Source organism: Alosa pseudoharengus, unplaced genomic scaffold (assembly GCF_046254945.1).
Source record: "Alosa pseudoharengus isolate Yale_2024_CS ecotype anadromous, Long Island Sound unplaced genomic scaffold, YU_APseudo_1.1 YU_APseudo_1.1_scf_9, whole genome shotgun sequence".
Classification (NCBI taxonomy): domain Eukaryota; kingdom Metazoa; phylum Chordata; class Actinopteri; order Clupeiformes; family Clupeidae; genus Alosa; species Alosa pseudoharengus.
Genome location: NW_027468881.1, coordinates 6,927,272 through 6,992,115, shown reverse-complemented (window position 1 = coordinate 6,992,115; position 64,844 = coordinate 6,927,272). Strand labels below are relative to the sequence as shown.

Genomic DNA, 64,844 nt, shown 5'->3' with positions numbered 1-64,844 from the left:
AAAATCCAAAATGGCCCCCGCCGAAAAGAAAAAAGGTTATATCTCAGCTTCCTTTAGTCTTAAATTGTTGTATAATGTATTTTCTCCACTTTGTTTTTCATACAAGGAATCCAATGTTGATATATTCTTCTTATTTTAAGTCCATTTCCATGTTAAATCTAGTATCATAGTCATATTTAGCTCATAAACTGTCAATATCTCTGAAAAAGTCACAATGAAATACTCAGGTCCCTAGACCCATATTTTACCTACAAGGTATGCTTTTTCTTTGTTGATTGGACAGGTCACTATCACTATAGTGTTAAAAATCACATGTTGTGACCAAAAGGACCATTGTTGAGGCCTTAAATAAACACAAATTCAGAACTATGCCACAGTGAAAAGTTACAGTACATTAGGCTTTTGTTAGGATCAATATTACATTTTAGTCAAATAACACAAGATAAAAATCATACTTAAACCAGAGACTTTCTAATGAGGAGACACAGTACTCAAAAAATCCTCAATAGAAATGCATGAGCTTAGTTTGTAACAGCAATATGGCAGTTGTCTACGCAAATCACACCCCTTCCGCGGCAAAATGTTGACATGTGAATCCATTGAGCCAATCATGTGCTGTGTTGTGAATACATTGAGCCAATAATGTAGTGTGTTGTGAAGACATCGTGGCAATCATGTGTTGTGATCTCACCGCTGGAGCAAGATTGGTGACGTGAAGCCTTGCGCACGCACATTTCTGCCGAAATGGGTGCCTGATGAGTGCCCAAAAAGCGTTGGCCACCGAGTAGAGGGACTTGCCTAAAAGGACTTTAGATTTTTTGGTTTCACTCTTCATTATTATTAGTAGAGCCTCCCTCACACTTGCACAATGTGGTACAGCAAAGTCCAGCTCAGTGGCACTTACAGTTGCCCATACAGGCAACCAAACAGGCACAGTTGAGGAGGAGTGAGCATCACTTGCTGGCATCTTCCAGATCTGTCCAATATGGCACCCAGACTTTGGTTCTGTCATTCCATTCCCAACCCCACTCACTGGGGTCTGGAATCTCTGGAGTTTTGGAGAGGGACTGCTTCCAGACAAAAGCTGCAGTGTGCAGGGCACGCTTTCCATGCTGGAATAAGGCATGATGGGTCGGGGGGATTGAATCCAGGGATTTGAGGCCATGAGTGAAAAGAAGCTTCCGGGTTTCATTGACTGACTCGACACCGCAGTTCTTACTATACATGAGTACAGTCCAGCATTTGAGAACTTGCATGTGCACTGATTCCAGTGTGAGGCTGGTTGGGTCTTGGTGATCAGAATGAGGGTGCCGGTGACTTCTGGGTAAGCTGCCCACGCAATCCATGCAGTTTTTTTGCCAATTCCATACATTGCTGATACAACGTCACATCATGTGAACGCGTGGAAGAGCGGCAGTGCTTGGCATCTTTGAGGTCCCAGCATTTCTGAGATGTGGTGGATTGTAATATCTTTGACTTCCCTGATCCAAATCCAATCCACAGCTCTGAGAGGCCTAACTCCTGGATAAGATGGTCAGATGGAGATAAGAGACGAAACCATGGACGAAACAATGGATGAAAACGCAGCAGGTCCATCCCGGGAATGTGCCAACCTGTGACCCCACCTCGCCAGACTATTTACATTTTCTGAACAAGTTAATGATAATTTTCGCTTCAAGTGTTTCAATTACAAAATAGTATTTTGTATTTGAAATACGTATTTGAAATACATGTATTAGAAATACTGCCCATCCCTGGCAACATGATAAAAAGATAAAAATGACTTGATTTTATTTTCAATTCCTTTTACATTCTCCAAGGTATTAACATTAACATTTTTCATAACTCCATGTAGGACGTTTCTGTACATAAATGTAAGCACTGTGGCAGTAGTAATGCAATATTTAGAAAATGTAGGCTACTCTTGTACTCTTGATACTCAAGTACTTTTAAAAACAAGTACTTCAGTACTTTTACTTAAGTAGACATCTGACTGTTGTACTTTTACTTGTACTTGAGTAAAATTTAGCAAAGGGTATCTGTAATTTTACTCAAGTAATGAAGCTGTGTACTCTGTCCGCCTCTGCTTGTTTCTCAGAGGTGAGAGGAAAGGGTTAACTACTTTAGTCAATTATTGGGACGATAAATCCATTCCGCCAGCTGCATGCATTAAAACCATTAAGCTTATGAATTCTCCTTGCCTACTCCAGCTCTTTGCCTCAAGTCTATAAACAGCACAAGGCACAGTTCCACTCCCACCCTGTCCCTTCTCTCTCTCAGCTGAGGCCATGTCCACACGACAGTAGATTTTGTGAAAACGTTAAAGTTTTTTTTTATCGTTTTGGCCTTGCTTCCACACTAACAAAAAGTTTTAGGTGACCAAAAACAATATTTTTAGAAAATGGGTTCCAGGGTGGGTTTTTTTGAAAACCCAGTTTTGTCCTTGCCATGTGAACAGCATCCATTTACACCAAAAAGGATGTTTTATCACTGAAAACGGTTATTTCTGAAAACTCTGACCAAAGTGGAGATTTGAGAAAACTCTGGTTTCACGGTTGCATGTAAACAGGGGGAAATGGCGTTTTTGCGTTGTGACATGTTGTTCCCTCGTTTGTTTGAAATCTCTGATTGTCCACCTCTTTGCTCGAGGGGTTCGCGACACCAATCCCCTGCTGGAGGGGGAAATCTTTGTTTATCAGCATACCCAGTTAGGAACAAAATTATTCATACCCCTGGCAAATATTGATTTAATGTTGTTCTTCTCTTGACCAATATGTGTGTTCTGACTGAAAATAACACTACCATATGGCTAAAGGTTGTAAGACAATGTGGGAGAAACATGGAATTAAAAAAGAAGTGTTTTCATCTTTTTTTTTAAATTTTCTAAAAAATGGCAGGTCCAAAATTGTTCATACCCTTTTTAAATAATCAATGTAAACATCTTTATTTGCATTCACATCTCTCAAAATGGTTCTTATAATACCTACCAAGACTCTCCATGTCTCCATAATGATTCTAGACCACACCTTTTTAACAGCAATCCGGGTTTTGAGGCAGGAACGATTCTTTGCCAGCACACTGGCCTTGTGCTCACTTGTTTAACGGACTGAGGTCTGGACTCTGGCTGGGCCTCTAAAATGTTAATATTGTTTTCTGTTAACCATATTACTTGTTTTTTAGTGTTGTCATCTGCTACTTCGGGACACAGGCAAATCTGTGCCTTTTCATTATGTTCTTAAGCAACAATGTTTTAGGGAAAAGGTCCAAAAAACTTTAGAAAGAGGGACTTAATGAACTACTTACTCTGCTTTTGGGAAACTGGGCTCAGATTTGACATGCTGAAGAGCAGCAACTGATGAAGTGCTGTGGCCATCTAGAGGAAATCTGTGGTTATTACTTAAATGCTGCGTACACCTTGCACATAAACTCTTATTTTAATAAAGGTATAATTAATCATTTATGCCCTACAATATCATATCATTAATTAAGTAGGTAGTTGTCATGAGGTTTATGCTGTGGGCTCTGGATGCCCAGTCCCACCTGAAGGTGTCAATAAATAATAATAATACAAATATATAAGCAAGATATTGCTTTTCTCTTTTTTTTTTCTTACTTTTCTTTTCTTTTTGCCTACAAATCGATATTTCAGACCAGGAAGAGAGTGTTAGGCTATTTAGCAGGTTCTGAAGTGAAATTATTTGATTAACATATAGTATGTGGAGAGCATTCACTCACCATCGTTTTCTCATTTTTGACAGGTGGCGTTTAGAGGCTTTTGCATCTGAACTCTTGATATTAAAGAAATAAGTATTATATGACAGACCCATAATTGTATTGGCTATAATTGTAATTGGTTTGACATTGGAATGTACAGGTTGTCGCTGGTAATTACCGGCATGGCATCTTGCCTGTCGCACCTCCTCTGGTGCACATGGGGTCCACTGCAGGGTCTTCAAGCTGGTGCCATCTTTCACTGATGCTTCGCCCGCTAGTCAGTACATCTCTGGGTGGGAGGCCAGTGGCTGTATAGGGACGTATCCCTGCCACTCCCTCCAGCTGACCCTATTGGGGTGTCTGGCCCCATGTGTTGGCCCTCCTCCATAGCCACAGCCAGTAGCTAGCTCTCTCTGCCTCTTCTGCCAACTCCTTGATGGCCCTCTACAGACTTGTGCCTGACGTTCCAGCAGCCCTGAGAAGCTGGATAACCAACCTGCCCACAAAGCCCCTGCACCCAACTTCTACTGGGTAGACCCAGCCTGCCTCTCTGCACTCTGCAGCCAGCTCAGAGTAGAGGAGAGTGGGGTGAGTTGTGCCAGTTTTTACTTAAAGTGACTTTAAAAGGAGGCCATGTAATGCTTCCAACTACAATATGAACATATATTTCAGGATGTGGTGCATCTCTGGGAACAATCACTTTCAATCTGAAGTATAGTATTTAAGAGATATAGCTTTCTGAAAAAAAGTGGTCTTGTGGCACAACTTGCCCCCGGTGCGGGGTAAGTTGTGCCTTTGAAGAGAATGCATTGGGGTAAATTGTGCCATCGATTATTGAAGTAAAACAGTATATTTTGATCTCAGAAACTGTAATGCTTTATAAAAGCTAGACAAATTCAATACAAAATTACTCATTTAAAGCAACACCAAAGAACTTTCCCTCTGGAGCACGCACGCTATTTGTTTATCCAGCACCGGCTTTGCAAATAACGTCCATAGACAAGGTATAATATGTTGCACGATTTCTGAAAATACGATGTATTGCGACATCAGATGCAAGTCAAATTTGTAGTTTCTTATGTCTCATTCCATCGAACTACAGATCCGCTACCCGATCTGACAAACTTACATAGTGCGGTTATAGCCGATAGAGGGCTGTGAAGCGAATGCAGAAGTGCCGTTCACCCTGTTACAAGTTGATGAACCACTGAAACGATTTTGGAAACATTATTTTAAGGTACAAAAAACTCTTTGGTGTTGCTTTAAGGTTTATTTAAAGTTATTTTACAACATCAAAGGCCAATTTTCTACAAGCCTATTGCGCCACACAAGCACATCAAAGGTAATTTTCCATTGTCACACCAGTTTCATCCATGTTGTAGATCTTGTGTGGAGGGAAGTCATACCTGAAATGAGTTTTGTTGATCAGAGAAGTTTACTTTACAGCAGATTTAGGTGGTTGGATGTGGTTGTGTAGATGTCAACTCTGCCACTGCTACTACCTAGAGATGATGTTCCCCCTCTCCTTCCCAGTCTTCCTGGTCAGTATGTGTGTGTGAAGTTCACAGCATTTCATGGGACTTTGACCGTGAAACATTACTCCTAGTGCCTTTATATGTTCTGCCAGCTCCTTCTCCGTACAGTATGCCCTGCCTGTCTTCCTCTTATAACTCTGTGGCATGATGGTATATTTCTATTTTTGGTCTAAAATTAAGAATGTCACATAGTTTTAGTGATAAAATGTAAGAATAAAATGCACAATTACAATAAAATAATATGTTTAAAACATTATTTATAAGTGGGGGTGAGCTTAACCCAGGCCCTTTGGCACAAATCACCCCAACCCCACCATTTTGGAAAAAATGCATCATCCATCAGATTTGAGCTAACATCATGCTAGCTGTATAGACTCATAATGTAGATTACCAAAGCACTAAAACATGTGTGAAATGTTTCAAACTTGTCTATAACTGTTTTGACACAACAATCAAAAAAACATGATCATAGAAATTTTACTTTGAAAGGCAAAAAACAGTTCTTTTAACTTAAATGTGCTTACCTCTCATGCAATGAGGCTCTCTTCTCTGCAGGATGATTGAAATGGCTGTCTTCAAAAATGTGTGGTCACATAACCAATTTCTTCTATGGTTTCCTAGAAATAGGGGGTGGGACAACTTCCCCACTGGCACCAATCACCCCACTCTCTCCTACTTGAGCCGCTTTAGCTCACTTATACTCTTTAGCTGCCGCTGGTATTCCCTCCTCCCAGGGGACCGTCAATTCGATGATGAGGACCCGTGTGGCAGTTGTGGACCACATCGTGTGGTCTCAGGGTCGTCTGCACAATCTCGTTGGGGAAGACCAGCTGCTTGCCGAGGTCCACACGATATCTCCCATTTCTTTCCCGGGGTCAGCAGTGTTCTTGCTTGGCCTGCAACCGGCCTATGCTGGCTCTTCTCCTGATTGCCACAGTTTTCTGTGTTTCTCCAGAAGCTCTGCCAGCTTCTGCAGGACCTGGTTGTGCCGCCATCTCAAACGCCCCTGTGCCAGTGCCACTCCACATGATGACAGGATGTGCTGGAGGCCTGCATTGGTTTTGCTGCATAGAGGACATTTTTCTTCACCCTAAAACCACTGCGACAGGTTTTGTGGGCTGGGAAGGGTATCATACATGCCCTTACCAGGAAGTTGATTAAGTATGCACGCCGTAAAGCTGCATGTCTGGTCTTCAAGAATGACCTTTAATCATCGGAGGGCCTAGGTTGAATGATGCATGATTCTAAAGGGCCATTCATCTAGCTCATATGAATGACAACGTCCACTCATAAAATATAACTATAACGACATGAAGAATGATATTGTTGGGGATCACTTTCAGAGCAATTTTGAGAACGATAAAAAGCTGCCAGCCATCAGAATCTATAAAATTTTACCTTGAATATATGTGAAGGCAGTGTCACGTCTTTGCTTGTTGTTTTTTGCTTCTTGTGATATTTTTTCATTTCGGTTTTTCACTGATTAACTGAGTCAATGTCAGTGACAAAAATGGCACAGGCTTACAAGTAGATTTCCTCCTGTCCCCTATAAACTGATCAATAGTGGAGCGGTTAAGATCATATAATGAGAAGTATTTTATGTGTGCATTTTATGACTAAAGCATGATATTTTGTTCAGTGTTTCTACACACCTTGAAGTTTATTTTCAGACGTGGAGAGGTACAAGAGGTTATTCTCTTTTATTGCTTCAGCAATTCCCATTATGTAAGCATGGGAATAGCCTATACGGTATAGAGAACGCAGCAGATTCCATCTTTCCTATCATAATGCAACTGAAAGTAGGCCTAGGCTACTTTAAGCTTGGATGTGCAGTCCATCTCCAGCATTCATTACGTGTATGCATGTTAATAAACAAGAAAAAAAAACGATTGCCACTATAAATTATGTCAAATTATATCTCAATTTGTTCTGAATGTGTTCTCCCTCTAAGGACATTTTCTATTAGCCAACAATACGAAAGACAATAACGTTTTTTAATCCTTAAATTACAAATCCTGCGAAGAATGCTGCGAGATTTTGTCAGTCATGTTATTGTGCATGAAGAAAGCTAAGAGGTTCTAAAAAAACTAGTGCGCACCAGAAATGTGTGCAGGCCGATCATTTTTATTATTTTATCCAGTGTACAGATTTCAGTACGCTAAGTATAGGCCTACCCAAACCCCTCGAAATGGGGTCCACCAAAGTTAACAGCTGCCTGCCTCATCCACACACACATTAAATAGCGTATTGTTGTTGTGTAGGCCTATCCAGATTAATCGATTCCGTATGACCTTTGACCCCGAGCCGTTTTAGTCAGTAAAAATGGAGGAGAGAGAAGAAAACATGCTGCCTGGATCATTGATTGGAACATTTACTTTTAAAAAACGACCTGATGGTGTTGATAAAAAATAAAGTGTTGAAAATAAAGTCCTCTGCAATGTCTGCAGCAAGGAATTTGCATATCACAGGAGTTCATCAACTCTATAGTCGCACATCAATGCAAAGAAATAAGTGTTGACATTGAGGGGAGTGTTAATTTATTATGACCGCCGCTAGCGAAGCTAGCGAAGCGGTCATATAGGGATTGTCAAAGTTTTTTTTTTTTCCCGTCATCTACTTCCTGAATTTTTGGTCAACGATACCCGGGACACCGAACCACCGGGGCACATGAAATTTGGTGGGTATGTAGCCCCACTAGACTTTTACGGAAAAATTTCGTTTCGTCCCCGGGGGCCACTCCCCCCCCGTGCTGGGCCCCCCGAACCGCAAAAAAAGCAGTTTTTCCTAAATAACTACCTGAACCGTGGCACTGAGGATGAAGAATCTTTTATGGTATGTTGGTCTCAAGGGCCCACATCAATCTGGCCCATAATCACTCATTTGTGATTTGCACCCCCCCGGTAAAAAATGAAAATGCAATATTATTCTGCTTTAATCGTCCCTATCTTCAGTTAAGATGTTCAGAACTGCACCAAATTTTATGTGTATGATTGACCTGGCATTCTCTGGGGGTATGCCAAGTTTCGTAGAATTTCATCAATGGGGGGGTCTAAAAAAATTAGGTTTGGTGTACATTTAGTGACTGTACACTCATTGGCCTGTAGATGGCAGTGCACACATATACACATGCACACACACACAGGCACCCACTTACTATCGGTATTAGAACGGCCAATACATAATTACAAATTTAGTAGCATTAAAGGAAAGCCAAAATAAATATTCATCATCATCATTGACCTCTCCAGAATAAGTCCCGCCTCCGTAACTTCCGTATCCATCCAACTTCCGGGCGTGGATTGTCTATGAGAAATAACATGGCGTTTCGAAATATCATACCGGTAAAACATCTGTAGGTAGCGAAGTTGAAAAAGCTGGTGGGCAGATTGGCCTACACACTTCTGCCATATAGTTTCCACTGGATTTTTTGATTGTCGGTGCCGTTTAAGTAGTATACTATAGACTATACTACTTAAACGGCACCGAAAATCAAAAAATCCAGTGGAAACTAGATGGCAGAAGTGTGTAGGTCAATCTGCCCAGCAGCTTTTTTTAATTTGTCACCTACAGAGTTTGACAGGTACGATCTTTCAAAACGCCATGTTATTTCCCATAGACAATCCACGCCCGGAAGTTGGATGGATACGGAAGTTAGGAGGCGGGATATATTCTGGAGAAGTCTATGGCTGCATTTCCAGTATTGGCGATAAGTTGTCGTTTGTCCACTAGATGGCGCATCGTTGTAGTGAGACGTAATTTTGTTGGAAGTTAAAAGTGGGTTGGAACAATGGACGCTTCCTACAAGGACAGTTTACCGCAGAGAACGTCTAATAAGGATAGGATGATGTTCACATGAAATGTAATTCCCATTTCTTATTGAAGCTGAAATAAATCTGAGGATGTTTATCGGACATGCTTGGTTTTTCCTGCAGGTAGGCCTACGTTAATCTTATAATAATATCAATAAGGACCTAGTGTTACCGTTAGCGTTGGTTGAGTGATGGAGGCCAATTTGATTGATTGCATCTGTAGAAAACTATAAATGCGGTTATACCAAGCAAATTGATAGCAGCACTGTAATTGTATCTTTCGACTGTCATTTGTTGCACGTGCTACAAAAATCATTCTGTGCAATGGAAGATTTACCAACGTTACACCGGTCTGATACAGTTTTGCCTATACATGCGTGAGACTGAGACGCCTGTTTATTTTGTTTTCAGTGCGTGCAGGGTGTGAGAGGGGAATCGATGTGCTTTGATTCCAGCTTGGTAGTTGTAGTCTGTGAAATTAAAAAGCCCGTGTGTGTGAAGTATCCAAACAATGACACCTTCATTTCATTATGGCTGCTTTAGCAACACACCTTAAGCTAGTGGGTCCCATTTAGAAGTGGCTACTTCATTCGCGCTTTCCTTGACTCATGGAGCTGCGTGAATTTTATTACAACTTTTCGCCACGATATGGCAGTTTAAGTCCGCTTGATACTGTAAGGCGTAAGCCATTGGTTTCCAAAGGAGATTTTATTTGTGTCGCCAGCATAGCCTATTGACAATTTATGTTGTAAATAGGCCTAAGCCTAACTGTAGATTAGGGAAGCTAACAGCTTTCTATTAGGATCTAGTTTGTTAGTTACAGTTTTGTCATAACTCCCTGATGCATTTTTGCATTTAGAATAGCCAGAGCGTGGATATCTCAATCGGAAAATTAAACAATATCGGGTGCCTATGAACTAGGCTGGGAGAACCCAGCCTGATCTGCCCGCTATTTATTTTTTGATTTCTTAAAAGATTGAGCTTGGTCTGGTGAAAGACCGACTAGACATGGACCTCAGTTACACAATGCAAGGGAACATGAATCAGCCTATATTTGCACGAACAATAACGGACAACAGCTCTTCAACTTTGGCCCGTTAAAATGTGTCTAGCGACGCATTTAATCAAGGCCCATTTAGACATGTCAGTTATTTGCACCACTGGTTAGATGTAAAACAGCATTTCGTTTCAGACTACTGTTACTTAATTTGTGCATTAACAATAACGTTTCAGACTACTGTTACTTAATTTGTGCATTGACAATAAAGTATTACATGAACTAAAGATGACTAAAATCTTATGTAGAAGAAGAAACATTCACAAAAAATCCATCCATCCAAAAATGACCTTTGTTTTTGATAGCTGTTGAAAACGGCATGGAACTGACAGAGATGTTTTTGTTCATAAACAAACAAACAAACAAACAAACAAATAAATAAATAAATAACATTATGCTGATACCTTTTGCTTTTCCCAAATACAATGTAGCCTACAGGTGTAAATGACCTTTCATCAATCAGTTGCAATGGATGAACTGTGATGAACTGCCCTACTTGTGATTGTTTAGAGATTTTAAAGGTTTTATAACAATGCTACATCTTCTTTGGCTATTCTACAATCTATTCACCTTTTCAGCACCAGTAGGCTTCTTTCTGTGCAGCCGCACACACACTCAGGCATGCCAAACAAGCATACACAAAAGTTTCAAGAGTGGGGGATGGAGTAAAATATGGAGACAAATTGAAGTGTGATTTACTTTCGCGGAACGGATGTACAGGACTGAGCGGCGGTCATATTTTGTACCGCTATGCGGTACATCTAGTTTTCATTATGTCCCCTAGGTTATATCTGTGGCCTGAAATGCCTTGTATGTGAAAAAAAAACTTCTTCCCAAAGCACTTTTGAATTTATTTCCTCAGCATATTAGGTCATATCATAGATTATTATGGCAATTATTTGAACAGTAAAAATAATAATAAGAGTTTTTGAACTTTAATGTCACTAATACTGATTATTCAATGATTCATTTGAATTTAAATATTTAAAATACTTTCACAGCAAAAATTATATATGTGAATAATTTAGATTAATTAATCACAGAGTATGTAATTAATTAGATAATTTTTTTTAATCGATTGACAGCCCTAGTATTTATTGTTGGTGTTTGCAAGGCTTTTTGTAATTAGCAATTTGTAATTTATGTATTTAAAACAGGGACAGCACACATTAATGGACGTTACAATTTAAATATGTAAGATTGTAGCAGGTGGCTAATTTCCATCTTTAGTCCATTGGGCAGGTTGATGGTCCCTAATAAACAAGAATAAATTAAGTACATAAAACACAGCTAACAATAATAAACAATAAACAAACAATCAGTGTAAAAATCAAGCAGAATTGTGACAGCAGTTTTGGTTTTCCAGTAACCATGTTTTTAAGTGCTTTGGTAAATGAGGTAAGGGTTGACCGTTCACATATTGCACTTGGTATTTTATTCCAGGTTTGAGATGCTCTTTAAGAAAATACAGCTTGTCCAAAGGCACTATGCCTAAATGGGACTATGCAATCCCCTCTAGAGCCTCCTCTTGTTTGCCTGTTTGAATGGACCCTTTTAATACATTGTAGTGTGGGGCTAGACAATGAAAAGTTTGAAATACCAGAACAGAGTCAATGTGTTTAACAGTGTTTTCCCAGATTAACAATTCAAGTTTTTTCAAATCTGACAGTGTTTTGGGTTTTCTATCTAAAACTTGTTTTTTCAAAATCTGACAGTGTTTTGGGTTTTCTATCTAAAGCTTGTTTGTATACTGTTTCAATCTGCTTTAAGCTTATCTTGCAAGCCCACGCCCAGCTTGTTCATATGTGACATGATCAGGGGCGTCAAACTGTGGGTAAAAGTGGGACTGATTATCAGGGCCCCAAAGGGAGAGAGGGCCCTTGAAAAGTCTGGAATATGAGGGGGGGACATGCATGGGGGCCCATCAGGACTGCCTACGCATAGGGCCCAGTATCGTGTGCTACGCCCCTGGACATGATCATTGCATTAAAATATAGTCAAGCAAGCTGCTTCAAAGTTAAGTTATTTCTTATATGTCTAAAATTGGACAGGTTAAACTTCATTCTGTTCACATGATCTGTTGCTTGAAGCTAATTTGTGAGTCAAAGATCACTCCTAGGTATTTTAATTCATGTACAACTTCAAGCTTCATATGTTGTCTTTAGATGGTCATACGACCTAATGTAACTCTTTAAATACAACTGAGAAAAAACTGAAACATCTTGATATCAACCCCACAGAAAAGTTGTTTCTATGCAAGCAGTATGACTCTTCAGTGGCTGATGAAATTGAAGACCACATCTATGACCACTATGATCTATCGCCAATGGAAGCTCTCCAGACGCCGATGCAGGCACTTGTTCAATGGACGACGAGGATGGGGCCTATGTAGGTGCCGGAGTGGGCCGACTTAGAGTAAAGAATGGCCCAATAAGGGGTGATGTAAGAGGACCGAATGCTGGGGAAGGTGTATACACTTCTCCAAAGGAGTTTGGGGTCGGGGCAAAGGCAGAAGTCTACATCTCTACATCTCTGATGGACAAAATAAGCTGAAAGCAAAGGTTCTTAATGGTGGAGTAAGCGCATCTGTAACTAAATCTTCTGTAAAGGCAATGGCAAAAGCAGAGCTGGCCAGTGTGTCAGCCAGTTGAGGCAAAGCTCGGCGTGGGGTTTGATACAGGTGTACAAATAGGAGGTGATGGTGTTGGAATGACGTTTCTTGGAACTGGGTTCAACATTGGTGAAACAACAAGTATATCTGTTATGGGTTCAGAATTAAAATTGAAGTGGCCTTTTTGGTAGAATGTCAATTTGTCAAATGCTGACCCTAAGTGAAACAACAAGTAGGATATAACCTTTTTTTCCCAAAATGTTTGTGGCCTTGTTGTTAAAATTATGTATATTTCAAATACAATTTGTCCTTTGACCGCATGTCTTGCTGGTGTTCTTTGAATTGATATCGGACCAGCTTAGTAATGATGCACAATGCTGATAATTTCATGATTGTTGGAGATTACTGAACTGTCCTGTCACTACGGTAAAGTATGCACTCTGACTGCCATATGAGCCTGGCTCTTTGGCGTTGCGGTCAAGCAGCGGTCATGCAAAGGCAGGTTTAGTACCCCGGAGACCTGCTGGGGTCACGAGTCTCGCTCTTCACTACAATGATGCTGTTAAGTACAGAGTTACACCCAGTTTGAATTCTTGTGTAGGGGTGGAGCCTCATTACAGAAACTTCCTGAAATCCTATCTTATCTCAGTTTAGGATAACATTTAGTTTTGTTGGTGTCATAGAAGTATGTTTCCTAATTGCATTTAGGAAAAAGTTGTATAACATGCCTGTGTGTGTGGGCCCGAGGCCATGGCCATGCCTGAGACTGACTATCTCCTTAAAATACACTGAAAGGAGCATGGGCATTCTTTTGATAAATCATAATTCTGGGCCGGCGGATATGAAGCATGTGCAGCATGCTTCCATGTTTGTTGATTTTCAAGCTGGTTCTTAAAAAGGAGGGCAAGTGAAATGTCACTGTTGGGAAACACCTAAAGCAAAGATCCTTAATATACACTTTATCAACCGTCTCTGCCTAAAGTTTTCTACCCTTTTGAAACCTATGGGACAGGAAGCCAGTGTGTATCTGCACATCCTGATGCCCCCAACTGTGAAAGAAAGTGAAAGGAAAGCGAAAGCCATGTTGGATAAAGGCACAGGCACACTAACCTGACTCCGCCAGATGGATTTGCTCCGCATATCCATCTGGGAACTTTTCATTGAAGAACTTTTGGGAAGGGGCGGACATACTGGTTAGCTGATTGGATAAACCATCTGTCTATCACCACCTTTGTTGGTTATCGACGGGCCAAATCAACCAATTAGATGAACAAAGTATTCTTCTAATGCCGTTTAACATACAATTAAGTTAGGTAACGTGACAAACGTTAAGATGTTTTAACTTACCATTTATGAACCTAATCAACGACAATTCCCATCAAGTTTTCACGGTAGGCCCTACACTTCTGAAGATAGTATATTCCTCCAGTATGAACTGGAATCAGCCGTGGAGGATGTCTGTGTCGTTCATTCCTCCCAGCTGCATGGCTGAGACTCATAGCTTCACAGTTTACCCAGGAATACTTTCTAATTTGAATAAAACTTGCGCGATAGCTATGCTCATCTCTGTGGATGCCGTCATGTTGTTCGTTGCGTCACACCTCAACCCGCCTCAAAGCCAACGCTGATTGGACGTTCGTTTGGTGAACTGCTCCAAATTTTCTTTAACGGAAAGTATCCAGACTGATCTGCGAGTGAAACCCTGAAGCTCGCGAGATCAGGATGGTCTCACGAGGCTACAGGCACACACCATAGTGTGGTTAACTGCAAAATATCTAAGTAAGATAAATAACCTTAAATCAAGGGACTATATCTTATTTTTTAGATTACTTGCTTAATTTTGCACTTGATTGAAGATTTGTGTTATAAGTGATATATTCTTGTTCTATTGGCAAAATATTGCCAGATAATTGTTCTTGTTTTTAAGTAGTTTTTTCCAGACAAGACAAATTCACTTCCAAGATTTTGCTAATAGAAAAATTATATTTCACTCATAACAAGATCAAAAAACTTAAATCAAGTGCAAATAAATAATCTAAAAATATGCATATATTCCCTTGATTTAAGGTTGTTTATTGTAATTAGATTTTGAATTCTCTGATTTTTTTGCCGTGGACCATTTCCACATGGGCAGTCTGACAATGCCATCAATGATCAATATGTCACATATTACCCTAATCTTCACTATTTGGGAGCAAAAGCGGAGCCAGAGGGGTGGCTCCGGGTGGCACAGGCCACCCTTGAGATTCGATTGGCCACCCCAGGTGCCACCCCCAAATCCTAGTCTACGATTGGCCATTAACATGGTCTAAGGCGGGACCTTTCTTCATGCACTTGCAGCAGTTTGAAGTGTCAAACTTCAGAAATGTAAGTGGCAAATACGCTTGCCTTTATTGGCCTACAGGCTACTGCTTGTGCTAACATGCAAAGATATCTATTTACCTATTGCACCTGCCAGTGCCTATTTATCTAATCACACACTTAAGTCGCTGACATTTGCTAGGTCATTAAGTGTTAACTGTATATACTTTTGTAAAAGCGTTTAATGACAATAATGTCCTAATGTAATGTTAAGAAAACGTTTAATTTATGGTTCATCAAGCTTACTCATAAACACTCGTCGCATCTAGGCTACAGGTAGTGATATTCTGATGACATGTATGACCATTCAACCAGTCAAGCATTTATTGTAAAATATTGAAGTTATGGGAAGTTTACATAGCATAGGCTAAACTGTATGTTTCTTTTGTCTCCCATGTCTGTTTTATTCGTCCTGATCAGGAGGGATAAATGTAACATTGCGCACGTTCCATTTTTGCTTAAATAATTCCTGACTGCAGAGCTGGACTGGCCATCTGGCATACTTTTTTTTTTTTTTTTTTGGCCGAGGCGGTCTTTATAAAGTTCATAGTAGCTCGTGACAACAAAACAGCCTGCCTCTGCTCTCAGAGCTTTCTCTGTCTATGATCTGCAGCATAAGTAACATGTAAAATGAAAAACTGAAAAACTCAAACACTGTCCACTTAATCAACAGAGTCAGTATACTGATGAAGGAATAGATTAGATAAATATGGAAGGTTTGCAAAGTGATATCATGCTCCTTTTAAAGAGTATTTTTGGTACTTTTAAAATAGAAAAATACAGTTTATTTTGATACATGGTGTGGCTATGTATTTTATAGTTTATTTTGATACATTTAAAATTAGGGTATATTTGATATTTTATTTTAAAATACATTTTGATGTATTTTTGCCCATCCCTGCCAACAGCCAGAGCAGCCAAGCAGCTACAGTGCTACACTCTGTTGGCTGCAGTGCTACCTAGGGCTGGCCCTGAGGCAGTGTACTGTCAAGTAATGAGGTGATATGCAGGTAGCCAATGTTTAAGTCACCTAGCTGAGTTAGACAGAAGGTGAGCCCTGCTTGCTCTGTTAAGGTATTTCTGTCCCTCCCAAACCAAACTGTGTTAAAATGGTATGTTTAACAGCACCCCTGGAGCCTCATAGGCCTATATGATCCTCAATATTAATCAAAATAGTAATAATAACAATAATATCAATAGAATATTAAATATCAATAATAAAAAATAAACAAATAGACAAAAAGCAGATCAAATTATTTGAACAGCTACAAAAATAGATGGCCATAGATAGCATAAGTTATTGCGGGGGGAAATGTCTTGGATGAGTATATTTGTATATCTTCATTTAATAGAATATAATGGAATATATTTTAATATCCCCATGATGGAATTTGTTTTATCACAGCATAGCCCAGTGACAGACAACTTAGATAATTACCTTTAATATGTTTGTTTATTTGTATTTGCCTTTTATTCAAATACATAAATACATTTTATGTGAGAGTAAGGTATTTGTGTTTTTTTGTCCTTCAATTTGAGTATGGTGTTTGGTGCCTGGTTTCCCTAATGTATTTATGCTAATTTCACACCTTGAGCCTGTTTCTGTTTATCTGGATGTTTTGCCTCATACCACCCTTGAATTAATTAGTGCCTCACTAGTGCCACCCTTGTTAAAAATGTCTAGAATCGCCACTGCTAATATAAAACGTTATGCTATGGTGCATCTGGTCCAACTTAAAAGAGCATAAATGCTGATGACGCCATCTTGTGGAGAATACTGCTAACACACGGAATAGCCTACTAACAGTAGCCTAAGCAACATAAATTATAGCAGTAACTCTTATAGCATTCACTCTACTTAGTAATATTTAGAAAATACTTTGAAAGGTTATTAGGCATTGCACTAGAGGTAGCAGGCCTACTTTGCAAGAAAGAGAGGTTTTCTGTTTTATGGAAGTTGTGACTTTGTTTTTCTGCTCTCTCAGCACAGACGAGGTCCTCTGATGAGTCTGTTGTGTCGACCAGCGATAAATGCTAGGTCGAATTCAAGACTCTTTTCCTCAGTAGTTCCTCATTGGTGGAATGAGTTTCCTAGTGTTCTGCGTTCCTGCGATAGTTTTGGTTCTAAAAGTTAAGATTTGTATATTTATGTTATTTATTTTCATGTTTCATAAGTTGACTTGCCAACTTTTAAAAACTGTTTACTGTTAATTATTGTACTAGTGTAAGGTACCTTGTACACTAGTACAATAATTAACAGTAAACAGTTTTTAAAACTGAGTATTGACCTTAAGGTCAATACTCAGTGAGTCACTTGGTCTGCTAAATACAATAACCATAACCATGTCAATGGCATCTTTTTTGCTTTTATTTTAAATTCACACACACATGACTGATTCCCATCTGTGTGAATTGATAAAGGTTTTCCTTGATGACTTTTACAAAAAGTGAAAAGATAATGCAACATTCAGAAAACAGACACATAGTACTATGTTACTGATTACTTAACTCATTATCAAGTCACTTCGAGATATATAACACCCCATGACTACAAAGGAGCATTAGTACATTGTACAGCAGTCAAATGCTCACATTATAGGGAGTATTTAGTTGCAGTAACTACATAATGCACTCTAAGCAGAAGTGGTTTTAAAATGGAATACAAACCAAGATCAACATTAGTGCTTCTGCCTCAGTACGTCTCTCATAGCACTTGACTTTTTATTCCACTTGTTGAAGTTGTTATTTATCATGGTCCAGCACCTCACACTTGTGCATGTGTGTCTCTGACAGCGTTTCATGTTAAGTCACACATAAAATCAAACACCCACACTACAGAACCCCTGAAGATTGAGTCCTTCTCCAACAGGCCCAATGCCTCCAGTCTCCTAGGGCTGCATGCGGATGGCGCCGTCCAGTCGAATCACCTCCCCGTTGAGCATAGGGTTCTCAGTGATCGACGTCACCAGGTGTGCAAACTCTGCAGGGTCTCCCAGACGGGAGGGGAAGGGCACTTGACGAGCCAGGAAGTTTCGCACCTTCTCTGGCAGACCAGCTAGCAGCGGTGTGGCGAACAAACCTGCGGACAGGAAGCAAAGTTGAGGTCATAATTGAGAATGAGAGAGATAGAGAAGAGAAAAGGTAGAAACAGAAAAATGAGTTACACCTGATTACACAAAGGTGAAGTTGATCAAGTACACACATGAAAGGGTAAATTCTATTGAATATAGCTAGCTAAGCTGTAAACATACATGAGCCAAGATGGAGCATACAAGCTTAATACTAAAAACAAGCCTTTTCATCCAACTTTCTCACACTGGCTGTCTGAACATCAGACTGATGTGTCTTTCCATTTGTCTTTTAAGTCCCCCGCCCGAGTTGGAAAGTGTAAGTTAACCTGCTTTCTTGTGGCAATTCACGGAGGCACAACCCCTTTACCTCGGAGTTCTTGAGGGTACCCTGAGGTAGCCATACGACCTTACGACAAACATGGCCGCTCTCATAGTTGAGATGAGATGACATGTATTTTCTTTGCATTTGTACTGTGTTGGTCATTTTAATGTCGATGCAATGCTCTTACACACTAGATTACATTGCTGCTTCAATCCGGTCACCAATTGCATGGTCTTGCTGTGCGTGCAATACAATGTAACGATTAGTTTTCCAGCCAGTTTGCTAAAGAGGCTACATGTAACACAAAACAATAACAAAGGCGAAATTGAGTTACTAAAAAAAGTTTTTATTATTATCGTAATTCACATCGACCATACCCAACAAGGGAGAATGAGGGACGTGTTCTCGTATTCTAGACCAGTGGTTCTCAACATTTTTTCAGTGATGTACCCCCTGTGAAACATTTTTTCAGCCAAGTACCCCCTAACCAGCGCACAAGAATTACCACTACGCTTCAACCACGACTCCATCGTTTGAGTTTTGAAAGTGATTGACAGGTGATGGCGGGTGGCATATGACAGGTTGGGTCGGACCATCCTGGTATGGTGGTGACTCTGGGTTTTTAGGATAATAAAATTGAATAGCCTACTGAAATATAAAATTCATTTTATGAACTTATATTTTCCTGAAATATTTATTAAATAATAGGGCTGTCAAAATAACTGATTAATTTCGATTAATTAATTTGAGAAAAAATAACTGATTAAAAAAATTAGTGCAGATTAGTCGATTCCGTATGACCTTTGACCCCGAGCCGTTCTAGTCAGTAAAATTACACTGTAAAATGAAGGAGAAGAAAATGTGCTGCCTGGATCTTTGATTGGAATTGGAATTTACTTTTAAAAAATGGCCTGATGGTGTTGATAAAAATAAAGTGTTGAAAATAAAGTCCTCTGCAATGTCTGCAGCAAGGAATTTCCATATCACCGGAGTTCATCAACTCTATAGTCGCACATCAATGCAAAGAAATAAGTGTTGACATTGAGGGGAGTGTTAATTTATTTTCATTGTGTCCCCTAGGTTATATCTGTGCCCTGAAATGCCTTGTATGTGAAAAAAAAAACTTCTTCCCGAAGCACTGTTGAATTTATTTCCTCAGCATATTAGGTCATATCATAGATTATTATGGCCATTATTTGAACAGTGAAAATAATAATAAAAGAGTTGTTGAACTTTAATGTCACTAATGTTGATTATTCAATGATTCATTTAAATATTTAAAATACTTTCACAGCAAAAATTATATATGTGATTAATTTAGATTAATTAATCACAGAGTATGTAATTAATTAGATTCATTTTTTTAATCGATTGACAGCCCTATTAAATAATTGTTTTTAAAGTATTTTTGCATGGATTCTACTTTTTAAATATATGTATATTTTAAAATCTCACGTACCCCCTGGAGTGCCTTCACGTACCCCCAGGGGTACGCATACCCCCATTTGAGAACCACTGTTCTAGACAAATGTCCAGCACTAACAAGACTGCTGCCCTGGTGGCATCCATGTTCTTCCCAAAAAGACTACAACCCCCAGTGTTTTGCGCTAGCAACTCATTCGTACATGTCGCACGGGTGGGCGCACGAGACTAATGGAAGAACCCATGATAAACTGACCAGGAGCAATGGTGACCACACGAATTCCCATGGGAGCAAGGTCACGGGCGATGGGTAGAGTCATCCCCACGATGCCACCCTTGGATGCAGAATAGGCAGCCTGGCCCACCTGGAGACATCAGGTACCCAGATAAAAGGATGAGACATAAAATAACAAATCAGTGTGGAACAGCAGGTTACTTTTACCAAAGTAAAACATATAATACATATGATAAAAATTATGATAAGGTAGAAATTGAATTTGAATGGAAAAGTAGCCATACCTGTCCATCAAAGGCGGCCACACTGGCTGTGTTGATTATACAGCCTCTGTGTCCATCTGCGTCTGGCTCATTTTTGGCCATTTCACCAACAGCCAGTCGGATAACATTAAAGGTACCTCCTATGTTAACCTATGACAACAAAAAGATTTAAAAATAAACACATCACAACCTTTTAACAAAAACACTATAAGCAGGCAGCAGGAGTAAAGCACAAATGTCAGACAGTTCAGATTTCAGGTCCAAAAAAAATATTTTGCAATGCATCAAATGCAACTCACAAGAAATACAGTGCAATTATCCATACAAAGCAACTCACAGTAATAACGCGCGTGAAGTCCTCAAGGCTGTGTGGAAGGTCCTTTTTGAAGTTGTATGTCTTCACGGCGACAGCGATACCAGCACAGTTTACTGCCAAATCCAGACGACCAAACTTCTCCCGAGCCAGGGACACGGCCGCGCGCACATCTGACTCTGAGGTAACCTACGTTGCACAGGTTCATAGTCAGGACGGGCAAGAGCATTACCATTTACATTTATTCATTTAGCAGACACTTTTATCCAAAGCAACTTACAACAATGAGGAATAACATTCAAGCGAAATTGCAAGAGACTTAAGGTACTTCAGGACTTTTTCTCTGCTGCTTAATTCTATATACACTCTACCTCCACCTCACTGTGATTTTAACTTCTAACAATCAGTGCTCTGTTACAAGTCTACTTATGCCCCATCTTTTGTTGTCCGTCCTGTCCCTTGTCTGTTTTAAATGCAGTAACTGCACTTTATATATATCTATAATGTGTGTGCACTAAATGTAGCCTCTCTCAAATATATTTTTATATATTTTAAATGTAACACCACTGGATCCATGGTGGAACGTTGTTTCGTCTCACTATATACAGTGGATATGGTTGAAATGATAATAAAACACACTTGACTCGAGGTAACAATACTACAACAATAAATACCACTACCAGTAGAAGAGATTGTAGAAGTGTGTAGTGTACTTTGAAGAAGATAGTGGTAGAAGGAGGTGGAAGGGGAAGGGGGCGCATGGTAAGTGCATGTTAGGTGTGTTGGGTTGTTAGAAGTGTTAGTAGAGGAGGTACCTTAGAGAGTTAGGTCTTCAAGAGCTATTGGACTATAGAGATGGATGCCCTTGCTCTGGCAGCACTTGTAAGTCATTACACCATTGAGACACTACAAATGAAAATAGTCTGGATTGCCATTTACATTTAGGTAAGTGGGTACACTACCCCTTGGGGATCAAAAAAATATCTATCTATCTATTTACAAGGGGCGTCTAGAAAAACATTCTCTGAGGGGAGCACTGGCTTATGCAGATGCTGTGGTGGTGGTAATGATGATCATATAAACATCAAACACTATCCAAACAAAATGATCATGGATTCTGTGTGGGGATGTAACACCAAAAGAGACACTGCCGATTGCTGTGTTCATTACTTCAGCCGGGTTGACATTGTGATCATGACACACACAAAAAGAAACACTGCTTTCAAAATAAATTAAATCTACTGCATAATTTAATCAATTTATGAACGTTGACAGACAGAAAGACAGAGAAAGTTTCGACTATCTGGCTACTGTATTTTCAATGACACTTACATCAGCGGGGGCAAACGCACAGCGGTCGCCAAGACTACTGGCCAAGTTGTGTCCCTCTGAACTAGGCAGGTCCAGGATCACTGCGCTAGCCCCTTGACTGACCAGACGTTCCACGGTGGCCCGGCCCAAACCAGAAGCTCCTCCAGTCACCAGCCCAACCATGCCCTGTCAGACACAAGGACACTCATTAATTGCACCGTTCTGGTCTCTGAAGTTTACTATCAGGTATACAAACTTTCGGTGCTGCTGTTGTATGCCTTGTTGGAGTGGAGTACACTGTATAATACAATAGTCAAAAAAATGAAACATTTATTTCAAACAATATCCACTGATGTAGTCTTTCCATTGTTATCCAATGTAACTAGCTTGTTAGCAGCTAGCTTAGATAGCTATTCGTAGTACCCACAATATGCCAAAGCAAGAGCATTGGTAGCTGATGTATTCCATCATCAATGCTATATCTAAGTAATGAAACTAGTCTCGTCATAGTAAGTTGCACTAATGCATGTAAGAAACATAGGCCAATCACGCTCTTATTATACTTCAGTCACCGTGAAAACCTTCCGTATTAAGTAACGTTACAAGTTTTTATCTGGCTAACCACAAAGTTCTGTTGCTAACGTCAGTGGGATGTTAGCTAGCATCTAATTTATTCTTTCTATGTATAGCAGTATTCCACAGTATACAAATCCCGTATACGTTCCAGTAGTTGGTTTATACATGTAGTTTCTTTGACGCTTACATGTTTTGTATAACTTGTGAACTACCAGGCTCTCTCACCTTGACACTCCTGATGTTCGCCATGTTCACAGACCAACGTTGCTCCCGGTTCACTAGCAACGTCCGATTTGATTCTCTGTTGTAGAATCTTTGCAGAGAACCTAGCAAAAGTGCTCAACCAATGAAAATCCTTCTATCCAAAACGCCTCTCTCTGGTCTTTGGCTTCAATGCAAAAGATTGACAGAAAGCTCATCCAATCAGAATTGAGCTGGCAAGACGAAAAAGGTCACTTAGGGCAACCACTGATCTATAAAGAACACATAGATCAGTGAGGGCAACAGCTTAATGCTTAATTTTTATTCCCAAAGTGTTAATTCCTCATGAATGTGTTTATGATGAATCCAAATAATTTCACATTACGTACAAGGCTCTTAACAGATGTTTCAAAAACAATGCCACTGTCTCAATCATGAAAAAAAAAACTCACAACATTACGTTTTTTGTTTTTATTTTATTTTCAAACAAACAGATCACACATTAACTAAATCCTGGGCATCATGTTGTTTCAGAACACAATGTTATTCAATATCAAAAAAAGTGACAGGAAAGACAATAAAACCATGCTAATTTTGAGTTGCTGATGCAAAGAAGCTCTGTTATGGAAGGCAGTAAGCTGTATAGTTATCTCCAGTAAGGGGGGTGAGTCGAATCAAATCCCCAACAACACAACTTACTACCTCAACACAGCAAAGCCATGTAAAAAAGCATGTAAAGCAATCATCTTCATCTTATGAGAAATAATGTAAGTGTGGAGTAGAGATCCAGTACCAAATACGGTCCCTGCCATGCCTGGCAGTGGTGATAAAGGTGCGCAAAGATCCAGCCTTCAAATTTGTTCATTTTTTCCATGGTCATACCAGAGCACAGTATGCCGTTACATGGTAGCCGTAGGAAAGACAGTAGACTGTATAGTTATCTCCCAGATCTGGTGTGATCCCAAACTATACAAACTACTACCTCACCCCACAGCCCCCACCAAGACTACCACAAGGTGCCCTTGTGCCCAGCCCTTGGATGCCATTTGTCACTGGGAGAAATTGTTGGCGTCTTATCAGGGACTTTACCTGCTGAAATCCCAATGTGGTAATCAGTGACTGGAAAAACAGAAAAAGAGATAACAGGAATGAAAGACTAAATTAAAGCAAACTGTTAAGACACTCACATGAAGCACTGTGTTGCAGAATTCAGTTCATATAATTTGGGTTCACCTCAATGTCGAGTTGTCGTGTTCCTCTTTTCAGTTGTTTCTTAGGTGTAGGCCTACACTAAAACAAAGGACAGTGCAATTATGATAGGTTATGTGCAACCTTCCAATTTTCGAGGTCCTCCATTTTCAGATCCATAGAGCCTACACAATGATTAGAGACATATGCTATATAATACCCTAGCCTTGGTTGGTTGTTTTCTTTAAAAATGGTTATATAAAATAATGTCCCTTTTTGTGTCAATTAATGACCGCGACCTTGCATCTGGTTTTGGACACCTAAATGAATCAACTATACAGATGTAGAACAGGATTGTTTAACTGACTGACGTCCTCGCAGAGGGCCCCTAACATACAATTTATACAACCAGACAATCACCTTAGTGATGATTCAATTAAATCACCAGTCAGAAAAAAATCCGACAGTGTGAGGCGTATGACAAGTCTCTCACCTCCTCTAGCACCAGTCGCTGTCACCTCAAGAACTATAGCCTAGATCTCACATGACGTAGGGTGTCCGACACAAAACAACAAATTGGGTAGTATACAAATAAAACCGCAACATAACCTTTCCAGTTAAAATGACTTAAATTGACTAATCAATAGCGAATAATTTGATCCACATAAAACAGTCTTCTACTTTTTGCTTAGAAGTCTGACTTCCAGGTCATGATTTGCCAGGGTAACGTTACTGCTATCCTAGCTAGACCATGCATAACCATTCGATATCATGGATGGGTAGCAGCTAAGCTTGCTACAACTTATTACACTATGCTTACTCAGCATTTCCATACTCCCATTCCGTATCCAGACTGCAGACAAATAAAGACCGTACTAAGAGATTCTATTTGAAGCTGCATAACTCACACAACCCCCAGCATCTTGTTGCCAACTCATCAAACTTGCGGTTGCTATCAGCTAGTTAGCTAACGTTATAACGTTACTGCTACTTGGCTAGAAATGATCTGCTACTGCTAGCCAGACAGCTAATCAGAAGGTACGATTGCAATTACGCGAGTCAATAATTAACCCAGCATCCATATTTCCATACAAATACAACAGACACAATATGTATTAGCTATGTTTTTTAAGCGTCAGGCTGAACATCATTTCACTTACTGTGTATTGGAAGCTGGCACGTTGGCTCACCGTGCTAGCCAACACGGAGTAGCTCAGTTTACAGAAAGACGAAAATTAAAAATGGCGGTCCACAGTGAAGGCAATATGGAAAAACAAATCGTTAGTGAATCTTGGTCGACTAAAGCCAACGTATTTTTTCCATCCACTGATATTAAACCAGAACAGTTGGTCATACGCTGAATCTTTTCAAGCATCTTTCCAGATGCAACACGAATAAACGGTCTCTCGACTAGAGTTGGCATCTGTTAACGTTATATTTGCTTCCGCCATCTTCCACCCAAAGTAGACGCAGATCGTGAACTGTCGCGAGACTGAAAGGGGTAGTGTGATTTCCAGGGTGATTTCTCAAAAGTGACAGAAGTCAGTGAAAGTATTTACTACCTATACTCGAAATGAATAGTAGAAAATTAACATGCCATTTGCCAAACATTAAGTTACTGTATTGTAACTATATTGTTGTCCACACATTCTGTTAAAACACTGCTAAATATAGGCTACTAAATTATGCATGATGAGTGGAGGTGCAAAACGCACACCAGAAAAGGAGGTGCTGGCAACCAGTAAAACACTTGCAAAAGGAGAAAAGTGCCGCAAACTCCCGAGTTACACATGTCACATTAAAGACTTATGTGTAACTTGGGAGTGTGCGGCACTTCTCTCCTTTTACTAAATTATGCAACCATGGATGATGGTATAGTTTCAAAAACTACACACACTCAGGGATAAAAATGAACAAACACATTTTACTAAAAGAATAAAATTTATTTCAGCACTGTAAGTCATTTCCCAACCGTACAAACAAGACTGCCAACGTTGACTCTCTCTCTCTCTATCTCTCTCTTTCCCTCATGGCCTACTGGCTTTCCTCCCCATCCACTGTGAAATCAGACCACAACAGCAAGACAAATAATTAAAAAAAAAAAAGTTTCTTTCCAAAACCATCTGGTGCTTTCTTTAAACTAAAAATGAGACTTGTTAATATCAATCTGAATCATAACAGCAATAATTATAATGATGACAATGAGATTACCTCTCATTACACAAGCTCGTTGGTAGAATTTGATACATACATTAGAACACCAGTTCTGATGAACGGATCACTCTTCCAATTACAGACGACAATATGTGTTGCCTACAAATGGGTCATACGCTAATTTATCCGCCCAAATAATGATAATAAAAACTAAAAATAAACATGGGAGGTGGAGAAGGGTGCTGTGATGAGCAAAGACCACATGAACATCTGGAAGGTGGTGGGTGAGCCATTGTACACAACACTTCATCATAGGCTTAAAATCTGAAAAGGCAGGTACAGAGCAGAAAGCTGGTCCTGCAGTGTTAGGACCCACAGAGTCAGGATTTGCATGGGGAAAGGAGGTTCTTGGGTGAGGCTACACCAAAAACATATCCCACACACACAACTACAGAAAACAAAGGGCATTGCTCAACTCACTGAGTGTGTGTGTGTGTGCACATGTGTGACCATGAGCAAGTGTATGTGTGTCCAAGAACATCTTTAGAGTTTGTTTTACAGCACTGAACATGAATGTGTGACGTTAACATAGGTGTGCTTTTAGAGCGGAGGGTATGTTTGATAAGCAAGTGAGAGGCAGATGTTGGGACTTGTCTGTATCGAGACCTGTGTTCACTCACAAGAGGATAATGACAAAAAATAATAACATCTTAATTCTTAGTAATGAAATTGGACGATACAAGACTTGGCCACTTTTCACCAAAAAGATGTAAACATCACAAGTTTCCTTCATGCGGTTTCTTGTCATGGACCCATAACATGTCTTTCACATCTCTATATTAATGTAAATATATATATACCATATAGATTTTGAAATAACAAAATGTATCTAATTTTGGGCCGAAACCAATAGATAAGAAAAGTATGCACTTTGGTTCAGTTGTAGAGATAGTTTCTTCTGCTTTGTGCAAGGGTGCAAGGTTCAGCCTGAATGAAATAGACTTTACTATATTCAAGGCTGAAAAAAAGATAATCGCAAATGGTCTGAAGAAACAAAACAAATGGGAATCTCAATTTAGCCAGGCGATAATTACATCATAATGGTGAAGTGGTCAGAAACAATACCATACAAAATACAAATAAGGAAAATTGCAATCATTACAGTTTTGAAAATATCTATCTGCTAAGCGTATCTGATTACTAACTGTAGGAACAGTAGAAGGAGTAGCAGTTTGTAATAACATTAGAAAATAGTAAGAAAAGCATTTTGCACAACTGAATGAAAAACCATAGAGGGATGTTATTTTTGTTCTGCTGAAAGACATTTTTCTCATGTTCTGGCTACGGTTACATACAGACTGGTTATCAATGTTAATATTACTCTTACTGTTAGTATAGTGGGTTAAGGATATAGTACTGAAGTCAAGGAAAGAGAGAGGCCTGGATATACCAATGGAAACAGAGAAAAGATAGAAGTAAATAGATACACGGTATCACGATTAGGGTGACGTGGGGTCTGACAAAGATAGAACTATCACTATTTCAAACTGGCTGAAGTGACAGACCGTGCTATAGTGAAGGATTTTGTGTGAGTGGACAAGTGGATTCAAATCTTTCAGGACTACAGAGATGATCAAATCACCAATCACTGGTGTACATTGTCCAGACGACAGGGTGGTAGAGCGATGCTCTGCAAATAGGTGCTTACACGCAATGTATCAAGGCGTTGCATGAGGAAAAAGGGAATTACTGTTTACGAAACACCAAAGCTAGTTTAAATGATTAGAAAGCGATAACACCATATTACTATAATCCAACTATTATCGTGCCAATTTTAGCATGTAAATGAAAGCAATTTACTTTTCCATTCAACTCAAGAGTGAGCAGGTTAGAAATGAATTCTTAAATGGGGAGAAAATGTTAGGAAATGAAAAGAAAGAAGTAGTTTGGGAAAGGATAAATTGAAATCCAAAACATAATAACAATAATCACTAATCAAACATTGAAATAATCAACTAAAACAAAAATGACAACATTCTGGACAATACACCACCTGTGTAAGTGAATGTGATTTCTTAAAATTATTCTAGCTAGTGTCTCTAAGCGCAAAACACCAAATGTGAACATGTCTGTATATGTTTATGTGTGTCTGTGCTCCAAAACTGAAGGACCACATGTTACATTATTCTACATCCAGATCAAATTAATCAGTATACGTGTCCAATATTCACCACTAACCGCGTGCATTCAGAGAACTGACTGAAAACGCACCATCACCTAATATCACAAAATGGAGAGTATAACATGATGAGCTGAACTTTCAGTGTGTATGTGTGTGTGTGTAGGCATACATGAGACTGTGTGTGCACTTCTGTGTGTGTGTCTCTCTCTCTCTCTCTCACTTTAAATGTGTGTTTGTGTGCAAGTGTGGTCTCTGCATGTGCTTGAAAAATGACGAAAACCTCCCATTTTCACACTCAAGCACTGCTGTCCACCATTTTACAATGAAATGCAATAAACATCCTGTCCTAAGGTCCACGTTCATCGCAGTTAGGTTTGTGTATACTGTACAATACTAGTCTTAGTATACAGTCAGTCATGCTACTGTCTAAATTAGTCTGGCTCTTTTACTACAGAACTGTGAAGTATGTCCAGTACTGTCATATACAAGCTCCTTCTATAAGAAACGTAGACTTTTGTACTATCTGTAATATTTAAATCCTATTATAAAACCTATCAATTGCAAACCCTTATTTAAACTCTTGCCTCATCAATTGAATACACTGAAAGGGGCTTTTTAAAGTGTATCAGTGTAGCAACACATGACATGGGGAAGGGTCACATCCCACAGGGGAAAGAGCATTAACAATATACATCAACACTTAAATATTAAGGGTTTCTGTCACACCTTGCTTAATATATCTTTTCATATATATTTTTTTGTGGCACAACAAGATAGATTATTTAATATTGTAATAAAATAAGGTGCTTGTCAGTGACTTGCCTTTCAGCGAATTTGTTTATTTTATGTTTAATTTACCGAGGGCTTATACTACATGCTGCATATTTGATTTTTGCCTTTCTAAAAATCCACACGTATGTCCACTTAAAGTGACTTTCCAAATTACAATGTAGGCCTGCTCCTTTTGTTGCTACACCCAACAATAAAACAAAAATTCAAAATCCATTTAATCAAAGGTTGGTAATTAAGTAAAAAGGGTTCTTTTTCTAGGGCATGTCCCCAAAAAGGACTAAAAGTGTCTTGGGTTTTAATGTTTAGAAGAAGTGCTTTCTGTTTTCACTTTTAATTGATTTTTTTTTAACATTTCATTTAAAATTTAAAAGGTGCACAACGAGTTTTACAGCCACAACAACTGAAGAGCTACAGCGCATGGTCACAAGGGTATGGAGAGGCACAAGCACAAGGGGTCGGGGGCGGGGACGTCTCGTTTTTAATGGTGATGAAGGTAAAAACATCACCGTCATTTTGAGTCATATCTTCATTCTGAAATAATAGTAATAATAATTATAAAGAAAAAAAAGACAAACATAAACAATTTCAGCAATGGTTGGGAATGCTGGTTAGGCACAAATCAAGCACTGATGGCCAGAGGAAAGAAAGAAGTCGACGGATCGCAGATGGTGTCTCATTGGCAAAACAGAAGTGACGTTCAGGATGGGGCCTCTTAGCAGATCAACAGGGGCACTTTGTATTCCCAACCATTGATAAAACAACTCCACTAACATTGTACGAGAGCACTGCGATCCCTCACACTGGGTGTATATATATATAAATCTATGTGTACTATACACATACATAACTACAATGACATTGACTGGATATATACTTTTTTTTTTTAAAGTTTGAGCATCTGCCTCCACTGATGTTCTCCTCTAACTCAAAGATGCCTCCATTTTTTATTTTATTTTTTTTGTTTAGTTGGTTAAGCCAGGTTGGCGCATTACACAGGGGAGAGGACCGCTGACATTTTTTTTTTTTTAAAACAAAGCTTGGCTCCTTGGCTTGCACTCTGTTCTCACATTCAAATGGGTCAGACTACATGCACACACGTCATGCAGACACGAAGGAGTGGGTTGGGGTGGCGGAAAGGGGGATTCATTTCTGGACAGTTTGACTGTCAGAAAGCACAAAGGGGGCCGGCCAGTATATGTCCACTGACACTCTCACTAACAAAAGGCTGGGGGCTCTTCTGAAGATTTAAAGCATTTGTACAGTCCTAATTCATACAATAAATAAATAATAAGTGCCATTATGTTTACATACAATCAATAAATCTTTTCTTTTGGGGGACAGCAATGGAAAAATACAATTGGATTTCAAGGGTGGGGTGGGGGCTTGCATAATTCTTATATATTTGTTTGGGTTGGCGGTGCCGTAAGGTGCTTTCTCTGTTTCTTTTGGATTTTGTTGTTTCTCTGTTTAGAGCAGCGCACAGAGTTGGTACCAACCAGAGTGCTCTGGGGCTGTGGCAGTGCAATGCTAGGCAAAGGGTTTCAAGAAGAAAAACAAAAAAAACAAAAAAATAAAAACATGTCAGAGAGGAGGGCTGTCCCCAGGCAGCTGTTTAGAGGGGATATACAAAAGGACTAGGCTTGTAGTGCTTTTCCCACCCCAAACCCCCATTCCTAACATAGTCTCTCTGTCAAAGACGACCTCGGTGATCAATAGCACATCAGATATCCTACGAAACGGGGCTGGCTGGCCTCTGAGTTGGAATGTACAGTAGTAAATACACACACACACTCACACACAGGGTGACACAAAGGAATGACACACTATGCTTGACCAACTCAGAGTCACTAGCTCACGTCTCTGTAAGAGGGGTGAGGTCACTTACACTAGTCCACAGTTTCATGTGTTGGCTGCGGGAAACAGAGAGGCCACCAACTGTGTGCGATTCTTGCTCATGCAGCACAAAAGCTGATATATAAACCGATATAAATCGCAAGTCCTGTACCGCTCTAAGCTAGAACGTTTTTGCAATGCACTTTAGACGTCACGTGGCAATTTCCTTAGTGGGCGAGTTTTTTCTTTTTTTCTTTTTCAAAAGACACCCAAAATAAAAACAAAACAAAATATGGTGCTTTGGGAAAACAGGGGCAGCTGTAGCCTTTTCTGGCAACCAAACGCTCAAAACTGACAGTGACTTGTTTACAATGTTAAGGGAACATAACAGGCATTTAAAAAAACAAAAAAAAACAATAACACCGCAGCTGGTCACAATGCAAGCACACTGATGCGGTGGGGGTGGTTGGGGGGGGGGGGGTGTTGCAGCAGAGGACTTCTCCCAAGGCTGTACATTTCAGAGCACAATAAAATTGCCGGATAAACAGGTGACAAGTAGACCACTGCATGTTCCACAAACACCCAGATGTGTGGCCTCCAGCAAATGTAGCATCGTAAATTAAACCGATTCGCGACAGGGAAATTAAAACTGGCTACTGCGGCCCCTTGGATTTAGGATTTTTGCAAGGAAAGGCAGTCTAACACGCATCACTCTCTCCTCCTCTTTCAATCACTTCTGTTACATTATCGGGAGATTCTCTTTTTCTTTCTTTTACTCCTCCTTCTGTAGTGCACCCTCAGATGGGCAGTCATCAAGGCAACAAGGGGCCTCAACCTCAACCCCATCTCCTGATTGGTTGTCTCTGCTGGCTAAGGCACACTGGATTGGCTGGGCCAGAGGTGGCAGGTCCAGGGGCTGCACAACGGCGGTTCCTGGGGAGCTGCCATTCAGCTGCTGGGGCGCCATCACAGCACCCTCCACAGGTACGGGGGGCAGCGCAGCCCCCGGCTTGGCCTCCTCCGTCAACTTCAGGGGACTGCTGGGGGGCGGCGATGACGACAGGGTCTGGAGAGACACAACCAATCTGCATTAAGACCACTGAACTCTAGCCATTTCACTAAATATTCATGTGTGGTCAGTCCAAATCATGTTACTACTGTACACATTACTAGCACCAAACCATAGTGTTATTAAACTGGCAATTTTCAACAACTGTAATTGCAAAAATGTCAATATTTCAGTTCCCAAAATTTAAAACAGAGGTGCAACTGTGGAACCTTAGGTCACCAGACATTCAGATATGACCAATTTTTTTTTGTGTGTGCCTGTCTTTCATTTCTTTCACACGACTTACAACATAAATAATGCATTCATATGCTAGTAGTAATGTCAGAAATTAACCTGTTTGTAGGCCTCTTAGAAATGGATGTTGCATCTTGCATTTAGATGCACACTCAATCGCGCATCCATGCAGGCAAAACGTAGGACTCAAATGTGGCGACGGCACACAACTTGGGAAAAAAAAAGTTTACTATGTACTGGCGGTGATAGCCTACAGTTAATGTGAATCACGGACAATAACCAAAGAAAGGAAATTGCACCTCCATTCACCAAATAAAAGCTGCGATAGTGTTTCTACATGTTGGCACAAAGTCTTATAAGTCTTAGGTATGAGCTACACCAGGCGCGTAACTGAAGCGTTCCGTTCGCGACGTGTAAAATCCATTTTAGATGAATGGTCTATTTTTTTCGAACGTACGCCCCACTGTCACGTCTGGTGTAGCTACTTATTGATTATAATGGAAGCTAATTGCTGCAGCAGACGCAACGCGAACGGAACGCTTCAGTTACGCGCCTGGTGTAGCTCAGTACTTAGTAGCCTATTCCTGAATCCTGTCCCTTTCAAACTATGTTAAAATTGCGTGATTAGCCGCCAGCATAATAACAAAATCCTGGGGGAGAAACCCCGGACCCCCGTGTTATTCTTGTTAGGCTATAGGTACAAACCAATGAGTCTAAGCCTTAGTATAAAATAATCCTCAAGTGTTTAGTCAAAGAGTCATTGCATTCAGGGTAATATAGACGTTAACAGATAAGAGTTTGTAATTCGTTTACAAGTTTGTAATTTCTTTTAAAATATACATTTTTGATACCACAGGTCTGTGTTCAGGGATGGACTACTGAATGGGCCTACTGGATCCAAGGGCTCAGGGGGCCCTGAAGCCCAAGCTTCTGTGTGAAGTTGCTTCTTCTCCACCATTCTCTTCTCTTTCCTCAAAACTCACCAGAAGTCATCATTTAAGGGGTCTTTTTTAATGTTAAGAAATAATAATCATTTTAACCCCCTTATCTTAAATGTCCGTCAAAAGTTTGGAATACCCTAACTGACTTAACTAAAAGGATTTTTAATAATATATTTGCATGGCGAGAAATATATTGAAATTCTGTTTGGGGGGTCCCCCAAAAAAACAAAAAAACCCCATCTGTCATTCCAGCCCCCCCCCCCTAAATAAATAAATGCTGGCATTTTCACCTCCTGCCAACTGTGACCGTCAATTTTTACATTACATATATGGACATGAAACCATGACCAAAACTTCCAGATTTCTGACACATCCACACAAATTTCCAGGTCAGTCCGGTATGGATACCAGTTCCATGGTTTACATAATTCATAATTTCGCTACTTTTCCAGACTTACATGGCACATGTTCATGGAAACCAGCCAGTGCGATGCATGCATACCTGTGTTCTGTTGGTGGTGGGTGCCTTCTTCCCTCCCCTTCCTTTTGGGGTGACCTCTTTACCCCTTCTGTGATGGGACACAAGGACAAAAATAAGGGCAGGGGACGCAGCAAAGACACACAATCATTTTCATTTCACTTCACTTCCCAAACTAAATAAATCTGGAGCGACAAGGGAAATAATTAGGGCATAAGATAGGAATTGCAAATGTTAACTTCGATATGCAACACTCAATGTACCCTTTTCCTCCTCCAACCGAGACCACCTGCATGTTGAACCCCCCTCTTCCACGCACTGGTTTGTTCCCAGCCCACTGGCCCACAACCATGCCGGCTATTTCCAACTTGCCTCCCTGGGGAGGTATGGACTGGATACCTATTGGGAACAGAGTGTAATGCAGGAAGGTTTAGTGTGCTTATGGAGCTACAGAGTGATAATAGAAATGTGGGTTGCATGCATGCGTGCATGAGAGAGAGAGAGAGAGAGATAGAGAGGGAGAAAGAGAGAGAGACGGTTAAGAATATGATGACCCAGTTCAGAAAATTAACCCAAAGACTGGATGGTGAAGCTACAAGGACCTCAATCAGGTATAGACTTCTCCAGAATATATCCCGCCTCCTAACTTCCGTATCCATCCAACTTCCGGGCGTGGATTGTCTATGGGAAATAACATGGCGTTTTGAAAGATCGTACCTGTCAAACTCTGTAGGTGACAAATTAAAAAAAGCTGCTGGGCAGATTGACCTACACACTTCTGCCATCTAGTTTCCACTGGATTTTTTGATTTTCGGTGCCGTTTAAGTAGTATAGTCTATAGTATACTACTTAAACGGCACCGACAATCAAAAAATCCAGTGGAAACTATATGGCAGAAGTGTGTAGGCCAATCTGCCCACCAGCTTTTTCAACTTCGCTACCTACAGATGTTTTACCGGTATGATATTTCGAAACGCCATGTTATTTCTCATAGACAATCCACGCCCGGAAGTTGGATGGATACGGAAGTTACGGAGGCGGGACTTATTCTGGAGAGGTCAATACCAATGCAGTGACAGAAAAGTGAAGGACAGAATTTTTTTTTTCTTTTTAAAAAAAAAGCTAACTGCAAACAAAACAATGCAATGAATTTGAAGTAGAGCAAAAAGATAAGCAATTCAATGACTAAATAGTTCATCTCTGTTGTCCTCTTAGGGGCTACATCACTTAAAATGGATCCATACATTTAAATATTTTACTCAGTGTTATCTATTATGTTTGTGATAAAAGTTTAGTAAAAAGCAGCGATCTATTGAGTGCCTGTCAATAAGTGAAGGAGCAGGAGTTGCTGACTGACCAACAATAGAGCTTTCCATCCAAAGTAAAAATTACTGGGCAGATTCAGGCCCAATTTCAGCCCGGATTCAGTCAAACCCGACAAACTAGAATCTTCAAATTCCTGTCTGATTTGTTATTCGAGTAGGCTCATAGAGTAGAGTAGAGACATAGAGTGTCTGTCCGGCTTAAGTAGCCTGGCCATACCCACCTAGAGCTCCTTTCAGAGAGATACTAGTCTGGAACACCATAATTCACTAACATTTCCATCAGACCCCAAAAAGGTCAGGCCAAACGAGAGGGATGACGCTATAGTTTCTGAATCAAAAGTGGCTGTGGTGAATGGTCGCTGCAACGCCAGTTTAAGACCCTTAAGGTGAAGAATTGCTGACCTGGGAAAGCTCGAGGCCTGTGCTGGTGGGGGTGATGCGGGTGGTGTGGAGGGGGCATGGCACCCAGCGGGCGAGGCGGGTACATGGGGTGCATGGGGTAGAAAGGGGGCACCATAGCAGGAGGCAGGAAGGCAGGAGGGGGCATGGGTGGGGGAGGGGGAGGCGGTCGGGACAGATTGATGCCCTCCAAGATGGCCTGACGCATCTTCTCGACCCGAGAAACCAACTCCTCCTGTTAAGAGAAAGAGAAAGGTGGACGGAGATAGAGGGGGGGGGGGGGGGCACAGAGAGGAAATGGAGACACAAATATATATTTGTGAAAAGACAAAGTAACTACAAAATAGGTTTGTCAATACTTATATACTGAACAGGAGTCAACCCATTTTCTTTAGCACTAGTAGCAATTGATTCTTCCATCTGAGTCTCAGAACTCCAAAGAGGTCTGATCATATCCAACAGCAGAGTTACAAACAAAATTAGCCAAACCAAAATGACAAAACATGTCTACACAAGCATCTCCTCACACACTTCTAAGCATGCCCCTGGGTTTAGCTTAATTTGTGCTCCCTGTTTCATACAAAAATAGATGTAGCAATTTCAAACTTTGCTCTGTTTTTGTCCATACTTCTAAGCTTTCAGAAAAATGTAATTATACAGGCAAATACACGAGTACAGACAAAAGGTTTCCGTCTAGATCCATATTTAGTGTTCACTGAATAAATTAGCCTTTTCTCCTCTACTGTCTGGTGGTGCACAAGTACGTACCTGCCCCTCGCACATGTCCAGCAGGGCGGCCCTGTCCCGTGTGGAGCGCGCTAGCTTGCTCTGGAACAGCTTCCCGTCGAAGAAGCCCCAGGGGCAGCAGTGTTCCCATGGCAACGGCTGCCCGCACACGTCGTTGACAAACAGAGCCGTGTCCACGCCGCTCATGAACAGTGAGGCCAGCTGCACCCCCCGGTTGTCCACCTTCTCCACCTGACACACACATACAAAATCAGTACAGGTCCTCAAGTTCAGTATCATTGCTGTTCAGTATCATTGCTGTTCAAATGAGCAGTGTGATTGTGAGCTCCTAGACTCTTCACAGCTTATAACTCCAGAATCCATGTTAAAAACATCACTGCAATCAATGGGAAACTATTCAGTGCATTCTGTCATTAGGACAGTGATAATCTAGGCCTATGGAATGGTTGGAAGATAGCCTACCGTTTATAAAAGGATATTTTCCTTCATTTGAGCAAATATAGATGTTTTTATGAACAATAAATGAACTCACTTGATCCATTTCATTTGTGCATTATTGTCACGCAGATACTGGAAACAGCACTCGCTGTTGTTTAAACGCTCTGAGCGAAACATCTTTTTTGGAACATTTATGTTGCTTCGTCATTCCCACTTTAAAGCACATGAACACCATAAACAGCAGTACAAATTCTAAACTGGAAAATTCGGACCTTCCGAAGAGGACATGAAGGCAATGTTTGTAGTAATACTTCTTTTCAGAAGAATTCAAATGTATCCATCAGCCATCTGAGCCTGGCATGCTGCATGCATGAGTGTATCAGATATTCTACCTTCTATTTCTGATAGCACTTGAAGGCCGCAAAAGATCAGGGCCTGTATTCACAAAACATTTGATCTTACCGCTTAAGAGTACAAAGTACTCCTAATGGCTTCCTTACACCAAACAACTTTGAAAAGATTTGGGAAAGATTCTTGAAAGAGTCTTTTGAGTAAAGCTTGAATGGGGTGCATTAGTTAAAAGACTACACTCAAGAATCTTTCCCAAATCTTGTCAAAGTTGTTTGGTCTAAGGTGGCCATAAATCACACTAAAAGTTGTTAGCTAGGAGTTTTCTTTTAAAACCTATTCACAAAGCTACAGAGACCAACTTTTTGTAAGGAAAAATGACAACTCCTAGATAAGACCTCCGTTATTTAACGTAACATAATTTCTCAAGCACAAGCTTGCTTGCAGTGACCACGGTGATTGGCTGATGATGAGTGACAAGTCTTTGCTGGTGAAAAGGCATGCACTACACACGTATGGCAAAAAGCGAGAGATGCATAAATAAATAATTACAAATTACAGGCTACAAAGCAAATAGCCTAGTAAAGGTATATATTACGGATTGATGCAGTATCTTAGCAGGGGTGGGTAGAATATCCCCTTGGGGATCAATAAAGTATCTATCTATCTATCTATCTATCTATCTATCTAGAATACTGAAAATCTATACTCAAGTAAAAGTACAATTACTCCATTCAAAAATCACTAAGTAAAAGCAAATATTCCCATCTGAGAAATCTACTCAAGTAAAAGTAAAAAAGTACTTTGTTAAAAAAAGACTCAAGTAAGAAGTTACTTTTGTTTTACTTATTTATATTTTTGATGGCCCTTTAAAGAGATACAAAAGTATCCTTTACGCCTGTTTGCTTTTCTCCTCCTCTGTAAGCTAATCTTATTGGCAACCAATTCAAATATATTTTATTTTAATATACTTTTAATATTATTTGACACACTTCTGTAGGCCATCTTGTCATAGCCAGAATAAGCATTAAGTGGCTATAGATTGTAAAGCAGTCACTTCCAATCCATTACAAGCTGATTCTTCTGCTTTGTATTGCTAGAAGTCTGGTTATAACTTCACCATACAGAAAATGGAACAACAATGGCTATATTATGAGTAGACCTATATTTAGGCTACATAGGCATGTTCACTAGGAGAGAGCAGGCTATCAGCAGCCAGACCAATGGGTACCTTGTCTTAGCTGAATTACTGAAGCTAAGCAGGTGTGGGCCTGGTTAGTACTTGGATGGGAGACCTCCTTGGAAAACTAGGTTGCTGCTGGAAGTGGTGTTGGTGGGTGGCCAGTAGGTGGCATTCTTCCCTCTGGCCAAAAAAGATCGATCCCAATGCCCCAGTGCTGTAATGGGGACACTGCACTGTAGGAGATGCCGTCCTTCGGATGAGACGTTAAACCGAGGTCCTGACTCACTGGGGTCATTAAAGATCCCATGGCACTTATCGTAAAGAGTAGGGGGTTTCTCGGTGTCCTGGCTAAATTCCCAACCTGGCTCATTCAATCTGGCCCCCTAATCATCCCCCACTGTAATTGGCTCATTCACTCCCTCACTCTCTACCTCAAGCTGGTGTGTGGTGAGTGTTCTGGCGCATAATGGCTGCCGTGCATCACCCAGGTGGGTGCTACACATTGGTGGTGGTTACTAGTGAGGTCCCCCCATCCATGTGTTGTAAAGCGACCTTGGGTACCATGAAAGGCGCTATATAAGTTGAAGGTATTATTATTATCTTTTTTTCCTCAGCTGACTGTCTCGGTCATGTCCTGCACTACCAACATTGAGGCTACATAAACAAATGCTAAGTTTTTCTAACTTGTGATCTCGATTTCCAGTGCATTTTCCTTGCTTGTGAATGAAGTTGTAGGCCTACTCTCCTTGTGCAATGTGATTGTTGAACAAGCTGGCCAGAAATGAATATAGGTGAACGTTTCCGTGTCATGTCATACCTCTCGTCTCGTTGCTACTCTAGCAGTGTCACCAGAAGATGCAGCAGCTGGCAGGCATCATTGCGTTAACTGAGCTGTTACATATATAGAACATCTACTACTGTGTAGTAGGCTACAACATGGTCTGACTCTACATAGGCCAGTCATTACTTTTATAATCGCGGGACAACGTAACAATGCACCTGAAGCCCTGTTTCTTTTCTCCCACGCCGTTGTGCACCGAGGGAGTGGTGCACTTTCCTTCCTCGAGATAGTTTCTCCTCCGATAATAAACTTGTACTCGACTCGTAAAGACATCCATTATTTATCAGAGTTTGTCTTAAATCCGCCAGTTAGGAGCTACTTTTATCCTTAGATTCTTTGTGAATACGGGAATTGAATAAACTGAAAACATAACAAAACAAGGCAAAGTTCAACACATTCAAATAACCTAGCTATCCCTGATTAAAATACTTACCTTAGCCTTTTTAACACTTTTAACACCCACTTTCAACAACAAAACAGTAACACAATTACTGTTAGGCTCCAGTGGGCGATGCTGGTCCTACCTTGAGTTCCTGGAGCTGGTCCGGTTCGTACAGCTGGTTGGAGACGGCCTGAGCCAGGAAGGCATCCAACTCATGTCTCTGCAAGATCCTTCCACCAGGCCACTGCATCATATACCTGCAGCAAGACAACAAACAATCCGGTCAGCACAAAAAGCCAAATTTATCAGTGACGTCAATCGCATGCTGAAAAAAAAATCAAAAGTGCAGATGAGTACATCTCAAATTTATCAGGAGTTACACACCAGGACAAATCCACACAGGCTGATGGATGGCATCCCCAAAAGAACAACAAATATTCAAAACACAAATTTCACTAGCCTATGGCATAATGTTGCACGGTGCACCAATACTACAAATGTATCGCAATAACTAATTTTATTAGTATCGATCATTTTATGACTGTTGTTTTGCAGTAAGATACGTATTTCATGTTAGTGTGCGAAAGGCATGCTTCTAGTGCCTTCCGTAGCCTATGAGTCTTTTCTCCTCACACGTACAAGCAGCTGTCGTGATAAATGCAGCCAGACATGGCCACTAGTAATAGTTACAGCAGTAAATAATAGTAGGCTAATGTTAAATTGATTTGCTGACATGCATCTCATGTTTGTGTTGCTAACCTTCCTAGGCTATGGAACTTTGTTCATTTAGGACTACTGTTGGGTTTAATTACATTTCAGAAATAGGCTACGCCAGTGTTTTTCAACCTTTTTTAAGCCACAGAATTTTTTTTCTTAAAAATCCTGCGAGACACCACCAACCAAAAATGTAACAATCCATTCACAATCTAAATCCATTCACCAACCTTAGATGACTGTGTGTAGTTTTAAAGCAACCCCAAAGCACTTTTCCTGTCACACACACGCTATTTGTTTATCCAGCACCGACTTGCAAACGCAAACGCATAACGATGTCCACAGACAAGGTAGAGTATGTTGCATGATTTTATAAAAGTATGATGTATTGCGACATCAGAAGCAAGTCAAATTTGTAGTTTCTTATGTCAGACCTGCTACGCGATCTGGCAAACTTACATAGTGCAGTTACAGCCGATAGAGGGCCGCGAAGCGAATGCAGAAGTACCATTCACCCTGATACAAGTTGATGAACCACTGAAACGATTTTGGAAACATTATTTTAAGGTACTAAAAACTGTTTGGTGTTGCTTTAACACGACACATCAACCACCATCTCAATGATAAACCATGTATCAATTCTCTTACTCCATACACTCTACAGCAACTCCATTTTGAAATCTCACATTCATCACAATCTCCAATCACAGTCCAACATTTATCAACAGCTCCATTAAAATGCACAGGCCTACACCGTCCGCCTCTTCCAACTACGTTCATAAATCTACCACCAGATTCACTGCAGCTTCACACACGTGAAGGGCTCTACAGGCCACTGACTAATTTCTGTATGCATCCCTGCACACAGCTGTTGATGACCAAGACCCAACACAGGCAAGGCTCACTGATGAATTTTATACAGTACGACCAGATATTTATAGACAGCATTTATCAGAATTAAGAGTAGGATGACAAAGAAAAATGTGTTAAGAGAAGGAGAGGAGAGAGAGAAAGGGAAGAGAGAGAAAGAAATGTAGAAAAGCATAGGCACAGACAGAGAAAGAGCCAGCAAGGCAGAGATAATGTCTTAAAGGCTGATTTATGGTTGTGTGGCGTGGTTACGTTGTTGCAAACCTTTTTCAGTTGTGTGTCTTCTGTGTCTCCGTAATTCACCAACGGAATAATAGTTCTAGTGAGATGTGTCGTGTTTAACTACAAGATGAATTTGTTGGGCCTTATGTCTTGCTTAAATGTTGTAAAAGTTAGCAAGAAATAGACACAGTATACTCTGACAACCTTGATACTTGGGGTGGATTTCAACAATCGATTTTCAGATTCAAACCAATATTTATTCAATTATTTATTTAAAGGATAATTCCGGTATTTAGAACTTTGAGTCCCTTTTCTGGTTTGTTTTGGATGAACTAGAGTGGTGGACACCGAAAATTTGACAATTGGTCCTGTCTCGACTTTTCGGACTCGTTTTGAGGCTGCCTACAGGCATGCACAAACATGTCCTTAAAAAAACCCTTAAAGGAGAATTCCGGTGTGATATTGACCTAAAGTGTGTTGAAACATGATACCGAGTGTGAACATATGTCTCATAGCTCATCTCAGCTTGTCCCCTGCACTCAGAAAGCTGGCGCTAGATAGCCGATGCTACCAACAGTTTTTCGATGGGGGTGCCTACACCATTTACGGGGCTCAAAGTAGCTCCATACTTCATTGGTAGACTTCCAAGGGCCTTGACATTTAAAACGAGACATTGAGAACTTTGAAAAAGCACTGGTAGTTTATTTACAAGACGATTTATAGACAGTACCTTGAGGAAGTTTACCATTCGCCGCTGTGCAGATTCCAAAAATAATTCCATGGAAATGCATGGATTCCAGTTGCTTCCATTAGCAGCAACTGGAATCCATGCATTTCCACGGAATTATTTTTGGAATCTGATCCCTTGTCATACCTTTTCATTCGTACTTGTTGCTCGACTTATCGTGACTAAATTCAAGATGGCAGCGAACGAAAGTGCTTCTATGTGGCAACAACAATCCTTTAACAATCGTGAATATTTTGTTAAATGCACATGCAGAGGAGGAGCAGCGGGCTGGTTACGAGAGAGAGCGGGCGGGGCGAGGAAAGGCTGCGTGAGTAAAAATAAGTGCAGCTCAATAAATTATTTTATTAATTTAAATAGTACAACATAGAACATCAATGTGTGCTGGCCGGTTTTGATTTCGTGGCGCCCAGCCAGATTAGTCAACGTATGGAAAACACTGAAGGTGTAAAATTAAAAATATGCTTGATTAATCGACGCGCATATTTTGCGTCAACTAGGGCTGGGACAACGCGTCGACGTAATCGATGACGTCGACGCAGAAAATACGTCGACGCAAAATATGAGCGTCGATTCGTCAAGCATAACGTGTGCTGCTAAATATTTTTAATTTTACACCTTCAGTGTTTTCCATACGTTGACTAATCTGTGACTGGGCACCACAAAATCAAAACCGGCCACCACACATTGATGTTCTATGTTGTAGGCCTGCTATTTAAATTAAAGATAAGATAAAATAATTTCATTGAGCTGCACTTTTTACTCACACAGCCTTTCCTCGCCCCGCCCGCTCTCTCTCGTAACGAGCCCGCTGCTCCTCCTCTGAATGTGCATTTAACAAAATATTCACGATTGTTGAAGGATTGTTGTTGCCACATATAAGCACTGCATAGAACACAGTGGGCTACATTGCTATTAAATCCGCTTAGCATCGTGACCATGCTGCGCAAATTTGTTCAAAACCGCTGCAATAAAGTTAAAGTAAACTCTGCTAAGGTCTTATCACAACATAGTACATTGAGGAGACTAAACGAAGTTAAGTTACAGTAGGCCTATGCAATCAAGCAGTAGCCCTATATCAAAGCTAGGGCTGTAACGATTTACGATTCGAAACCGAAATCGCGACATTCATATCCACGATACTGTGTCGCGGTGTGAAAAGGCAGAATCGCGACACACCCTTTCTAGTGTTTCACGCAGTGCTTTGCAGATTATGCGGCCGAAAAAGCAACCCACAACTCCCGCTTTACTTATCGGTAGCCTACGTTGTCCAAAAACAAACAAATAAATAAATAATAATTTCATACCTCTCCTTGCTTTCATTGTAGACTATGTGTGCAACTTTACCAAACAGTATAGAAGTAAACCCCCTCTCCTTGCCCCGCTCTCTCTCGCGCTCCCTCCCTCTCACTCTCCCTCCCTCTCCTGCTCAATGAACACGCGCGACTTAAATAAAACATTCACAATCGTGAAAGCAAGGACGCATAGACGACTAGCTAAATTACTATTAAATCCGTTTAGCATCATTAGCATGCTGCACATATTTGTTTAAAACTCTTGCATTGAAGTAGCATTGAAGTTGACTGATCATCTCAATACCTACGTTTCCCAAAAGGGCCTGTCCCAAGGAGAACAAGTATTACCTTGAAACTTAAACACACATGGGGAAACTGAACAGTCCAATCAGTAGACTATGATAGGCTAAGCTATATGCTACTTTGTTTACAATATTTCCAGGCTTCAACCAGACAGCTGAATTAAAGAGGTAAAAAATAGTAGGCCTAGGCTATAGGCTAATCTGCATAAAGTGTGCTGTCATAAATATCAGTCATTCAGAAAAATATTTTTATATCAGGATATAAAATAATACATATATTAGGCTATATTGTAATCCTCTGGTGTTCTAAGGGAGGCTATTAAAATGTTATTTAATAAAATGTCTAGCCCCCCCCCCCCCCAAAAAAAAAAAAATCGAGATTCGTATCGAACCGTGGGTCAAAAATCGTGATACAAACCGAATCGTGAGGTTGGTGTATCGTTACAGCCCTAATCAAAGCCTAGAATACTGTTTGGATGTCAAGTTTAGCATGCTTACTTGCAGCTGCTTGTATTACTCATGCAGGGCTCATTTTATTGACTCTGTAAAATCCCGATGGAAATGGAAGAGTGTTTTCAAGACTCAAAAGTGCTTGTCCAAAGGAGAAGTACGAACTGTTATTTGAACTACGTTATGAATTGCATCCACACATGATTCCCACACGAACGTCTTAAAATGACAGGCACTCAATTAGACATACACTAGCCTACTGAACTTTATTGAATAAATACAGTACAGAGAAAATACACTAAAGTGCCCAATTATGAATTAAAGCATTAGAGTTTGCACCCCAAGCAGCATTGTATGTGGTCTAAGGCATAGCTACTATTAGCAATATTAGCAATGCAATGTTAATGTTTACTTACCCAACAAGGGAAAGGTCTCTTGCAAAGTTAAGTAGACACTTTACGTTTGTTCGATCAGAAATGACATGGCATGGACATCCAAACAGTCAATGTCTATGCAACACAATGATTCCCATACATTGACTAATTCAGGGCAGTGCCCACGATATCAACAAAGACCACCACACAATGATTTTCTATATTGTGCTATTTAAATTAGGGCTGTGGAATATAATCATTTTCATGATGCCAACCAAGTCAACGCAATGAAAGTGAAACTGATTTGTGCATCCGATCAGTTTAAGGGTTCTTATTTTCCTTTGCCCATTTTTTCCCCTAATGACAGATAGGCGAGACAAATACCTAACACAACGCTGACATTAGCCTAGTATATTTAAGATGCTGTGCCAAAGCAGATCTTTCCATCGCGTTCACCACTGTCACAGATATGAAGTGAATAAAAGGTTAAAGGCACACTATGCAGGTTTTTTAGCTTAATATGCAAATTTTAAGCTTAATTTACCTTCATTTAACAGCTTCAGTCATTGGGATGTTTTTATGACTTTTTTTGGGTTGAATGGTGGCCGTCTCGCTTCCCCCTAGCGCCTGTGAGCGGAAAAACCACCCTTGCAACTGTGGGCCGGCGGGCCGACGGCCTCAGTGTCAGGAGTTATAACGAGTGTAACGAATTGCTTTACTGCATTCAAATACACATACACGCCAGGCACCGGCTAGAAAAAGGTAGCGATGGAGTTTCTCAGACATCCGTTATGACCGAGCCAGCGAAAAAGAAGCAAAAACCGAGAAAACGGTAAGGAAATTGCCAATACTGCATAGTGTACCTTTAACTTATGGTTAGGTCTATTGAATTATGTTCCATGAATTGTAGCCTACACAATCCATTGTGTCTTGTGATGACAGACAGGTACAGTGATACTTTAGTATGGTCATATTTTAATAGCAGTATAACATGATTTCCTGCGCAATCCCTGACTACACCACCTTTAAGTGAACTACACAAAAGTAATGCAAGTCATGATTGTATTGCTAGCTTTGTGTTTAATAACAGCACATATCTTTACCTTACTGTAGCTAGTGGGCTATGCAATGAATGATGTCACAAGCACCACTCAATCTACCGACAGCTAGAAGAAAAGGTTAACTGAGAGCTCTTCTTACTGGCGCATTAAAGTTCTACACGCCTATCAATTTCAGAATGTCTACTTTATCATTATTATAATGTGGAATCTTTTTTTTCTTTTGGTCATGTGACTGATACACACTTGTTGACTGCATATTAATTGCGACAATAAAAGAGTGCAGTATGTTTTTGTGGTGTTTGCTCCCTTCCCTTACACTACTTGTCATAAATAAAAATGAATGTTGACTACTGCTTTGTATAAAATCCTTATGTACACATTTATATCTCCATTAATGCTGAGGGGGCCCTGTGTTACAACATTCTCTGGAATTATTTTCATATTCAAACAAAAAATTGGCAATGCAGCCTATCTGAAATCTTCCTTACTGTATCAATATTAAATCGTACCAAATTGGAAATTGAATCAAAGCCTTGTGAATAGGAATCAAATTGATTCAGTAAACAATGGTGATATCCAGCCCTACTTGTTACTGTAACCCCAAAAACTACATTCGATGTTGAATGTGGTGTCTGCCAGCCAGTTATGGTAGCAAGCTAAACTTTCCACAATTGCCCACAAAGTACTGCCAGCAAAGTTAAGATTTTAAAAGGATACTGAAAATAGACAAAATACAATCAGAAAACCCTGTCATAGTAACCAAAAATGAGGTAACTTGCAAAGCTGTCAGCGTAAAACCATGATGCTACTACACAACAGGAGAGAGTTGCCCACTCACAGTCCTTGCAGTCGCCTTCGCCTTGCCACAAAGTTACAATTTTGTTGAGTTGGCCGTCAGGCGACATCGTAGTGCTTGTCTAGCTACAAGATTTGACTTAGAAACATAAGTTAGTCTTATGAGGAAGAGGCTGAGGGCAAATTTCCAGTGCATGGTTTAAGCTTAGTACCTAGACTAAATGAGAACTTGAATGAAAGTCTCCACTTACAAAAACATTTAGTCTAGAAGAGAGTTGCCCAATCACGTCAGGCAACAGCATACGGCTTGGGGGAGGGGGTTTACTCAAAGCAAAGCGAGGTAAGCTCACCTGAGCACGCAGCACATGAGCAGCAGGTGCGAGGGCACGAGGGCTGGGTTGAGCAGGGCGGGGCAGTCAGAGCGCATGCAGGCCAGGAAGGCGCGTGTGCGTCGGCTCCGGTCCTCCGAGGCCCGGCCCAGCCACAGGCGCCGCAGGTTGGGGCAGGTCCACTCCCGGAAGCACAGCGCAGGGACCAGTTCCGGGGTCAAGGCCGACTTGGCTTTGCTGGCGCACCACTCCTTCACAATCACCGGGGGCACTGTGAAACCAGGGGAGAGGAAGGAGGAAGGGAGAGATTAACCATTAACAATTTACATGCAAACTCTCTTTTCAACTAGAAAATGCAAGATTATAACTGATCGTTGAGTCACATTTATTCTATAATGCCCACAGTCCAGACCCTCTCCCGTGATGTGGTCCACTGTCCTCCACCTGTTCTCAGCTTATGGCAGCCCTTTATACAATCTCCTGCTCAGCAACAATCAATAAAGAAAATTACTGCCCCAAGTCCATTTTACTTCTGCTAAAAATGTAAAATTATCAATAACTGACTCAATACATGAATACTGAAATGAACAAACATTCGATCAACCAACCAATCGAGCATTCACCAAGCAACCACGTCTCCATTCTCTCCCCAAACATTGCTCCAATCCAGACCCCCCCACCACTGCTTCCCCTGCCCAGCCCTCACCTTCCACTGGGGCACGTTTGCGCATGGCCAGCCTCTCAGCCCGCCGCTGGGTCTCAGCCAGACTAAAGAGAACCCCATAGGCGTACTGCCGCGCCGAACGGAACAGCAGCGAGGCGGGGGGCAGGTCGGGGTTGCACTCATCCTCAATGCACACCGGCATCTTCATCTCCCCCTGAGAGAGAGAGGTAGGAGAGAGAGAGAGAGACAGAGAGAGGGAGAAAAAGAGGAGGAGGAAGGAGAGGGAGGGAGAAGTAGTAGGGAAGAGATGGAAAGACAGGAGAAAAAGGGGGGAGACACAAACCAGAGCAGATTGGTAAGGGTTGGAATGACAAATGTAATAAGAAAAAAACTAAAGAAAAAAACAAATCAATCAAGCAATAAAACAAATGTAAAACAGAAAAGGCAAAACAGCCTTGAACTGTCTTGCTTGTTTTCACTGTACAGGCCAGAGTTACTGCAGTGCCAGATGCTTGGACTATTTGGACTTTTATCATACATCACTTACAGTGTTAATGTTGGAAAATGTTGGAGTTCTTTTGTCACTTTTTGGAGCTATAGGCTAGTTGGTTCTGACCACTTTAATGAACTATGCTAAGCTAGGCTAATGGTGGGTCCACTGACTAAGTTTCTGCTCGCAGAGAAGGGTATGTATTAGGGGTGTAAAGATTAACCGATACACATCGGTATCCGTTTTTAACGTGTAAGATACGGCTACATCGATACGTGAAGCCCCGTATCGGAATAAAACTGAAATGAACCGGTCGTTATATCGATTTACTTGTTACGAATCGGTTCACAACCTTTTCTGCTCGCTCAGACTCTCATTTACGTTCCAAGGAGCGCGTTCGGTTCATCCCACGTCCGGTTTTGAAACTATACGTGGCACGGAATTGTGGGTAATGCAGTTCGTGTTTGGCTACATTCATTGCCCAAAGATGTCAAATGACCTCATTACCCATACATCTACTGCAACTTAAGCATGTGACAACTCCCACTCGGTCGTTTGTTTTACAGTTTTTACTCTTTTGTTTTTCAAAATCCAGCGCGAAATTAAACACTAAACAGCAACGATAGTCTGTAGAGTATAGCCTTACGTTTGATGAAGGGATTTCCTTAATGTTAAATAATGTATCTTTTCTTGTATCGAATCGTGCCCATTAGGGCTGGGATAAACGATTATTTTTTAAACGATTAATCTAGCGATTCTTTTTTCGATGCATCGATTAATCTAACGATTCATTTTTTCAGTCTGATTCGATTTCGATTATCGATTATCTCCCCATTAATTCACTAATAGCAACTTATACATGTTTATTTATTATTACATATATTTACATATCTGAATGAAAAAACATGAATTTTTTAACATTGGAATATATGTTTATTGCTCTTAAGATTCCAAAATAAAAGACTGAAGTGCAAGTGCAAGTAAAAGACTGAAGTGCAAGTAACTACAAGTGCATTCTTAGTCAGAGGTAGCATTCAATAAAGTTCAGTAGGCTAGTGTATGTCTAATTGAGTGCCTGTCATTTTAAGACGTTCGTGTGGAAATCCTTGCAATTAACATTAACACAGTTAAAAGGCTGCTGATGTGTGGATGCAATTCATAACGTAGTTAGTTCAAATAACAGTTCGTACTTCTCCTTTGGACAAGCACTTTTGAGTCTTGGAAAACACTTTTCCATTTCCATCAGGATTTTGCAAACAGAGTCAATAAAATGAGCCCTGCATGAGTAATACAAGCAGCTGCAAGTAAGCATGCTAAACTTGACATCCAAACAGTATTCTAACGTTAGCTTTGAGATAGGGCTACTGCTTGATTGCATACTGTAACTTAACTTCGTTTAGTCTCCTCAATGTACTATGTTGTGATAAGACCTTAGCAGAGTTTACTTTAACTTTAATGCAGCGGTTTTGAACAAATTTGCGCAGCATGGTCACGATGCTAAGCGGATTTAATAGCAATTTAGCCCACTGTGTTCTATGCAGTGCTTCTATGTGGCAACAACAATCCTTCAACAATCGTGAATATTTTGTTAAATGCGCATGCAGAGGAGGAGCAGCGGGCTCGTTACGAGAGAGAGCGGGCGGGGCGAGGAAAGGCTGTGTGAGTAAAAAGTGCAGCTCATTGAAATTATTTTATCTTATCTTTAATTTAAATAGCAGGCCTACAACATAGAACATCAATGTGTGGTGGCCGGTTTTGATTTCGTGGTGCCCAGCCACAGATTAGTCAACGTATGGAAAACACTGAAGGTGTAAAATTAAAAATATTTAGCAGCACACGTTATGCTTGACGAATCGATGCTCATATTTTGCGTCGACGTCATCGATTACGTTTGACTAGCGGGAATCCTGCTAGCTCAGGTCAAGTCAGCACTTGATCCCAGGAAGATTGTCTTCGACTTGTTAGTTTTTTGAACATTTATTTTATCTAATGACATAGAAAACATAATGAATTGCATCCACATATCTTTATGCACTATGCACAACTTTTACTCACTAGCGACTAGCCTAAAACCATCAGGCTGAAGGGAGTCTAATTACTCTCACGTATCTCTTAAAGTGACAGGCACTCAATTACACCTACTCATCACCAATGTGCACTCAATTAGACCTACACACCACATTAAAGATATGCCTAAGTGTAATAGTTTAAACATCAATATGAAGCATTCAAATTACTAAATATGTTTAGCTACTAGTAATTACTAGTAAAATACTGTACATTATGAATGAAAAAATATATGAAATATAAACATATCACATAAGCCATCATTTTCAGTCAAGCAGAATCTAGGATGGCCACTGTTGTGAATGATCCCACTACAGTATATTCAATATTACTGATGACGTCAAGGTGGTGGGGGCCCCAAAATCAAACACATTTTGTAAAAAGTATCGAAGAAGTATCGAAATCGCAATTCTTGACTTGGTATCAGAATCGAATCCCCCCCCCCCCACCCCCCACCACCCACCCACCCACTTGTGTAAATCCCCCCTACATGAATAACCTAAGGAGGAAATTCCCCTCCATTTTGAAAAATGAATTTTAAGCCCTGAGCATGGAAGTCCAAGTCGAGTTTCAAGTCATTTCTAATTTTGTCAAGTGGAAGTCATCAAAATCGTGAATTGAGTCCACACCTCCGACAATAACTGTGTTATTTAAATAAACCGTGTCTATTTCTTGATAACTTTTACAAAATCTAAGCAAGAAAGTCCAAACAAATAACATTGATATTTCAAAACGTCAGTCTATGGAGTTTGCCAGTCCGACTACCGTTTTGGTGTTGAGCTTCGCAGACACGGAAGATGCAGAAAGCTTTAGCAACTCACATACAAAATACTATATCCACAATATTGAAAAGAGAGTTTGTGTACTCTGCTAACCCCACCCACATAATTGTGACATGACTAGAAAGCCCAAGTTGTTCTCTTGATGTGCAAATGGCGCTTGACTTAAAAGTTCTTAAGACTCACTTCCCCCACAGAAAACAAAAATGAATTGCCAGGTCTCAGGAGGGTTTAGCTTCAGTAGATAACACCAGCACTTGACTTGCTAGTTGCGGCCAAATTCTAATACAGGAGAGCAAAAAGAGAATGCGGGGAAAAGGAACGAGCCAAACAGAGGGCTGCAATAAGACAATGGAATGTTCTGCCATGTCAAGGTTTTTGACCCACTGCCAGGTAAAGTTAATACAAGTTATGAATCACCCATTGCTTGCCAACAAGTAGGCCATTTTCTGCCATATGGCCCTGAGTCACATCCCAATACAGCAGGCACTCCCAGCCTCTAATGCTCTAAACTGTATGTGCAGAGAGGCAATATTAAAACATTGCCTGTTGGTCTATAGTAGGCGTCTCTGGCTGAAGTTCACTGCTGGTTACCCTGGTAACATCACAAATCAAGTAGGCAGGACTCCAGGGGTGCAACACTGAACTGTCCTCATTCCCATTGGCAGATGCTTCCCTTTGGGTGCTTCTACATTGGATCACTTGCCATTCACACAAAGTACAATTCTTTCTTTTTGTTTCCAGCACCACCCACTTGACAACTGTCAGAGTACACCAGCCTCTAGTCACTATTAATCACATATCCTCATTGAAAATGAATGGCGTCTCTACAGAGTGTATGGTTGGTGGGCTCTCAAAATTTTTTCAACGTGCATCAAAAATGAAGCGCTTCTCCACACCCATCCCACACAGTCACCACCCCAACCCAACCCAACACTGCCAATGATCGAAAGGCTGTCTACACTGCAAATCCCCAACCTTCATGCAAAATGAACGGCAGCTGGTCATTCAGCTGTGCTCAGTGTGTGTGTGTGTGTAGTCAGACTATCAGACAATGTGCTTGAACTGTTATTCTGTTCTACTCGAGTAGTACTTATTGTATAAGTATAAGTATATATACTCTTTTGATCCCGTGAGGGAAATTTGGTCTCTGCATTTATCCCAATCGGTGAATTAGTAAAACACACACAGCACACAGTGTACACACAGTGAGGTGAAGCACACACTAATCCCGGCGCAGTGAGTCAGCGGCGCTCAGGGAGCAGTGAGGGGTTAGGTGCCATGCTCAAGGGCACTTCAGCCGTGCCTACTGGTCGGGGTTCGAACCAGCAACCCTACGGTTACAGGTCCGAAGTGCTAACCAGTAGGCCACGGCTGCCCCTAACAATATCCTAGTGTGTACCTAACTGTACCTTGATTGTTGCAAGGATCTTTGGATAAAGCGTCAGCTAAATGTTAATTTGTGTGGTGGTGGCGGTGGTGGTTACCTTGGTGAGGATGTGGTAGATCTGTGGGTACATGAGGCCCCTCCGGTGTCTGTGCTCCGCCACCCTCAGCACCTCCGCGCTGACCTGTGGCAGGGGTGGCGTGGTGATGTCCATGTGACTGCGCGTCGCCATGGAGAGCAGCGAGGGGATCGAAGGCCCGCTCCCGTTGCCGTGGGGACCGTCACCTGAAGCTCCGCCCCCACGGCCAGAGGAGTCCTCCCACCTGGAGCCTTTGTCCGCTAAATGGCTGGAGGAGGGAGACAAGAGGGACACACCTGTTAATTCAAGAATGGACCAGCCTGGCAACAGTTCTATAGAAATACTACCAAGTTTACTGAATCAGTGGTCATCAGCCTTGTTCCTGAGTCATTTACCTTTGCTCTGATCCCACCTGTCTAAAGCTTTTCTGAGTAATTATGCTTTTCCCATACCCTGGAAATCCAAAATTCTCACAAGAGCACAATTTGAATTGAAAAGAGAGAAATGATGAGCAGGACTGAGAAAATGACTCAAGCATCACACAAATCTCATTGCCACTCCAGGGGTATGGACCCACGAATCTCCTGGCCACCTGGTGCAGAACTCCTGTGCTCTGCGGCTCTTCACCAGCCACTGTATTTATACAGATCCTGATTGGCTAAATCAGGTGTGCTCAGCTAATCAAGGGCCACTGATGAGCTCAGTCGGGCATGGAGAGCAAGGAAAGATGGAAATCATACAGTGAGTGAGTGTGTCTGTGTGTGTGTGTTGGGGGGGTTGTTGGTGTGGGATTAAGAACCACAGCGATAGATCATCCATCACTAGAGTGCTGAAATCTCAAAGTACTGGCAGTCCTGGCAAACGACTCACTTTGTGCTGGTGTCATTTTGCTCCTCCCCATCTGAGGAGGACGAAGGGGAGGGGGAGGTGCCCGAGGGAGCAGCTGTGTGGTGATTCGGCAGTCTGCTGCCACCTTGAGTGGAATCATAAGGAGCCGACCAATCAGAAAAGCCCATTTTCCCAACTAGAGAATCGTTACAGTCTTGTAGAGGGGGAGGCGGGTTCGGGAATAGCAGGGCAGGTCCGGGACCAGAACCAGGTCCGTAGGGCGCCCCGGGATAAGGCACCTTTACACCCGACATCTGAGGTGGGCCAAACTAGGACAGACACAACACAAGCTGAAGTAAGAACATCTGCAGTCACCATAATAACAAAACTATTCCAAAAGACCTGACTACATACTATATAATCACAAGTAATTTAAATAAATAAATAAATAATAAATGAGCATGACTAAGATATTGACTACAACCAATCAAGGAACAACATAAATTACCTTAAAATACATTTCCAGGTTAAACCACTCAAATGTATTAATAACATTGAATAGGAACACCTAAAAAAACCTATAAATTAAGGAGGCTTTGGAACGAGTAGAGCAGCACACTCGAGAAGAGACTTACCGGGGCTTTTCCAGGCGGCATGTTCCCCATTGGGCCTGGAGGTCCACCAAACTGACCAGGTCCGAAGCCTGGGACTAGGGGCGTCACAAGGCCAGCAGGGACGAGCCATCAGTCGGAAACAGATGGCAGTGAGTGGGAGGGTGGGGTGGGAGCAGAGAGGGAAAGGGAGAGAGGGGGAGAAAGCAAGAGAAAAGAAGAGTGAGAAAGAGAAACAGAGAGAGAGAAAGAGAGAGAGAAAGAGAGAGAGAGAAAGGGAGAGAAAGAGATAAAGAAGCAGAGACCCTGACCATCAGTAACAGAACATGCAAACTCCTCCATGAAAGTTTCAAAATCTAGTTCCTAAAGTGTCTGTTTACCAGTCTATTTGCAGTACAACTTAGACAGCTAAGAAGGGTGGGTCAAACTGCCAGAGGGCAATCTTGTATGTGAGCAACAGAACTACTTTCACTTACTGTGAGAGCATATGCTATATCTACCAGAAACCAACTGAAAATCCAGCTACAACTAAGAAAAAAGAAAATAAATTTCTTCCCTTCAACAATCAATCTTCTTGCAGACACAATACTAGTAAATCAGCATGCAAAGAGAGTACAAAATACTCACAGGGATAAGGAGAGGGTCCCATAGAAGGAGGTCTGGGTTTACTGGCCATTGAAAAGTACTCCACTGCCTTCTTAAAGCGCTCTATTTTATCCTCCATTCGAGACTAGAGAGAAGGAAACAGGAGATACTGCTTTCAGTCACAGTCCACCTTCATGTAATACACATTTATGTTCAGATTTTCATAGTGTATGCTTTATGTCTCTTTAGTGGTAAAATGGCTTTATCTGCTTCCACCACACTAGCAAGCACTAGTGCACCACAATAGCAAGTCAGATTATTTGCACATGGAAACATACTTGGCATTAACCTCACTTCTAATAGTGATTCATTTGGACTGTCAAGTATGTGGGTGTCATGTTCTGTGAACCACAATCACTCAGTATACTCCAGTGTTTCCCGCAGAATTGAATTCTATTTGTGGTGGTAGGTCTGCAGAATTAATTTGAATGCAACAGTTTTTAACAAATTAGTGCAGCGCGGTTATGATTCTAACCAGATTTAAGCACAATTTAGTACAACCAGGGAAATCATTGTGTGGTGGTCAATGTTAATATTGTGGTGGGCCGCCACAAATAAGTCAATGTATGGGAAACACTGTACTCTAATGAAAGTGTTGGGAAGCTTGGTTGGCAGGAGGAGAGGGGAAAGGGGTACCTGGGACTGCTTGAACACATCCCTGGCCACAGCATCCAGATTCCCAAGGTCTTTGATGGACGCTACATACTCAGACACAGCCTTAATGACGACTTCACAAGGAGGGAGCACCAACTGGTGGGCCCTCACCTGAGGAAGCACAGAAAATTAGAAAGAGAGAAACTTTGTTAGAGACACACAAGAGAGAGAGAATGAATGAATGAATAAATAAGTAAGTAAATAAATAAATAAACAATTAAGACTTTCAAATAAATATATCCTATAACCACCAGAACATGGCACTGAAAATGAAAAAGTCAACCAGACAGACCAATCAGAGAAGTCAACAGCATGTATCTGGAGCAACATTAGGTAGAATGGCTAGCGAAACATAGCCACAACAAATGAGACCTTGACAGGGTATGTGTGAGGGAAACAGGAAAGCACCTTGAGAGAGGCAAGAGGGTGTTCTGGGCCCAAAAGACTCCAATGAAAGGCAGCCAAGTCCTCATCTGGCAAAATGTGGTTACCTGAAACAAAACAAAGCAACCACATTAAAAACCACATTAACTCAAACATTGGGCAACCTGCACAACCAACAACCACCAATGTAATATGCCTACTCATTAACCACCTGTTCATTAACATACCTAAACTCCAGCTAGGACTTTCTTTCCCCATAGCAATCTGACCTCAATGTTTTTGGCCCTCATCTACCTTTGTAAGTGTCGTTAGGTTAAAAAAAGGCACTAACTGTATGTAAAAGCATACCTAAACATGTAATATAATGCACATTACATGCAGTGTATAAATGCATTTTTTTACATATTGTATGAATATAAACATGCATACCAAGCAGAGCAGCAAACATTGGCAGGTGCTGAGTCTTGAGGCCAAGCTGCCGGGCGGCTTCAGAGAGTAGGTACTGGTGAGTGGTCAGGTTCTTGCCATTCCAGGAGAGCTTGAGAGCGTGTGAGCTGAAGTAGGCTGGGACATTGCATAGAGCAAACTCTGAGTCCTGCGCGATCAGGCCGTGGAAACCATAGTCCCTGTACAGGGACAGCACCTCCTGATGGTGGTCCTCCAAAGTCTGAACCACCTAGAGACAAGGAGAGAGGGAGTGTGAATATAAAATGAAAAGAAACATGATGTGCACGTGCAGTGGGAGGCACTTGCAGAGTGAAAACTATCAAAAAAAAACACCACTTCTGGCTTCTGTATTTAAGTGGACAAACCAAGCTGCAAGCAGAAGCAGACCAATCTGTCCATAAAAAAATTAAATACCGTACATCAGTTTGGATTGCAATACAGGCAAGTATTATTATAGGCTATTGGGAGGATGGGGTTCAAAGTAAACAGAATGCTAACAATCCAACAGCTGCAGCAGATCCATCTTTTGAAAATCTTAAATGACATAACTACTGGGGCACTTGCTAACTAAGATGAGAAACCAGTGACCTGAGCAAAGATTACTGATTTAAAAACTCCTGGAACATCACACAGTCGAAATATACCACCATACGGTACAACAACTAAACACATCACATGCACTTATTCACATGAAACATTACGCTAAAAAATACCAGAAAACGCAATATGAAAATAGCTAATATGCAAAGGGGGGTATTATCCACTGTAAACAGTTATATCTATATATAACTACATAACTATATATATAAAATTCGTTTTAAATACATACATAAACATTACACATGTCTTGAGTAAACTGTCGTGAAGCATGAAGGCCATATTTGACTTACCCGCACACGGAAGCGGAACATGGCGAGGCGGACACAGTGGCTAAGGCAAGCCGGGGGCAGGAACCAGGCCCGCGGAGGCGGCGTGGCCTTGCTGCCGACGTGGTTGACAATGAGCTGCGCAGTCTGCCGCTGCCCCTGCGACCGCCGCGCCCACTCCGGCCAGCGATCTTTTCCGAGTGTGCCGTTGAAAATCACTACTAGCTCCAGGCCTCCCTGATACAAACAGGCCTGCGAGAGAGCCGCCAGATAACCGAGCATCGCGTTCCACTCGCCTCCACATACCCAATCTGTCTGATAGCCGCCGTACAGACGTTGCAGGCCAGAGTCGGCATCCACCAGAATTCGAGCTGGCGGAGGTGGTGGAGGCAGAGAGCTTGGGTGATGGGGATGATGGTGGTGGTGGTGGTGGTGGTGAGGGGGTTGCCGGGCTGCTGTTCGGGCGAGTTTAAGGAGGTCTACGGGAACAGCAGCGCCCGGGCAACGCTTCTCGAGATACTCCTGGAAACCTTGAATTCCCATTGCAATGTTAAACGTTACTTTATTCCTGTTCAAACGATCAAATGTGGGATCGTGCAATGTGAAGTTGAAGATGTAGTAACCGACGTAGTAATGCTTGTCTTCTTTAAATGAAGAATATGTTTACAGTTTGCAAACTATGTCATAAAACTTGACAGCCAGTTACACGTTGACCAGTACCTTGCCAACTACAGCAGAATAACTGTAGCAATTTTTCAAATTTGGTCGTAAGAGTGCAACGGTGTGTTCATTCCTTTCGGTATATTTTGGTGGGCTGCCAGAATGACTATAGCACAACTACCAGATTAACTTTTTCGACCAATTACAGTGTTGCTAGCTGAACAAATACAAACTTGCACAACAATGTTACAATAACTAGTAACGGCGCGCAAGCTAGCTAAGTAACAATTATGATATCGGCAATGTCTCAAACACCACAAATATAATCCCACTTGCTAGCAAACTGGCTACACATTTGCGGAGCAATTTCTACGCATTTGTTCCCAAACATAGCGAAGTCGTTCACACCACAATGGTAATTTGACCTTAAAGAAAACCATGCAACCATTTGATTATCCACACAATTATGCTGAAGGCTGACTAGCCAACGTTAACGTTAGTTAAATGCCTTCAGCTAGTAACAAACTAGCTCGCTAACTTAGCTGGTTAGCTAGCTAAGGTCCCGGCGTGATTGACGCGTCAACTAGCTCGCTAGAAAAGACAAATTGGGGGCAGACACGATGCGGAATGAGATGGGTGATTAGAAAAAAATAAAGTAAAATAACTAAAATAAAATAAAAATAAAACCCCAACTTTGTCTCCCTCGCTCTCTTTCTCACTCACGACTTCATGTTGAGGAGAGGAACATACTTTCAAGCGACGTCGGCCATCTTGCGACTTCCTCGCGGACTAACTAAAAGTGGGAGGAGGTATCAGGAGGAGGAGAGTGGGCGGGGTGAGGACCTGGTAGCTGGGAGTTGTATTTATTATTTCCCCTATTTTTCATTTGGAAATATATAAATGGTCTAATGGAAGACTTCAATTACCAAGATAGCCAAAGTTACAGCTTGATCGAAACACTTAAATCCAAGACATACAAAACACTGATTTCTAACTATCCAAGACATGTACAAAACACTGATTTCTAACATATAGATATAGATAACAATAGACATATAGATAACAATCTAAAAAAAATTATCCCAGTAGTAACAAAAGAGTCAGTGTCATGAGTATTATTGTATAAGATGAAAATAAATAATTTCCTTCAGGCTAGCCTTTTCATGGCAGTGGCAGACAGTCAATGATCTGTCAGATGTACAGTAGGCAACCAGAGCACAACAGTTAGCAAGCCTTAGTAACTGACTTGTTAAAAATAAATCCCACCTTATCTGAACATGTCAACTGTTAATCATGATTCATATGATATTCAAGTTATTTAATTGCCTCACAAAACACACAACAGTGACCCATCCTCCTTGGGTGCTACAGCACACTCATTCAGTATTGAGAGTGTAGGCCTTGACCGTAGGTCAACCTACAATTACAAGCTGTAGTGCAGTGCAGTCATGTAACATGTTTTATTCAAGGCATTGTCATTCATGCACAACTTGTGATTAAAGGGGAATATCATATCCTGCAACAGGTGTTTTTTTCAAAAGTGATGAAAAGGAAAATAATGTCTAACCAATAAAGGCATTGTAACATAGTAATATTAATAACAACACACTACCTCCTCTCTGGTTCAACAATGCAACATGCCTTATAGCTCATAGCTTACTATCCATGCAGTATGACAGACAGACATAGGCCCTACGATTGTCATATCAAATTATTCAATTGAAAATAGTGGGAGATGAAGAGGGAAAAGGATACAAGATGCATCTGTTCTGGAGATTTTTTTAACCACATAGGCCTATCAGTTAACAATCTCATCCATTTCATCCGTCCATCTAGAGTGTGAAACTCAACTATTTTTCTGTCCCTATAGGCCTACTCTTTTTGAAGGAACAGTAACTCCTTTACCAGCTACTTTTCCCTGTATTTATTGATTCATATATCTATAATTGATTTTAGTGAGGAAAAGTAAATATCAGAAATCTCAACGCAGTCCTCATCAAATATGACAGGAGTTGTCATTTTAATTTCCCATTTTTGCACTAGGCTATATTCCGATCAGTTACCCTGTAGTAGGGGGGCCTATGTGTCTAATTTGGGGGCTTGTGGGATTCGCATGTTAATTTTTGGAGAGTATTATATCTTTGTTCTAGGGGTTCTTAAGAGTAAAAAAAAAACATGTCTCAAGTTTTGAAGGACCCAAATCAAAGGTCAAATTCGGAAAAGGTCAAATTTGGTGTTTTGTCCATAAACCTCACATTGCTGGTATTATAGCATAGTGTTTGGTGCCAAAAAGCAAATATATTCTACAAGATAGTGTGCAAAAGTGGACCACATAAACAATACAACATTACAAAACATTTTTAGGCTGATGATTGATCTCTTTAACAAGAAATTGTGCCTAAAATTCTCTAAATTGTCCGCTTAAAAAAATAATACTACAATATCAATACTATTAATTCATGCCTATTAGTGGGCTTGAGTGTAGGCCTGCTCTGACAGTTCTTGTCTACACCCGTTCAGAGCGCAAAGTGCAGAGATCTCTGTTAAATCAAGTTTAATAGACTTTTACATAGCTAGTACCAGCTGAAGTCTGTAAGGCCTTCCGTAGCCTATGTAAGTGTACAAACGGATAGATGAGATACAAACAGACAGGTGAGTGTCTGTGTGTGTGTGTGTGTGTGTGTGTGTGTGTGTGTGTGTGTGTGTGTGTGTGTTAGAGAGAGTAAGAGAAAAAGAGACACTAGCAGTTGGCTGTTGATGGCTGTCAGTTATAGAATTTAGAATATCGAATAACCTGAAGCACATAGTGCTCTGTTCTTCATGGTTGGTGATATTAGTGACCTTCTAGCCTTCTACATTTGAGCAAGCACATTTTCATAGTTCATGGTGGCACAGTCTAGTTAGGTTATATTCTGAGGTGTGTCTTTCTGTTAGTCAGGTACAAGGATACAAGGATACAAGGAAGTTTATTGTCACATGCATATAGTTACTGGAAGTAAGAAATGCAGTGAAATCATGTCTGGTGTCAGCCTATTTGTGCATTAATGGGGGAGGGGGGGGGGGTAAAAAGTGCAGTAGAAGAGGGGTTTAGTAGATTAAGTGGCAAGGGCTGCATAGGTGGGGGAGGATTGGGATTGGGGGGAGGGGGGGTCACCAACAAGGAGCACCCAAGAGCAACAGGGCCAAGGAAAAACTCCCTTACCAAGGAAGAAACCTTGGGCAGATCCACGGCTCAAGGGGCTAACCCAACTGCCAGGGGTCTTGGTGTGTGTGTTGGGGGGATGACAGGGGAGATGGGATAGTGTGCTGTGTATGTGGGGAGAGGGCAGTGTGCAATATGTTTGTTGGAGAAGCTTCCTCATGAGACAATGTGCTGTGTATGTAGGGGGGGGGGGCAGTGTACTGCAAGTATGGTGAAGGGACTTACTATTGCAAGCAGAGTACTGTATGTATGATGTATGTGAGTGATGACAGTGAAGATGTGTTTGTGGGCGGGAGGGGAGTGGAGCAGTGACTGTGTGTGTGTGTGTGTGTAGTGTGTGTGTGGGTAGGTGGGGGCAGTGTGCTGTAAGTATGTAGAGGATGTGTGTTGGAGAAGATCCTGAAGACAATGTGCTGTGTATGTAGGGAGGGGGGGGGGGGGGCAGTGTGCAGCAAGTATGTAGAGGAGGCTTACTGTAGCAAGCAGTGTGCTGTATGTATGTGAGGTGATGACAGTGATGATGTAAGTGTGTGTGTTTTTTGTGTGTGTGTTGGGGATGGGGGTGGAGTGGGGGGTGGGCAGAAAGGCTAAGCAATCAAGGACATGGGTAGATGGAGGAGAAATGGCACACATATTCTAAAAGAAACAGATTTTGGGCTATGTATCCAGTGGCAGATATGTGTGGACTTGTGAATGACTCATCACTAGAGACATATGGCAAATTTCTTGTTTTTGTCCATGAGAGAGTATGGAGATGGTGATCACAGATCAACCAACAATTACAATCTGCAGAGTGCTAAGATTCGCTACTAGAAATCATGTGAAGCAGGCAGGACTCAGTGTCTTCAGAAAAGACGTGGTAGACCATCTTCTGAACCTGCACCAACACCTGCAACTGCATCAAGTCCATCTAGGGACTTTGTACTTGTTCAGCAGCAGCTGCTGCCAGCATAGATAAGTGCTTCTTCTGTCAGAAGCAGACACAAGAGTGTCTTCATGAGGTGTCCTCTTTCAATGCAGGCAACCAACCAAGAGATATAAGTAATATTTTGAAGTCAATGACTTTTAACAGGTAGCCAGTGTAAAGATGCTAGGATGGGGGAAATATGTTCATATTTTTTTTGTGTGTGTGAGCAGCTGCATTTTGTATAAACTGTAAGCTCTAGACAGGTATTAATATAGCCAGCCTAATAGCATTGCAATAGTCCATTCTGGTGACAAAAGCATGGATTAATTTCTCGGTATCTGCTAAGGATAAGGACTTCCTAATCTTTGCAATGTTCCTTAAATGGTAAAATGAAGTTTTGGTGATTTGTTTTATGTGATTATTTAGTGCTAGGTCCTGGTCAATTATAAATCCTAGGTTTTTAACACTTGTGGATGAGGTCAGTGGAAGATCACTAGCCTGTGATGTGGATAGGACTTCTGTTTTATCTGAGTTCAAAAGCAGGAAATTATTCGTCATCCATGTCTTTATGTCTCTTATACAGTACATGTGTCAAGTTTGGCTAACGGGGTTAATTCATCAGGTTTTATGGAGAGGTATAGTTGTGTATCATCTGCTAGTACTGAGCCTTGAGGCACATGTTACCATAATCTGGGTAGATGGTTTATGGACCTGTACAAATTGTTGATGGTTAGGAAGGTGTGATCTAAACCAAGCAAGTGCTGAGTCTTTGATGCCTATCAAATTTTGAAGCCTAAGTAGTATGTCATGGTCTATGGACCAGTATTGATACAAGGCTAGGGAGGGCTTAACAGATGTCTTAAACGACTGCGGTAGGCCTACATGCCCTGATAGCATTGAATTATTTATAATCTAGAGCAAAACATTATCCAGGAAGGGGAGAGTAGTCTTAAGAAGGTGAGTAGGAATAGGGTCTAGTAGACTAGTTGTAGATTTTGATGAGGAAATTGTGGAGGTGAGATCTAATATGTTGTGTATATGTAAATGAATTAAATGTTGTTCGAGGTCTCATCTGTTATGTTTTTGCTATCTTTCAGCCATGGAGTATGTGTGTTTGGTGAAACTAATTGGTTGTTGATCTTATCTCTAATTGTTTGACATACAATCATAATACTGACAATACTGTTGAAAATAACTGTTTTGTGAACTTTATTCAACATAGCCAGTGATTTAGGCGAAATGTATGGTGTTAATTATAGTGTAATATACAATTTCAAAAAGATAGGGTTGAAACAGGTAAAAAAAAATGGAGACATCGTTTTTCTCCATGTTCAATGAACTCTAAGGACAGTCCAACCACTCTCCAAAAATGAACATTTCAAACCCACAGAAACCACATAGGCCCCCTGACTACTGATTGGACCACCCAAAATTACTTTGAAGCTGCCTCAGCCATATCAGAGCCCGTCTACGGAGAGCCTTGCCACTCCGTATTAAGTCCCATTGTACCGAATTTTGGTTGCAGTTCCACCAGAGTTCCACTGGGGGCGATCGCCATGAGTGCAGAATGAATGGGAGTCAATGGAGCTAGACGGCTAAATTTGCCTCTTTCACCTGATTGTCGTTGACAAATCTCAGATTTGATTGTAGTTTGTATAACTTCAACATGGGTTATAGGTCAAAAGTTGAATGAACGAGTACTTATGTCCTTTTGATTTCTTACAGGTTGGGTCGTTGTTGCCCATAACACGCTAGCATTGTGCTAATGAATGACGTCATTGACACGTTTGAAAGGCTTTTTAGAACAATTAAGTGACGTTAAAAAATATAATACTCAACCAAGTGTATTTTCTTTGCCTCCCCTTTCGAAAACAATATTCAAATTACTTGGAAAAAAATTATATCCCGAGAAAAGTGGATTTTAAGGGGTACAGCTCCATAGACCTCCATGCATTCTGCACTCGTGGACGAGCGCCCTCATGTGGAACCACAGAAGGAACTGCAACCAGTTCAGAACAGTTTAGAAACCGGAAGTTTTCCGAGAGTGGCAGTTCTCCCCTTATTAGACATTCTCTGGCCATATGACCATGATAGGCATGACGTTTAACTTCGCTACGATAGATGTCGCTACAGACAAGTGTCTACAGCGGCTTATCCTGATTTGACCACTGATCCTGATACAGCCAACGGGTGTATTTGTGGCATGCAATGGGGCGCCTGGCCATTCAGGAAGAAGTTTGTTTGGCTGATTTGCGATCAGTCGCACCGCCCACTCCATCGAACACGTAGTCAAGGCATCATCGCACTGATCAACTAGCCAGTTCATACATTTGGGTACAAAATGTCTCCCAGAACAGTGTTGACAGTATCCCGGTTATTAAAACCGACATGGGGCGGACTAATGGGCAATGTGAATAATGTAAGCATACTATTTGTTTTCTAGATTTCATGTCGTTTGGCTACTTTTTCCAAATGTGGTGGCTAAACCTTGCATTCTACCGAAGCTGTTCATCCTGCAGCGAACCTGCCAAGGTCATCGTTAGCTTGTTATCGACGTTTAAAATGACGTTCTGTGTATTTATTGTAGGCCTACCGTTGAAATAACCTTAATCTGTTTCCGATCTTATATTGATTTGAATTACCAAGTCATTGAAACTGAATCGTTTTACGACAGTTAATCTAATGTTAGACAGGTCAAGTGAACGCTGATAAGATCTCTTGAGGGCAGGTGTCAGGGGTGCTCTTTTGGAGACTGCTTTTCTCTACACGGTTTTTCATGAATTGAGAGACAGATCATTTTTTAGGGTAGGCCTACTTTCTAAGGCGTGTTGAGTTGCGTGTAACATGATGACGGTGGTCTACCCTGGTGTTCTGTTACTGACAGGTACTCCGGCCAGCCTCACATGGATGCGTTCAGAGGAACAAGTCCTCCTACACCGTAAGTTCTGCCCTTTGAAATTACACTTCAGTTCCAAGTAAAGGTAGACAGCCAACAACAGCCTACAATGGCACTATGATGAGGGATGGGCAAAATACACCAAAATGTATCCTAATTTTAAGTGTTTTAAAATAAAGTACAAAATTCAATAGTCACACCCATGTATCAAAATAACATACTGTATTTTAATATTTTCAAAATACTAAATGTGCCTGTCTGTCTAATATTTCTTCGCCAGTACACTGACTCTGTTGATTAAGTGGATAGTGTTTGAGAGCAACAGCTTTTCTCTGCCTATGATGTAGGCCTACTCAAAAAGCCACAACTGAACTTGGCAAGTGGTGCTACAAACTAACCACCGGACCTATTGAGAGCCACAGAAGATGGGATTAAAGCAACAATGGAGTTCTATTACCTTAAAAAAACAACTTCAAACTCCATATGTTCTGATTGGATAGTCGTGCTTATTTGCCTACTGATAATTAAAGTTCTCAAGAAAAATAAGTTTGAATAACATCAAAATGCTATTTTGTTTTTGAAATACATATTTAATAAATACTGCCCATTCTTGACTATAATTTTGTGTAAATGTTATGATTAATTAAATGTAAATGTAACTCTCTCATCCATCCACTTGGACAGATCGTACATCAATTTGTATCTGAACATCTTGAACCATCAGACCAAGATGAACCCTTTCTAAAATGTCACTAACAATATCAATCATGATTATAGGCTGTTTCC

The 64,844-nt window shown here is 41.0% G+C and overlaps 3 protein-coding genes across 6 annotated transcripts in view; 1 reads left to right on the top strand and 2 right to left on the bottom strand.

The window, feature by feature from the left end:
* Nucleotides 1-17,433: 17,433 nt before the first annotated feature.
* hsd17b10 (hydroxysteroid (17-beta) dehydrogenase 10) lies at nucleotides 17,434-25,444 on the bottom strand. Of its 4 annotated transcripts, none has more exons than XM_076276308.1 (8): nucleotides 25,150-25,444; nucleotides 23,989-24,091; nucleotides 22,826-23,893; nucleotides 22,046-22,210; nucleotides 20,738-20,902; nucleotides 20,422-20,550; nucleotides 20,159-20,267; nucleotides 17,434-18,166 (listed from the first exon to the last, which is right to left on the bottom strand). In XM_076276308.1, the coding sequence occupies exons 3-8, from the start codon at nucleotides 22,847-22,849 to the stop codon at nucleotides 17,976-17,978; spliced, it is 783 nt and encodes a 260-aa protein (XP_076132423.1). In that variant the 5' UTR covers nucleotides 22,850-23,893; nucleotides 23,989-24,091; nucleotides 25,150-25,444; the 3' UTR covers nucleotides 17,434-17,975. The 4 variants fall into 4 exon arrangements, with proteins under 4 accessions (XP_076132423.1, XP_076132422.1, XP_076132425.1 ...); XM_076276307.1 differs by having other exon boundaries at nucleotides 22,826-23,920; nucleotides 24,035-24,091; XM_076276310.1 differs by having other exon boundaries at nucleotides 23,989-24,086.
* A 467-nt stretch (nucleotides 25,445-25,911) lies between these two features.
* Nucleotides 25,912-57,829, bottom strand: fam120c (family with sequence similarity 120 member C). Its single transcript, XM_076276853.1, has 16 exons — nucleotides 56,418-57,829; nucleotides 55,510-55,756; nucleotides 55,105-55,187; nucleotides 54,679-54,807; nucleotides 54,025-54,127; nucleotides 53,422-53,495; nucleotides 52,829-53,115; nucleotides 51,980-52,226; nucleotides 47,199-47,370; nucleotides 46,514-46,763; nucleotides 39,478-39,592; nucleotides 36,165-36,374; nucleotides 35,400-35,631; nucleotides 33,936-34,071; nucleotides 33,697-33,763; nucleotides 25,912-32,016 (listed from the first exon to the last, which is right to left on the bottom strand). The coding sequence occupies exons 1-16, from the start codon at nucleotides 56,934-56,936 to the stop codon at nucleotides 31,723-31,725; spliced, it is 3,165 nt and encodes a 1,054-aa protein (XP_076132968.1). The 5' UTR covers nucleotides 56,937-57,829; the 3' UTR covers nucleotides 25,912-31,722.
* Nucleotides 57,830-63,456: 5,627 nt separating this feature from the next.
* The window catches only part of LOC143114670 (isocitrate dehydrogenase [NAD] subunit gamma, mitochondrial-like), an 8,021-nt gene continuing 6,633 nt past the window's right edge, over nucleotides 63,457-64,844 (top strand). The window contains exons 1-2 of the mRNA XM_076276385.1: nucleotides 63,457-63,581; nucleotides 64,047-64,100. Coding sequence (XP_076132500.1) covers nucleotides 63,504-63,581; nucleotides 64,047-64,100 — 132 coding nt within the window. The 5' untranslated portion in view covers nucleotides 63,457-63,503. The remainder of the gene's footprint in view (nucleotides 63,582-64,046; nucleotides 64,101-64,844) is intronic.

Excerpts from the sequence above, each read along its gene's own strand:
- hsd17b10 (XM_076276308.1), bottom strand. The coding sequence starts at position 22,849 with ATGGCGAACATCAGGAGTGTCAAG. Across the intron at positions 20,903-22,045 it reads GTGCGTTTGCCCCCGCTGAT|GTTACCTCAGAGTCAGATGT; the intron begins GTAAGTGTCATT and ends TGTGCAACGTAG. Across the intron at positions 20,268-20,421 it reads TGGCCGCCTTTGATGGACAG|GTGGGCCAGGCTGCCTATTC; the intron begins GTATGGCTACTT and ends TGATGTCTCCAG.
- fam120c (XM_076276853.1), bottom strand. The coding sequence starts at position 56,936 with ATGGGAATTCAAGGTTTCCAGGAGTATCTCGAGAAGCGTTGCCCGGGC. Across the intron at positions 55,757-56,417 it reads TGTTCCGCTTCCGTGTGCGG|GTGGTTCAGACTTTGGAGGA; the intron begins GTAAGTCAAATA and ends CCTTGTCTCTAG. Across the intron at positions 36,375-39,477 it reads ACCAGCTCCAGGAACTCAAG|GTGGAGAAGGTGGACAACCG; the intron begins GTAGGACCAGCA and ends TGTGTGTGTCAG.